At 35.6% G+C, this 72,089-nt stretch overlaps 2 protein-coding genes and 1 long non-coding RNA gene across 6 annotated transcripts; 1 reads left to right on the top strand and 2 right to left on the bottom strand.

Annotated features, from left to right (window-relative positions):
• Positions 1–25,514: 25,514 nt before the first annotated feature.
• LOC120090404 lies at positions 25,515–30,713 on the top strand. Its single transcript, XR_005485535.1, has 2 exons — positions 25,515–26,360; positions 29,934–30,713. It is a non-coding gene; the product is annotated as an uncharacterized LOC120090404 (long non-coding RNA).
• LOC120090403 (transcription factor bHLH143-like) lies at positions 30,403–33,945 on the bottom strand. The gene is made up of 4 exons (XM_039048037.1): positions 33,836–33,945; positions 32,602–33,217; positions 32,307–32,458; positions 30,403–32,218 (listed from the first exon to the last, which is right to left on the bottom strand). The coding sequence occupies exon 4, from the start codon at positions 32,200–32,202 to the stop codon at positions 31,120–31,122; it is 1,083 nt and encodes a 360-aa protein (XP_038903965.1). The 5' UTR covers positions 32,203–32,218; positions 32,307–32,458; positions 32,602–33,217; positions 33,836–33,945; the 3' UTR covers positions 30,403–31,119.
• A 6,669-nt stretch (positions 33,946–40,614) lies between these two features.
• LOC120091247 (DNA replication complex GINS protein PSF2) lies at positions 40,615–56,113 on the bottom strand. Of its 4 annotated transcripts, none has more exons than XM_039049191.1 (10): positions 55,657–56,113; positions 49,389–49,438; positions 49,232–49,306; positions 48,983–49,097; positions 41,736–41,835; positions 41,622–41,652; positions 41,447–41,539; positions 41,117–41,269; positions 40,892–40,933; positions 40,615–40,777 (listed from the first exon to the last, which is right to left on the bottom strand). In XM_039049191.1, the coding sequence occupies exons 2-9, from the start codon at positions 49,434–49,436 to the stop codon at positions 40,913–40,915; spliced, it is 636 nt and encodes a 211-aa protein (XP_038905119.1). In that variant the 5' UTR covers positions 49,437–49,438; positions 55,657–56,113; the 3' UTR covers positions 40,615–40,777; positions 40,892–40,912. The 4 variants fall into 4 exon arrangements, with proteins under 4 accessions (XP_038905119.1, XP_038905117.1, XP_038905118.1 ...); XM_039049189.1 differs by adding an exon at positions 53,690–53,788 and having other exon boundaries at positions 40,615–40,933; positions 55,657–56,112; XM_039049190.1 differs by having other exon boundaries at positions 40,615–40,933; positions 49,389–49,455; positions 55,657–56,112.
• Between the last annotated feature and the right edge of the window lie 15,976 nt (positions 56,114–72,089).

Here is a 72,089-nt window from a genome sequence, read left to right as displayed (position 1 = left end):
CTTGGGCTCCTTTTTCCACAGCACCACTTTGTCACAATAGAGGGTGATGGGCCTAGACATTTCTGGAACAACTTCCAGCTCTGTCAGGACTTCCTAAGCCAAACAGCCTCCTTAGCAGCTTCACAAGCCGCTATGTACTCAGCCTCCATCGTGAAGTTGGCGATGCACCCCCTGCTTAGTGTTTCACCACACTACAGCTCCTCCGTTAAGAGTAAAAACTGAGTTTGTAGTGTGGCGAAGTCAAAATCCGAGAGTCCTTATCAGTCTGAAAGTCAGAATCTGTGTATCTAGTAAGGATCAAATCCCTAGACCCATACAAGAATATGTAGTCCCTCATTCTCCGAAGATACTTGAAGATGTTCTGAACTGCAGTCCAGTGACCCCGGCCTGGGTTAGACTGATACCTACTGACTATTCCTACAGCATAGCAGATGTCTGGCCTAGTATAGAGTATCGCATAGATCAAACTGGCAACGGCAGATGCATATGGGATACGTCTCATCTCCTCAACCATTGAGACGTCTTAGGACACATGTCATTAGAAAGAGTGACTCCATGCCTGAACGGCAGTAGGCCCCTTTTGGAGTCCTGCATCGAGTACTTGAGCAACATCTTGTCAATGTACGATGCTTGAGACAGCACTAACACTTTGTTCTTACGATCCTGAAAGATCGGTATACCCAGAAACAAACTGAGCCTCTCCCAAATATTTTATTTGGAATTGGGTCGCTAACCAGTTCTTAACCTACATCATTCCCAATGAGTAGGATATCGTCTATCTTCTTGTAGACACAAGTCTCATCAACGTTTTGGTCAAAGTCGTACGATTTGATCTCAATATCAAACCAAATATTCTAAGATCGAGATGCTTGTTTCGTCCCATAAATTGACTATTTAGTTTTGCAAATTTTTTGCTCTTGACCTTGGGTAATGAATCCCTCGAGTGCACCATATAAATGGTCTCCTCAAGATTTCCATTCAGAAAGGCCGTCTTGACGTCCATTTGCCAAATCTCATAATCATAATAAGCAAAAATGGACAGGAGGATGCGGATCTACTTCAACATGGCAACAGTCGAGAAAGTCTCCTCATAGTCGACTCCCTCTACCTGGGTATAACCCTTTACCACAAGTCGACAGCACCTCGTTTGCGCTTGTAGATCCATTTACAACATACAGGTCTTACCCCATCAAGCTGATCTACAAGATCCCATACTGAGTTGAAATACATCAACTCCATCTCGAGATCTATGGCTTTGACCCATTTGTCAACATCCTCCATTGCCTTCTGATAAGACAATGGATCCTCAACGTCGCCATTGGCTACCATAGCCAGATTTCTGTGAAACCCAGATAGCGAATGGGCGAGTTCACAACTCTCTCACTGCATCGAGGTTCCCTCAACTCATGAGGTAGAACCGACCTATCAGATGAACTATCATCAACAACTCTTGCTGATGAAGCAGACCCTTCAACAACTCTTGTTGAAGTTTCAGTAGTTTCGTTGGAAAGCTCACGTAACACGACTTTACTACGTAGACTATGCTCCCTAAAATGATCCTCCTCCAGAAAAGTAGCGTTTGTGGAAATAAGCACCCTATTTTCTGACGAATCACAAAAGTAACCCCCTCGTGTACCTTTTAGGTAGCCTACAAAGAAGCACAACCTCGACCGTGGTTCCAACTTCTTGAGATTAGCCTCAAGCATATGTGCTGGGCAACCCCATATGCGGAAGTGACGTAAACTATCTTTACGCCCATTCCACAACTCCAGTGGTGTTCTCACAACACTCTTGGAAGGAATACAGTTGAGTATGTATACTGCATTCTCCACTACAAAACCCCAAAATGAGTCCGGTAAGAAAACGTAACTCATCATCGAACGAACCATGTCCAACAAGGTTCTGTTTCTCCTCTCCGTTACACCATTCTGCTGAGGTGTACCCGGCACTGAGAATTAGGAAACAATTCCATGTTCTATCAAATAGTCCTAGAACCCCGAATTTTTCAAAGGATTCAAACTTCCGTTGCATCAGATAAATATACCCATACCTAGAGTAATCATCAGTAAAATTGATAAAATACTCATAGCCTCCCCTGGCTCGCACATTCATAAGACCACAAAAGTCAGAATGTACTAACTCTAGATGCTCTTTGGCTCAATTACCTTTTCCAATTAAAGGTCTTTTAGTCATCTTACCCTTAAGGCAAGATTCGCACACCGGTAAAGAATTTTCTTCTAACTGACTTAAAAGGCCATTCTTCACCAACCTCTTAATCTTATTAAGATTGATGTGCCCTAATCGAAGGTACCAAAGTTGTGCATTTTCTTTTGGAGAAATGCGTTGACGTTTAGATTGAGTTACGGCAATTTTAAACATCTCTATGCTATGGAGGGAACTTAAGGCTAATGGTCTTAGCACATACAAATTATTTTCCAATTTTGTTGTACAAATCTCAACTTCATATTTATGAATAAACACTTTATCCACATTGAAATTAAGAGTATATTTACATTGCAACAGGCACTTTACAGAAATTAAGTTCCTTTTTAATTCAGGAACTACAAATACATCTTTTAAAACAAGAAATCTATTTTGTAAAGATAACTGGATTCTTCCCACTGCCACAGCTAAGACCATGTGCCCGGTGCCTACTCGCATCGTCATCTCACTAGCCTCTAGCTACCGCCAGGATCTAATCCCCTAAAAAGAAGAATAAACATGATTAGTGGCACCCGAATCAATTATCCAGGTAGAATCATCATTCTCCACTAAACAAGTTTCTAGGATAAGTAAATCACATCTACCTTTGTTCACCTTGGCCTTAACCTTGGTGGCCTTCCTTTCCTTCAGATAGCGAGGAAAATTCCTCTTCTAGTGTCCATCCTGGTTGTAGTGGAAACATTTTCCCTTGTCAACTAGCACGGATGCCTCCTCTAGGCGACAGGTGGCGAGTTAGCAGGCACTTTCCCTTTTCCCTTACCACCCTTCTTCTTCTTCTCCTTTCCAGAGTTAGAAGAAGAAGGTGCAAACTTCATCCCTGAGGTCGAACCTCGATGGAACGTTTTTAAAGATGAAGCAACATTTGCCTCACTCCTTTTCTTCTCCTTACTTTTCAGTAAAGATTGGTATGTCTGCAAGAGAGTTGTAAGGGTATATTTCACTTTGTTAAGAATAGCATTGCTAACAAAGTGGAGGAAGCTCTCCGGCAATGAATGCAGGATAATGCTAACCTGGCTGCCCTCATCGATTCTAGACCCATTCATCTCCGCCACATTAAAATGGACCATTATGTTAAGCACATGTTCACGAACAGAGGTGTCTTCCTCCATTTTGGAGTTAAAAATGTATTTTAGAGCCTTGTGCTTGAACTGTCTAGAAGGTTATCCGAACATCCCCCGCAGGGACTCCATAATCTCACTTACTGAGACCATGGGCTCATGCTTCTTGGCCAACACATCACTAAGACTAGCCAAGATATAGGCTCGGGCCTTCTTGTTCGCTCGTGTCCATCGCTCATATTCTTCCCGAACATTTCGAGTGGCGTTTAGAGCTGGAATAGGAGGACAAACCTCTATAAGGGCAAACATAAGATCCTCGATGATGAGTATCATCATGATCATATGTTTCCAACTAGCATAGTTGTCGCTAGTTAGTTTTTCGACACTTGGTAATGCAATAGTGGTTGTAGCCATTTAAAACCGTTGCTGAAAAATGAACAAACTTTTATAAGGATTTGCTAAACCACACTTTAACCAATTAGTTTTAACAAAATAGTTACTGAGTACCCTAAATGATAAGACTTCTATTTTGCAATGATGCCCCAACGAGTCAGGACAAACATCACCAGTGGGGTGATCAGATGCCCCTTCACTAGGATGAGACACTCTCAACCATTAGGCAGAACCAACTCTTGGAACTGAACCTAACAGCCACCATTTATTTAGTCCAGAACTGTTAACCCTTAATAATTCCACGTAAGTGTAACCCCTCGTTTTCGCCCCTAGAGTCCCGCCCTAATGCGCCCACCGTAGGGAAAAAGAAAATTAGGACAAAAGACTAAGTAACCTTATCCTATACAGGAGATCAAATAAAGAAACACACAAAACTATCATCCTATAGGGGGACACTCCTAAGGTGCCTCAAGGCGATACGCAGAAACTTTATCCAACCTAACAAGAGAGACCGTGGGATATGCTATGGCACTTCCCGCTCCCACTTACTATGAACATTCTCTCCATCCACCTTTATATTGACCTATCCAAACACCATCCTTTAGGGGGACACTCCCAGGGTGCCACGATGCCGAGGATAGATCTCACAGTGTGAACAATTAAAGGGAGAAACGCGAGAAGTTTAAATGAAGCATCAAATGCCCCAAGTACCTCCCACTGAATGTTCTACCTAGGGGTTCATTAACCTAGACAATCCGGCTACTGATTTTAATCTAAGTCATTTTTATTCGCTCAAAACAACTTTTTTCTTTGAAATAAAACAAGTTCAAGTAGTCATATTAAACTCTTTAATGGACTATCCTTTACCTTGCATGCATGTATCAACTCTATCTAATTCACCTTTTCAGGTAGGTTCTCAGGTAAGGGTGTTCTGTGTCCGTCACTTTAAATACCCCAGCCTAGATAGAACCCGCCTTAGACAAAATGTCCCTTATAGATAGATTTGCTACACTTTAATCTTTTATTAGCCAATTTAATCCTATTCAACTGATTAAAAGATTAAAGCCTAAGATTGCTAATCATATTAGAACCATGATCTTAAGTCTATCTCAACCAAGTTTTAAACAATTTTAAAACCATGATTTAAACCTAAGTTGGCATGCATATCTTTCTTATTGATTTTAGTTCTAATTTCGTTAACTTTTATAAAAGAAACAACTAAAACCATACATTGCCACATAACGAGGTATTTATAACGCTTATAAATTTAACCTATGTGTCATGCTTTATGCAATGTCTGATCATTACTATTCATAACTTTTACATACAAGTAACAACCAAGCACACATGTTTTCCATACACCCTTATACTATAACACTTATAATATAAAAATGATGCATGTCAATCCTTCATGCATGCATAAATATAACTCTTATATTATATGAGGCATGAGCATGCTCTTACGTAATTAAATCATGCTTCTCTAAATCATAACACTTATAATAAAGAGATGATGCATGACCAATGCATAATCTAAGGTGGGATTTTTCTATATGGCATACCATATGACATATAAATAAAACATACATCCCATGTATATTAACACAGATTAATGGACCAAGATGAACCACTTCTAACACCGGAATGAAAAAACTCTGCCTATTACATTTTTCCATCGAGCAAACCGCTGCTAAATGATTAGTAAACGCGGCCAGGTAAACGATCGTGTAACGCACAAGACTAAAACACACGGATGCTAAATGATCGTTTAGATAACAATGAAGTTATGAAGTCTGATCGTCTGGACGATCACTTAACACGCGATAGGTAAATGAATTACTCCGCGATTGTGTAGTCAGTAACTAACCAATGAAGCTTGCTGAGCTATACAATCGTCTAGTACGCGCGCGTAAAACAGCTTCCGAGTATCTGATACTCAGCGATCGTCCACCCCATCTTTTACACGACCTGACCAACGTTTGGTCGTCTTCATCCTCGAAGAACAGCAACTCTTGCTACGAAGATTCTTCATGAACGACTCATAGACTCAAACTCTTTGAAATTACAGACTCAATAGCAGTTAATATTCCCAAAAACGCAGGGGCCTTTACAATTAACTTCAAATGTTAACAAATTTAAACAATCTGAGGCTTCATCTCAGAAACTCCATTAATCCCACACATCCACAAACGATTTAACAATTAAACAGAGAATAGACATGCTTCACCCACCGAGAATGTAAATGCAATTCTTTGCATCAATGAATTTGGAATATCAGAAATCCGGCTGTAATAACAATTGAAGGAACTCTTATACAAGAGTACCTCTGAATGGAAGCGGGTCTTTCCAAAGACATTGTGACAGAATTATCAAATTTACATTCAAACAAACAGATATGCATCCTACTACAAAATTACCAGCATGCTTTAAGAATAACAAACAAGAGAACAAGTAAACATACTAGTTGAAGACACTTTCTTCACAGTAAAGCTCGTTCTCTCCAAGCAAACAGGCTCCTCTCACTCTCGCTGGAACGTCAAGCCAATCGTTCACCAACACCCGATCGGTCGTATACCACAAACGGCCTCCACACAAACAGAAGGATGAGAATGACCCCACCACTTGGAACCCTCGATATTCTCGGTGTGAGAATCCAAAGAGTGGGCCCTGTTGGGATTTGGTAGGGGGGATGAGGAATGAAGATCGTATACAACAATCAAGCAAATGGGAGAATGCTTAGTCTATCGTATAGACAAAATGCTTGATCGTTTAGGTGAAGTACACGATCGTGAAGTAAAAAGAAAGCAATCGTCTATACGATCGTTTAGTAAAGCTCAGGTGCTAAACGATCGTTTAGTAAGTAGCGCGCATGGGTGTAAGCGATCGTTTAGCACCTGTCTCTTATACACATCTAGATGTGTATAAGAGACAGGTTTAATATCACATACCAACCATAGTGTTTTCTCCTGCACTAGATATAAATCATATTTAAGTCCATTTTCCTCCAAATAATGTATCTCATATATAAAGTCAATCATATCATATATAATTAATCAATTCAATTATATCATATATAATCAAACTCCCTATTGTCAATTTAAACATTTTAAACTAACCGAAAAACTTATTCTCAATTTAAATCCATTGAGCTACCAAGGGGACCTTATGGACCTATGGCTCAAAGCTTCAACGGTACGTGAATAGTTGACTAAACTCTTTAGCCACGAGATCCACATTCGTTAACTGCCAGGCATTCCACGAAAGACTAATAGCTGAACTCTCCTTACCACAGATATATCTCTATGTCCATGGCATATAACCAATCAATAGTACGATAACCTTTCACAGATGCTAAGTCAATTTACTGTTTTGCCCCTGTAATTACATATAACTCCTTAAGTACCACTGATCCCTCTAATGAACAATACAACATAGTCCTACTATGTGTGGACACCTCTCGGGCCTGAAAAGGTGTGTGACGCCATATCGTTCAAGCCCCGGGATCAACCCTTAAGGGAGCAATCTATCTACTTACCCCTGCTTCGGGGAAGGAGTGAATTTCATCTTAGCATATGTAGCTTAAACATGTATGTAGAGACATACAAATGGATTGTGTTTAAGTAATAACCTAAATGGTCTGCAGTAGATGGATAAAGCTGCATACTTTATCCTGGTGGCACTGTGAATATGGCCCGCTTTATAGATGTTACAATTGTTGTATAGTGCTACAAATGAACTGATCCTAGTCATTCATGTGGAGACATGTGAGCCAGTGTATTCTATACAAAGAAGTTTGTATAAGACCGGACCATGAAATGACTAGTCTCATTATATAATGTCGTTCATAATTGAGACTTACATTTCACCAGGATGACCATAAGTGACATGACCTGAATCCTGAGTAAGTTGTGAACTCCTACCTATGAAGGCAGTCCTTTGATTTGTATGGGTGAGGGTGTCTAGATCGCCGACTCAATCAGCCTACCATTTTGGGTTGAAGAGCTGGGAATACAGGTACACAAGACGAAATTCACTCCTTCCCCAACGTCAGGGTAAGTAGATAAATTTCTCCCTTAAAGGCTGATTCTAGGACTTGAACAATGTAGCGGCACACCCTCTCCTGGCCCAAGAGGGGTTTGGTCATAGTTGGACTATGACTTATTGTTCATTAAAGAGATTAGTGGTACTTAAGGAGTTAGATGTAACTATAGGGGCAAAATGGTATTTTTGGCCTAACTATACTTACGAGCAATTTGTGAAGGGTCATTGCACTGTTGATTGGTTATATCCAATGGACATAGAAATATATATATAGTGCAAAGAGTGCAACTGTTTGCCTTTAGTGAAGTGCTTGACAGTTAATAGATGTTGAATAATTTAATGAAAGAGTTTAAGTATCATTAGAGCCTCAATCTACAGGTCTATGAGGTCTCCTCTTTCGATAAGACTAAATGAGAATCAATTTTCGATTAATTTGAATTATTCAAATTAATTGAGGGAATCAATTATACGTGATATAATTAATTTAATTTAATTATATATGACATAATTACTATAATGTATTTGATATATTATAATATAAAGTTTATTTGAAAGGAAATAAATATTTGAATATGATTCAAATATTAATTATATGAATTGGATTCATATAATTAAATTTAATATAAATGGGATTTATATTAAATTCCATTGATAGAGATTTAAGACTATAGATTATATTGTATATGATACAATATTAAACCATAGATTATATGTTATATATGATATAACCTATAGTAATTAATTTTGTTTTTATATATGTATATATGTTTTATATTAAAATTAATTATTTATTTATTTTAATATTTTGAAATTAAGAGAAGGAAATAACTTCCCTCCCCTAATCTCTCTCAACTCATGATGGGTGAGTGCGGGGGTGGTTGTGATTGGGATTGTTTTTCTTCTCTTTATTCGTTTGACAACGAAGAGGATACACAGAATACAGTAAAAATTTGTCCTAAGAAAAACTCTCAATCTTTCTTCTCCTCTCTCAATTCTCCTTTCCTTCACAAAATTCCAAGAGCCCACAACTCCTTGGATTCTCATCCTAAAGAATCCAAGAGGTTCTGATTAGTGGTGTTCAAATTAGGGTTTTGAGTTCGTGGCCATTTTGGAGAAGGAATTATACATGAAGATCATATCTTCAAGGGTTAGTAATTCTTCTTCGATCTCTTTTCTCTTTTTCATAAATAGCATGCTGTAAAATTTTAATTTAAATGCATAATATTTCTGTTTTGTTTCTGTAAAATTGGGATTTGGGACCGATCCCTGCTTCCGCTCAAGGACCTTCACCAGTTCTTTCAGTTCCTTCAACAACAATCCCTACCGTTATCCGACTACAAAAATGTGTTCAAATGATAGTCTCGCATGCATGATCAAATTTAAAATAAACTTTATCATGAAAGATTTAAATAATAAATTCATGCAAATGTTGATCAAACATTAAAAAAAAATTAAGAACGATCATGCTAGAAAGTGTAAATATAAATTAGCATTCAAGAAGTAAATTGCTCGGCAATTTAATCCTAAGAATTCATCTACCCCTAAAACTATGAGAAATTTAGCCTAACATGACTTCCATAGACAGAACCAAATCAAGAATGCAAGAATACAGAAAAGAACTAAACAAGAGGGAAATAAGAAGTTATCCAACTTCCAAGTATGTTTTCATGATGAATTTGGCCTTCAAATAATCTTCAATCTCTCCAACATCAAGAAAACTCCATATTCTACTATAAACCCTCTCTCTACGCCTCAAACACTCCAAAATTCGATGTGGTGGCCAAACAAAAATCTTAGGTTAAATAGGAAAATTTTTAAAAAATGCAAAAATTTTATTTAAGGAAATGCAACGTCACAACGCGCGGCTACATCGTAGCGACACTGGCTTTTGTTGTTGTAGCGTAGGGCTACGCTACTTTTAATGTAACGATGCTACATCCTTAATGCAATTCTATGTTCTACATTACACTACCTTTTTAATGATGCACAATAGATGACAGACAACATAAATCTGCACATCTTCGTGTTTTCTTTCTTCTTCTCTTCTATCCCTTTGTCCATTGCTAGGTTTTGACTTCTTTAGGCATAATTTGGTCCTTTTTAGCTCACTTTGAACATAATTTCATTTTCAAACATAAAACCTAAAAAGCACTAGAAACACATCAAATCTTATAAAATCATATAAAAAATCATCCTAAATCTAGGATAAATAATGCACATTTTGTGTGCATTTCACAATCTCAAACTTAACCCTTTGCTAGTCCCGAGTAAAGATAAGACAAAATTGTAGAGAAGTTCTTTAAGTGTGCTAATGACTCATGCCTCAAAGAATAGCCAAATAGAGACCTACATGGAAATAGTCAAGAAAGTCCATTGTTATCATCATTCATGGCCAAATCAATTTATCTCCCATGTGTGTGTGCAAGCCACATTCAATTCAAAACACAGGAACTAATAGTTAGGTTCAAGAAAGGTTCTCCAATTTTCCCCCTACTCTGGCTTATGGACTGATTATCAAGCATCCACACATTTCAAGAAAGTTATATGTCAATTAAGGTGCCTTAATAATAACAACAAAGGGCCCTAAACTTTCATTATTTTATCTAGGAGTATTAGCTTTCACACATTCACCGTAGGGAACCATACCTAGTCAGTTCTCAGGTATCCTAACTAATCATAGTAAAGGTAGCTCTTTTTTCCCCTATCCTTGCATACACATTACAAGTTTAAACAATAAAAAGATTTTTCTTTTAAGCACATGAGAATGCACTATTTTTTCAAAGGCAAACATAATATTCTTTGCTTCCCTCTCAGTCTAACATTACAAACCATCATGCACATTAACTCTCTAATCAGTGGAGCCTTCCAAGGTGATAACCAAATACACTTAACACAATCTTTCTTTTAGTTAAAGTTTCTAAATCAAAGTGACTACATGCTCATGATATGGGAGACTCAAAGAGAGACATAAATAGATCATAACTCAAGATATTACTCTTCTATTTCCACAATAAGTCATCTAATCATGCATATTCAAATCTCCTCATGGACAATCAACATCGACAACACATAACAAAGAACTCTTAAAAGCTTTTCAAAACCCAAACTTTATCTCAAACTTTGGCATTTTAGGGAGGATTTTCTAGGGATAAAGAATTTGGCATTTTAGCCTCAAACTTTATCTCTTGAACATCCTTCTCAAAATTAGGGGTAAATTCTTGCTCATTCTCACAAACTAACTCCTTGGTTGACTCTACTTGACAAGGATTATAAGGAAGAGGGGGTTCAATGATGATACGACTCTATAGGGATAGCATATTAGGCATTTTAACCTCAACCTTAATCTTTTGGACTTCCTCACATGAATTAAGCACAAATTCTCTCTCAGCCTCACACACCTCATCTTGAAATGACTCACCTCCCTCCAATTCATCCTCGCCATCAAAGTGAGTAACCCTAGGTCCCTCTACCTTGGTGGCATCGGAAGTATTCTCTTCACTCAAGGCTCTAAGTGTATCAACTATCAGATTAAGTTGATTTTGCAATACAGTTTAGGGCAGCCTCATTCTTTACCAAGGGCTCCTATCTGCTTCGTATGATCTTCTAATTTATCCAACCTCGCATTTTCCTCTCTAATGAAACTGTTCACTTTACATTCTAAGAGATATTCTTTTATCATGTCTTTTATGGAAGGTTTCTCTTCTATTGGGGTTAGATCGTAACTCTTGTACTCATAGGAAGGATAACTCAATGGGTAAGGGTTAGGATTCAAGAGTAATGGTGGTGTTGGACTTAAGTTAGGTTGACACCCTCCATAATGCAACATATAATTATTGAAATCCATAACATGAAAAATACCACAATCAATCAACCAAGAAAAAACTCGAAAAAAAAAAACAAAAACAAGGAAATAAAAATAAAAGAAAAAATAAACTAATGTACACCCTAAATTAAGATTAGTCAAATCTCTTAAATATTAAAAGAAAATCAAAAGTCAATTCCCCAACAACGGTGTTAAAAACTTGGTGGTGCACGCAAGTACACGCGGTCAAGTTAGAGTAATTAAAATGACATGAAAGGCCGAGTATCGTCCTCTGGGAATCAGATTAATATTCTTTTAACTATTCAGAGATCATTCCGATTTTATTTAGGGACCGACTCGTGATATAAGATAATGAAACTAACTAAGAAACTAATAAAAGTGATCGAATATGAAGAATTATCAACTAAGAAACGTTTTAAGGAATAGATTTCATCAAAGGTATTATTAAACACACATGTTTGGCTCTTGAAGTAATTAACACAACATCTAGATCTAGAAGTCTTTTATCCGAATTGAATCTTTTGCAAACAATCTTTTCTCATGTCAATTAAATGATAACTAACATCGTGAAACCAAATTAAGAAGCATGGCATTACATTCCTTCATCAACAATCTCTACCGTTATCTAACTACAATAGTGTGTTCAAACAATAGTCTTGCATGCATGATCTAATTTAAAACAAACTCTCTCAAGAAATATTTAAATCATAAATTCATTCAAATGCTGATCAAACATTCAAAAGCATTCAGAACGGTCATGCTAGAAAGCATAAATATTTATTAGCATTCAAGAAGCAAAGTGTCCAACAATTTAAACCTAAGAATTCATCTACCTCAAGAACTATGAGAAATTTAGCCTAACACAATTTTCATAGACATAACCAAATCAAGAATGCAAAAATACAAAAAAGAATCCAATAAACAAGAGGGAAAGAAGAAGTTATCCGGCTTCTCAGCATGTCTCCGTGATGAATTTGGCCTTCGAACAATCTTCGATCTCTCTGGCATCAAGAAAACTCCATATTCTGCTCTAAACCCTCTCTTTAGGTCTCAAACACTCCAAAATTCAATGTGGTGGTCGGCCAAAAACCAAGGTTAAATAGGAGAAATTTTCCAAAACTGCAGAAATTTTACTTAAGGAAAAGCAGCTTCATAGCGCTCAGTTGTAGCATAGGAACTCTGGCTTTTTGTTGTCATAGTATAAGGCTACCCTTTTTGTAGCGTAGCGACACTGCATCAACAAATCTTCTACCTTTAAGCGTAAAGGGGTAACATAGTTACGCTCTACATTATGCCTTTTTAGTGACGCACAACAGATGACAGATGGTAGAAATATGCACATCTTATGTTTTCTTCCTTCTTCTCTTCTCTCCCTTTGATCCATTGCTTGGTTTTGACTTCATTAGGCATAATTTGGTCCTTTTTAGCTCACTTTGAGTATAATTCCATTCTCGACCATAAGACCTAAAAATTACTAGCAAACACATCAAATCATATAAAATCTTATCAACGACATCTTAAATTTAAGGCAAATAACGCACATTTTATGTGCGTTTCACCCATCCACAGAGTTGTAAAATAGTTGTGAACCCTTTGGTTCAAAGAGTTGTAATATAATGGTGTTAAGAGGGAAAATCGATACTTTCTTAACATGACATTTATCATAGCATCAATTATATTCTCAACATGCATTATTGTTTATGTCTCAAAGTTCCACACATAAACATATCAGTCACATGCAAATAGCATCAAGTAATAAATTTTTCGTATCACATAACAATCATGCTTATCAATATTATTCAAACAAAATTAGATATTGTCATGTTTGTTCATGTTGTTTGGCTCAAGGACGATTCTAGTAGTAAGATTACTTATCTCAAATTTAGGTCCAACAAGTTGACTACTAAGTTGACTACTCATTTCTTGCACAAAACCCAACTTGAATCGCACCAAAAATCACCGTCCAACTCCAACAAATTATCCATCTCTAAGCATAAACAAAATCTTAAAAGTTAGGACTCTAACTCCCATAATCAATACGTTTTTTAAAATAATCCATGACTTCAAACTCACCGTCGAATTCCACAACTGTTGGATAGTGCCTTAAGTCCTCCAAACTCCACCCTAACACAAACATTAAAGTAACAGACCTAAACCATCATAAAACTTAATGGGTAATTTACAATTAAAGAAGAACCCATCAAAACTCATAAATTGTTCTCCAATCCTGCTAGACAACGTGTTAACCCAACTTATGCACAAACAACCAATAAGAATAAATGACTAAATTTCCATCAAATAAACTGAAGGGAATCAATTTCCCGCAACAGAAGCGAGCTATCGTTCATGTCTTTAACATCATTTTAGGAAACTTAATAAAACAAAGCAATAACGAAAACTATACAGGATAAAAAAAACACCCTTAGTATGCTTCTACAAGTATAGAGAGGAAAAAGGAAGAAATTAGACTAACGCTTGAAGATCTAGTCTTCACATTTCCTCTCCGGTGGTCTCGATCCCGAACACCACAATACATAATTTCTTGGACACCACCAAAGAATTCTGTAGGTCCATTAGGTCCCCTACTAGCTCACAAACAGAATTAGCCTCAAAATTAGCCTTAGAATAGCATGATAAGTTGATTTGAAACATTCAAATTTGAATTAAAGGAATTAGTAATTATATTTGATATAATTACACATTTAATGTTGGAATTAAACGTAATTAGAGAATCAATTAATATATAAATATGATTTAAATATGAATTTCATGAATAGGGATTCATAATAATGGAATTGGTGACAAATTAATTTAATTTTTTATATTAAATTAACAGAACTAATTAAATTGTTTAATTAATTATTAATTATTAATTTTATTAGAAAAATGATTATTGAATTAATTTTTGTAAAATTAATAAAATTTCAATTTTAATTCAAGAATTAAAATTGGAAAAAGTTTTCATTTTGAAAATCAATTTTTAAAATCAAAAGGGAAATTGAAAATTGAGAAAAAAATTCCAATGTGGAATTTTTCCACTTTCAAGCAAGAAGGTTAGTCACCTTCTTAACATAACTCCACCATCAAATTCAAGGAGTAGCTGAAATCACTTCAAGTAATCAGTTTGCAAGAGTGTCATGTAATAAAACCACTCTTGATTGAGTGGAAAAGGAGATGAAATTGCTAAATTGTTGAGTTTTGAAGGTTGAAGAAGTTGTTCTTCAACAAGCTGAAAAACAAGAAAACCTCTCCTCCAATTTCCTTAAGTTCAAGCTTGTTTGAGTTCTATAACTTAATCTAAAGCTTCTAAATAATAGTAAGGAAGCTCTAGTGGTGGTCCACAGTAAGAATTGAAGAAGATTGTAGTTGTATTTTGTTGAAGAAAAGGATCTTCAAAGGTATGTAATGAAACCCTCTTGATACCCCATGAACATGCTTATTTTGATGTCAAAATTGAGGAATTAGAATGCTTAATGATCCTATTTTTTTCCGCTATATGTTTCTGTAAAGCAACAATTGGTATCAACGCATCATTTAAACATTCAATTCGAGTTAATTTTAGCTTTGTGGGTGTTTTTCATAAATTGTATGAAAATAGTGAACCGATATGTTTTTTCTGAGTTTTGGCATTGAGTTCTCTTCAATTATGTTGTAATTCTTGTAATTGGCTCTTGATTGATGGGCCTTAATGTGTGATTAAGTGTCTGTAATTCAATTGGAGTCATTAGAGTTGAAATTAAGTTGTAATTGAAGAAATAAGTGAAGAAGGTCGAGTAGCAGAAACTGGTTTTTTCAGCCACTGCCCTATACTCGATGCACGATGCATACTCGATGCTCGATGGCATAATTGATGCTCATGCTCGATGGCATACTTAATGCTCGATGGCATGCTCAATGCTCAATGGCATACTCAATGCTCGATGGCATACTTGATGCTCGTGCTCGATGGCTTACTCAATTACTCAATGCTCGATGGTACTCGATGGCACTTACTCAATGATACTTGATGGCATTAAGCCCGATTCAGCCCAATTTTGAGCATTGGAGGTTCGGTTCAAGAGGTTTGGGTCCAACTCGGTCTAGAAGTGTTTTAGAGCCAATTTTGGTTATTATTGTAATAATTAGACCATTGTTTGCTTGAGAATGCCAAAAAAAAATCATATCAATTTGTGTTTAATTATTTATACATGTGATGTATGTTATAATTAAATAAATCTTGTATGTGCATATTGTATGCCATGTAGATTTAAAATCTCACCATAGGAAGCATGTTACATGCATTAAAAGTGTGTTATAAGGTGTTATAATATATAGTATGCATGTTTAGGATTTTCATATATTTTAATATAAGTGTTATATTAAATCATGAGATATTTTATAAATTGTTATAAAATTGGATTAGACATTAAAATCCATAACAAAGATAAGTTGCATGCTCACGTAGGCTAACTACTTGTTTTAATAGTTAAAATAGGTCGTTATCTTACAAGACTCTAGTTACAAACTCAACTGGTATATAATCCTGTCTAAGGCTGGAGGTATTTAAGTTGACGGTCTAAGGAACACCTCCTACCTGAGGATTATGGTCGAATAATTGAGCGTTGTTAACCAGTTTATGAGCAATATGTGAGCGGTGTGAGGTTTTAAAACTAGTTTATCACTTAGATATCGTAGGTTAAATCAAATATAAATGTTATACTTGGATAAACACCTAGACTTAGGTTGTTTAATTAGCCGGAACATTCCTAAGTAAAGATACACCCAAATAAATGTTAGGACACTTCAGTGGGAGTTTAATAGTATATATGATATGCTATTAGAACACTTCAATGGAAATTTTATAACGCTTCAGTGGGAGATTAATAACATATGTGATATGTTATTTTTAGCTCTCGCATCCCTAAGAGTTCACATCGAGATTCATGCTTCGCTTCGTGTCGATTATACCTCGACTGATCCATTTAGAAAGTGTTTGCATGAATCAAGATCTAGGTGAATAAGGGAAGTTGTTCACAATAAAATCAAAAGTGATGTTTTGATTTTAAATCACACGTCCTAAGATGTTCACACCGTGAGATCCGTGCAACACTTCGTGTCAATTATACCTTGACTGCTCCATTCGGAAAGTGTTTGCATTGGATCAAGATCAAGTTGAATGAAGGGAAGTTGTTCAATGTAAAATCAAATATACGATATATTGATTTCAACTCTCACGTCCCTAGAAAGTGAAGGATATGTGTCAACGTATCCTGCGGTCTCTTCCGTTGGTTTGGATCGTGAGATTCCTATGTTGTGCCTATTGGTTAGCTTTAGGCAGCCCTCACTAGTCATTTAACAACGTCTATCCCCTCAGAAAGTTGTAACATAGGATTCAAAACAACTCAAATTTCATAAATGGATAGGATTTCTTAAGTCGTTTTCCAACCTTAACTTTCCAATTCGATAACATCATTGGAGTCGACCTCTGAGGTCTAAAAATGGAGGGTTACACTTATAGAATTACTAAATGTTAGTAAGTTCCTGACCGAAAATAGTAGCTAAATGACTATTGGAATATGAGTTATTCTAGAGATAGTATTTAATCGAGTATGTCTTGCTTTAGTGAAGAAGAATTTGACTGCCCCTCGGTAGCACTTATTCTGATTCACTATAATATGTTGCAAAAGTAATGAAATTTGGGTACATGATTACTTTGTTAAAACATGATTGGGTTTAAAAGAAATTCACTAACAAATAAATTGTTTATATTTTCAGAATGACTAGTTCATTAGTATAATTGTTGGCTTCGGATAAATTAACTAGGGACAATGATGCTATATGGAAAACAAATTTGAACGCAATACTGGTGATAGACGATTTGAGGTTCGTTTTTATAGAGGAGTGTCCTGAAGGAAATCAGAAATGGGATTTTCATCAGCAGCAGAACAAGACTATTCCAAATTACAATCATGAATGAACATATATTTATAGTCGACTTCAATACAAACGGTTATACAATTCATATAGAGAAATTACAGTATTAATAAACTCAAATGAATAGAGATCAAACTCTACGCACATATGAGGATGCGTCTCCATGCTCTGTTGCGCGACTCTGATCGAACAACAGCAACCATGAGCGCTCGACCGCAACACCGCACGAACACTTCGCACTCGTCCTCAACGATCTCCTTGGCACGAACTCTTCGCAATCGTCCTCAACGATCACCTCGGCCACGAACTCCTCAGCAACAGAAAACGGCCTCCACAACACCACGAACGACCTCTAGAAAACCTCGACAGTATTGAGTCGAGTCTGACACCACCAACAAGGCGACCTTGGTATTCTCGGTGTGAGAATCCAGAGGGTGGGCTCTGTTCGGACTTGGTATGAGTCAGACGAATGGAGGAAACAACGATCGCGTACATGACTAGGCAAATGGGAGATAGCTGAGACCTATCATATAGGTTTATGCCCAATCGTTTAGATAAAGCTATGTGATCGTCTAGCAAAAGCTATGCAATCGTTTAGCTCTATCGTTTAGCTCCATCTGTCGCCTATAGACTCTACACGATCGTTTACCTTGGGCCAGAGATCATCTAGCAAAGCTATGCGATCATTTAGTAAATATTGCACGATCGTTTAGCTCTACTCTGCACGATCGTTAAGCTCGTCCAGCCATTGTTTAGTAAATCTGTATTTACTTGACGACCATCGTGAGTTTCTATACGCCGAGAGAAAACTCAAAAATCCTTTTCAATCTTTTGTAAAAACTTCTTCTTTAAAATAGGAAAACCAATTTTCCTTTAAAACTCACGGTTACCATGATCCAATAACCACCCACTACTTTGGTTATTTAAAAACAAAAAAAGAATTAATTATCCAATAGTTAATATTATTATAAACATAAATGATAACCAATTTATCATACTATATTTATAACCTATAGTTTTAATATTTCATCTCATAAAACATATAAACTATAGTTCTTTTTCCATGGTACTTAACGTAAATCTCATTTACATCAATCCTCCACTAGATGTATCTTATACATCATACCGATTATATCATATATAATCAAAATACCTATTGTCAATTTGAACATTTCAAATCAACACTAAGAACTGATCCTCAACATAATACAAGCTACCAATGGGACCTCGTGGACCTGTAGCTCTGAAGCTCCAACAGTACGTGAATAACTGACTAAACTCTTTAGTCATGGGATCCACCATCCGTTAACTTCCAGGCACTCCACTAAAGACCGACAACTGAACTCTCCTTACCACAAATATATTATGTGTCTATCTTAACCAATCAGCAGTGCGACAACCCTTCACAGATCGCTCATAAATACAGCTAGGCCAATAACTGTTATGCCCCTGTAGTTACATCTGTCTCCTTAAGTACCACTAATCCCTCTAATAAACATAAGTCATAGTCCTACTATGACTGAGTCTTCTCTTCCAAAGAGAAGTTGTGGCCACTATGTTCAAGTCCCAGAATCAGCCCTTAAGGAAGCAATCTCTCTACTTATCCCTGATTCGGGAAAGGAGTGAATTCCATTTTGTGGATTGAGTTCCCAGCTCCCAGATCAGACAAGTCCCCAAAAAGGTAGGCATGTTGAGTTCGCAATCTGGCCACTCTCACCCATACTAATCAAAGGACCGCCCTCAAATGCAGGAGTTCTCAAAACACTCAAGATTGAGATTGTGTCACCTATGGTCGTTTAGGTGAGATGTAAGTCTCTAGTATCAACGGCGTTATATACAGAGTCTAGTCATCTCGTGGTCCAGGTCTTATACAAACTCTTTGTATAGAACACCCCCGCTCCATGTCTCCACATGAATAGTCAGGATCAACCATCTGTAGTAGTTTACAACACTTGCAAACCTCTACAAAGCGGACTGTATCCGTAGCATCACCAAGATCAGGTATCCCACCTTAATCCTTATACTACAGACCAATTTAGGTTATCACTTAAGGCATGATCCACTTGTATATCACATACACATGCTTAAGTTCACATAAGATAACCAAGGAGCTTTGTTTATTGGATATGAGTAAATAGCAGAATTAAATAACATTTATTTTATTCATTGAACAATGCGTATCTTTACAAAACAACGAGACTCCGGGAGAATTAGGACACCAATCCCAACACTCCCATCTCTAGCTCAAATGCAAACTGAACGGTTTGGGAAGCATATGACAGATGGATGAAGGCAAATGAGAAAGCCCGTGCCTACATTCTTGCCAGTATATCTAATGTTCTAGCTAAGAAACACGAAAGCATGTATACTGCCAAAGAGATTTTGGAATCTCTATGTGGGATGGTTGGACAATCATCCTTCTCCCTGAGACATGATGCTATCAAATATGTTTACAATTGTCGAATGAAAGAAGGGATCTCTGTTAGAGAACATGCCTTGGACATGATGGTCCATTTCAATGTGGCAGAGGTAAAGGAAGTTGTCGTAGATGAGAGAAGCCAAGTCGGTTTTATTCTAGAGTCTCTTCCGAAGATCTTTTTGCAATTTCGCACGCATTAATGAACAAGATAGAATACAACCTGACTACACTTCTTAATGAGCTACAGGCTTTTCAATCCATTTTGAGAACAAAAGGACAAGAAGCGGAGTTAAATGTTGCCGCTATTGAGAAAAGAGGATCGTCCTCTAAAAAGCTTGATGTTGCTTCTTCTTCTAAGAATAAGAGTATTCCCATGAAGAAGAACAATGGGAAAAAGAAAAAGAAAAATTCTACTGGCTGCAAAGGCAAGGCCAAAGTTGTAGACAAAGGAAAATGTTTCTACTGCAGCAAAGATGAGCCCTAGAAGAGAAACTGCCCACAATATTGTAGAGAAAAAAGCGGAGAAAGTAAAACAAGGAAACTAGTTCCTAAGGATTGCTTGCGATGAGATCATGCTCCAGGTTGTGAACATGGGAGAATATCTCAGAAAGATCAGCGGGAGATTTTGGAGTTGCTGACAAAAGATGAATCCGGTTACTTTTATTAATGTAATAAAAGTTGTTTTATCTTTTGTAAAGGACATGTTGTATATAATCTACTGTTATAAATGAAATGTCCATTAGTAAAAGTTACATTTTATATTTGTTCTACTATAAAGTAACTTCTGTTAAAACCAACCAAAGTTCAAGGCCATTTCAAATATCTAGATATTTAATTGCTGAAAAACAATAAGGTAAATGGTTATGTTTACCTAAGTAATAAGTTTAGAACACTTGAAAGGTTTAAGGTGTATAAAACTTGTTAGGTAAAGAATACAGAGAGTCTGAGATTTCTAGGCTATTTTGATCGAACATGAAATCAAGTGGCAACTCTCTATACCTAGCTGTATTAATTGTTTTGAACAACATTCCAATTTTAAGGTGCTGCTGAAATTTCATATGAGATATGGAGAACTCATAAAAGTTGTTTATGATATGTAAAAGATGTTTACATAGTTCAGAAATCTGAAATAGATCAACACATGTGTTCAGATGACATGCCTATCTGTAGGCAACCCAAAAGTAGTATATTTTTTAAGTAAGAGAAAATCAAGTGTTTGCATTAACAAATGCTAAATTTTTCTAGAAAAGTATACGGGATCACCATGTATTATTTAGTTTCTATAAAAAGTAAAGTGTATATCAATAAAGAGTTATTGATTAAAGCTAACACTGTAACAAAAGTTGTTTCGACAGGTCAGATGCATCTCACTTAAAGAGTTTAGGGTACCTCGATGTAGTGGGAGGAATATATAACAGCCTAGCCATAATTTGGGCCTAGTGGAAACTCAGGTCATCAGGTTTTGATTATGGTATCGAAAAACAAAAATTTATGAAAATAAGATGCATTCCCTATATTATTTTGAATAGAAGTCCGTTGTATACTAATATGTTTACAGCGATCCTGTGTTTGAGGATCACCTAGTGAGACTAGGACTACGGGTTGTCAAACCTAGGGCAAGTCGGAGAAAAACCCATGGATATGTGATACCTAAAGGCAAACCATGGGTATGTGATACCCTAGTTTATTGTATTTCTCTGTAAAACTCAAAAACTCAATGTATTCATATGTATGCTACCACTGGAGTTTTAGTCCAAGTGAGAGTTTGTCGGATTTTATATCCTAAAACTCATGGTTTGTAAACAATAAACTCATTCTGTAAATCGATAAAGTTGTTATTAAATATATGAATTGCTTATTTTATTTTAGAAATAAATCCAATAAACTAAAAGATCCATGAGTATTATATGAGTACTTGAACTTTATTTGGAGACATAAAAGTAGATCAGATTCGAGTAAAAAGTCAAAATGATCTATAGTATATGAATAAGGTTGGGTGCCTTATTCTAGTAACACTTTCAGATGCGGCCCACTCTACGGTTGTTACAAAGAGTTGTAGAGTGCTACAAACGAAGTGATCCTGATTTGTTCATGTGGTGACATAAGGAATGGGGGCGTCCTATGCAATGAGTTTGCATAAGATTGGACCAAGAAATAAATCACTCTTACTTTATAACACTGTTTACTGTTTAAGACTGACTATTTCATAGCGATGACCTAGTAACTTAACCTTAATCCTGAGCTAACTATGAACTCCTGTTTATTCGGAATTATTCTTAGATTTGCATTGGTGAGGGTTGGCTCAACAGCTCCCACTCAATAAACCTCCCATTTCAGAGGTAAGACCGGTAGATAGCTAGGGACATAGAGTGCAAGACGAAATTCATTCCTACCTGCTTTTAGGGATAGTAGAGAGGTTGTTCACTTAAATGTTGATTTTGGGTTCTGGGTTTTGAACAAGGGGTCCCACTCTCTCATTGGCTTGAGAGGGATTCTTTTTGTTGATTGGATCACAAAAAAATTGTTCATCAGAGAATCAGTGGAACTTAAGGAACAAGAGGTAATCTCGGGGGTAAAACAATCTTTTAACCCAGCCGTTATTACAAACAACTTATAAAGGGTTAACTTACTAATTATGATTACATCGAGTGGACATAATATATCTATAGGGAGTGCAACTACTGGGCTTTAGTGGAGTGACCCGGTAGTTAATGAATGGGGGTTAAATCAGTGTAAAGAGTTTAGCCAATTAATCTCGGATCGTTGGAGCTCATGATTTATAGGTCCATTTGGTCCCCTGCTAGCTCACAAACAGAATTAGCCTTTAGAATAGCTTGATAAGTTGATTTGAAACGTTCAAATTCGAAATAAGGGAATTAGTAATTATATGTGATATAATTACACGTTTAATGTTGGAATTAAACGTAATTGGAGAATTGATTAATATATAAATATGATTTAAATATTAATTTCATGAATAGAGATTCATGGTAATGGAATTGATGACAAATTAATTTAATATTTGATATTAAATTAATAGAACTAATTAAATTGTTTAATTAATTATTAATTATTAATTTTATTAGAAAAATTAATTATTGAATTAATTTTTGTAAAATTAATAAAATTTCAATTTTAATTAAAGAATTAAAATTGGAAAAAGTTTTCATTTTGAAAATCAATTTCCTAAAACAAAAGGGAAATTGAAATTTGAGAAAAATCCCAATGTCGGATTTTTCTACTTTCAAGCAAGAAGGTTAATCATCCTCTTACACATAATTTCATCACCAAATTCAAGGAGTAGCTAGAATCATTTCAAGTGATCGGTTTGCATGAGAGTCATGTAATAAAACCACTCTTGATTGAGTGGAAAAGGAGATGCAATTGCTGAATTGCTGAGTTTTGAAGGTTGAAGAAGTTGTTCTTCAACAAGCTGAAAAAACCAGAAAACCTCTCCTCCAATTTCCCTAAGCTCAAGCTTGTTTTGAGTCCCACAACTCAATCCAAAACTCCTAGAGAATAGTAAAGAAGCTCTAATGGTGGTCTACAACAAGAATTAGAGAAGATTACAGTTGTATTTCGTTGAAGAAGAAGATCTTCAAAGGTATGCAATGAAACCCTCTTGATACCCCATGAACATGCTTATTCTGATGTCAAAATTGAGGAATTAGAATTCTTAATGATTCTATTTTCTTCTGCTATATGTTTCTGTAAACCAACATTTTGGACATATAGTTGATCAAGGATTAAAATTTGGCTAAATGTTGGACAACACATGAGTAGGTTCAACTCATCAAACTTGGGAAATACTTTGAAGGTTGTGATTGGGAACATGAAGGTAATGTAAACGCATAGAAGGCTACTTTTGGACACTAGCTTGGGCACACGAGAAGGATAAACGAGTATGAAGCATCTACCTTGAGGTGAGTTGTACCAAGGTAATCCTAGGAAGAACACTTAGATGCATGGAGGGTCACCTTGGGCGTATGCTTGAAGAATAAGGAGGATGGGTGTGCTTGGACACTTAGGAAAAATAAACAAGGGAGAAACCACACATTGTGAACGAGGCAAAACCCAAGAAAAGGAGAAAAAATAAATGGAGAGGTTGGATGCATGGATGAGGTTAAACGTCCCATTGAAACAAGTTGGGAGTTGAAGCCACGTTGGAGTTGAAAGTAGGAGGTGACAAAATGAGAAGAAAAGTTGGCTAAGTATAAGAGGAGGTGACGAACTTTGAGATGAAGAAACATTAGAGATTGGCACATAGAAGCATGAGTTGGTGCATGCAACTGAGATGACAAATTCTGAGATGAGAATACATTAGGAGTTGACAATTAGACAAAATTGAAGTAGGAGGTGTCACACAAAGAGGTGAGGATGGCAATGATGGTTTGGAAAGTCTATAAATACTAAGAAGGAAGCCCATTAAATGTATTCATTTTGTGAATCTCTCAAAGGAAATTTGAGACGGGAGTGTGAGAAGATGAACTTAGGTTGTTGAGGTGAAAACGAGACAATCGACAAAACTATGAGTTCAACTACTTCGGGAGGCGTCCAACAAGCTAAGTAGATGTTAAGGTGGTCATCTATGCATCCAACTAGAGGAGGATGTGTCCAACCTAGCTGGGGAAGGTTGACTATGCGTCCAATAGATCTGAGAAAGTTCATCTCTGCGCCTACTACTGCCTTAGTTGACCAAAGTCTAGTTTTACATCCATTGGACTTAGTATGTTAAATTTAGGGCCAAGAAGGTATTTTGAGATCATTTTAGCCCTAATTATAGGATTATAAGCTAAATTCGAATAATTTGGGACAAGTTAGAATTTGGGGAAAACCAGGGATCCAAAAAGGAAACTAAAAAGCTAGGAAGGCTTGGAGAAAAGGGAATCCTTGCCAATAAACTGTGAATGATTTATTTTCAAATGTGTGTGTGGTATTTTGAGAACATTTTAGCCCTAATTATAGGATTATAAGCTAAATTCGGATAATTTGGGACAAGTTGGAATTTGGGGGAAACCAGGGATCCAAAAAGGAAACTAAGAAGCTAGGAAGGCTTAGAGAAAGAGGAATCCTTGCCAATAAACTGTGAAATGAAAACCTGATTTCAATCCACTGGATTATGTATCCTGGTAATATCAGCGTACCTTGTGTATGACTGGCGGGTAGTATCGACATGTGCACATAAGACAGGACATCTTGACGTTGTGTATCTCAGTACCAGCAAGATAATGGGTATAGAGTTTGGTGTGGTTTCTAGAGTTAGATTTGAATTATATGGATTTTATCTCTGGTCTGCTTAGGAAGAATTATGATCATGTCAGTCTATCGGTTTATTATGATTTATCGATTGATGCTCGTGTTTGGAATTTAATTGAATATTTCGATATTTTGGTTCTAATTTACATTTAAAATGATTTGTAAAATATTTTCAAAAGAAAAATGCAACATCTCGAATTTCAAATAATTTGAATTTAATTATCTTGAATTATTTGGGTTATATTTTGAATTTTTTAGGCTAAATTTGAATTATTGTGTTAAAGACGATTCAATTTGAATTTTAAATGATAAAAGATTTGAGATGTTGGATAAATTATTTTAAAGTTGGAGCCAAAATTTATTTAGTTTAGAAAAGGTAATTGGGTTATTTGGAAAAAAAAAATGGAAACGGAGGAGGAAAAGGAAATATATGTGTATATATTAAGTTAAGTTAGGGTTTTGAAAGTTATTATTTATATAAGTTGTTTTTTTAAAAAAAGCAAAAGAAAAAGGAAAATTAATTCCTTCTTTCTTGTGTGCAGAACCCCCACCCCCCAGATCTCTCTCTCCCACCGAAAGTCTGAGCCTCGCCACCGCCCGAGTTCCAGCGCTGCCGTCTCAGCCTCGCTAGTGACCGGTCACGCAACGCCATTACCGTCTAGATTTGCTTGTCGCACCAGCCGCCGTCGCACGCTCAATTGTCGTGGGTCGCTGCCGCTTATACTCCAGATCTGCTCGTGCACCCCAGGACAGTCGAGCTCTACCGTCCAACCGCCACACGTCCAGCTAGGTGTTTATCATCTACCGGCAGCGGCGTAGCAGACGACGTTTCTAAAGGGTGAAGGTTGAGAATAACATTACGGCGGCGTAACATAAGTCTGCGTGATTCTCACATTTGAGAATAGCACCAAGCTGCTTCTAAAAAGTGAAGGTTGTTTAAATAACACTTACTCTGTGTGATTGTTTAAATTTTCTGTAAGACTTAAAGGGTGAAGGAACCCAACCGGTTTGATTTTTTATAACTATCAGACCGACCGAACCGATCAGGTCAGTATCAGTTATCGGTTTAAGTAGACCGACCAAATGGAGTTTCCAATTTACGAATGAGCTTCGAGTCTCAGCATCATTCTCTCTCTTCTAGGTTCTCACTGTCTCGCATTTGGCGTCCCACTCAGCCGTCGTCGACTACTCAGCCACCGTCGCCATCGACTCCTTGAACTACAGTTTTTGTTGGGTAACTTTTCAGATTTGTATTGTTTACTTTTCCTCTTTTTGGAAATCCACAAGGCCTCCTAATTGTAACAATTATGAATTTATACGCTTATCGCTGAACTCTTCTTCCTCTCCACCTTTTTCCTTTTGTATACTTGTGATTTTCTCATGTATCCATCCATTTCTCTGTAAGAAATTTGCCATTCGCTCTAGCTTCTTCAAGTAGACAATTTAGTATTAGAATGTAGTTATTTGATTTCTAATAATATCACTTCCTAGCTAAGAAATGATAAATCGGATAATTTTTCTTCTAGCTGGGAAATGATAAATTAGATAATTTAATGGCTAGGTAGGGTATCAAATGAACGGGATGATTTTTCATTGCATGGTTGGTAATCTCTGAAGGAGGGAAGATTTAGGAATTTAATTCTGTAGGGGTACTAGAGTGCTGGTGCGATAATTATGTGCAAATATGTTAAGCATATAGGTTTAAGTGGAGAGTTCAAAAACATGAGTTCAAGAACCTGTGTTTGGGTGCAGAATTTGGAAGTTTGGGTTTAGAAAATGAAGAACGTTGTGAAGAGTGTTTTTTTTTTTTTTTTTACCAACTTTCGTTGAGAAAGAATGAAAGAATACAAAAACATACAAAAAAACAAGCCCACAAAAGAGAAATCCCTCTACAAGAATATTTCTAGCCAAAAGAGATGTTACCTATAGAATAATTACAAAAAAGCTTCGAAACCGAACCCAAAGCGAGACATGAAACTTCACTAAGGACGAAACTCCAGTATGGTCCTTTTGCAAACCTCTAAACAGTCTCAAGTTCCTCTCACCCCAAATATCCACAATAAAGCACACACTCTATCAAACTACAAAAAATAATATTTCTCTTTAAAAGGTGGATTGAGGAGAAACTAGATCATCGCTCACATGCTCTTTTGATCGGTGATCTGCATATCAAACTCCTACAAAAAACAATTCCACACATATCTCATGAACTAACAATCCCAAACAGGTGATCCAAGTCTTCCGCCACCTTTCGACAGAGAATACATGGGTAACTTCCTAGCAAACCATTAACATGGGTAACTTCCTAGCAAGCCTATCTAGAGTATTCACATGACCTAACAAAACTTGCCAGGTAAAGAACTTAATTTTCTTTGGAATCTTTATCCTCCAAACTACATCGAAGACAACCTTAGCCAAAATCTTATAGGTACTCGTTATGCGACTAATGGGTATGAACTCCTTAACCCTTCTGGCATTCTCCTTACTGGGGATAAGGCACACAAAAATTTCCACCATCGAACGGTTCAAAATGCCTCTCTCGAAGAACTCTCTAAAGACACTACTAACTCACCTTTGAGTAGATCCCAATTATCTTGGAAGAAAGCCATTGAGAAGCCATCTGGACCAGGAGATTTATTTCTGTTGCAACCAAAAATCGCCCTCCCAATTTCCTCTAAACTGAACGAAGTCACAAGATCCTCGTCTTCCCTAGACAAAATGGGACGCCAATCAATGCCACTCACAAACGGTTTAGCCTTGATAACTGGTTTGTAAAGAGTGGAAAAGGCCGAAATGACCTCTTCTTCAACCTCTTTATCATCCTTGTTCTCCAAAATCAAAAGGTCTATAGTATTCTTTTTCCTTCTCCCACTTGTCACTCTATGTAGATAAGCAGTGTTACAATTCCCTTCCTTAGCCCAGTTCACTTTAGCCAACTGATGGTCTCTTTTTAGAGCAAGTCTACAAGCACCCCTTTTAAGGCATCCCTCTCCCCTCTCAAGGAACTAACCAACCGACCCTCCAATTTGTCCAACAAACCCACAAACCCTAGGCTTGAAAAACTCTCATATCTCTAGCGTCTTCCATCAAACACACCCAAAACCAAACCCTCAAAATTTTGCTATTGTATAGGAATCAAGTTCAAAATTTTGGCTCTCTATTCTCTTGTGTGGTGGGGGCGCTTTTAAGTTTTCGGGGATTGGAAATGAGAATCAAATTGCAAAATTTTTACTTCCAATTCATTTTCCATGAATTTGGTCCAATATAACAATCCAAAAGGGTGTTCAGGATGGTGGCATTGGAGTGGGCAATTTAAAAGCCAGAAATACAACGCTTCTTTTCAAATGTAATTGGAGATTCATCAAAGAGCAAGAATCGCTTTGGTGTAGGGTGGTTAAAAGCATTCATGGTTCAGATTCTCACAATTGGCATATGTTCAATAAGCATAGTTGAGTTTGAGAAATCCTTGGATTGGCATCTCATAGCTTTGGGACAAGTTTGGCTTCTTAGCACATTTTAAACTTGGAGAAGGCAGGAAGATTTATTTTTGGACTGACGTTTGGTGGTCAAATACCTCTTTTCAAGAGAGTTTTCCAAGAATTTTTTGTGGCCAAGCTTCCTAAAGGTAGTATATATGATCACTAAGATTTCAATACAAATTCTTGGAGTTTATTACTCAGAAGGTAACTCAAAGATGAAGAGTTCAATGAATTCCAACAACTTCTGTCTCAAATTGAGAGCAGAAGGGTCAACCAAAATAATAGATTCTCGGTTTGGACTTTAGAGTCATCTGGTAGGTATTCGATTAAATTGACAACAAAAGGTCATCCAAAATAATAGACCAATGTTGATGGGATGTGAGACTTGAGATGTGACAAGTGACAAAAGAGGAAGTTAAAGGATTATGATTACCTCATGACCGAAGCCAACTAGAAGAGAAAGGACGGTGGTATTTTAGGGTTGCATGACAGACATTGGGTTGACGTAACAACATTGAATAAACGCTAAGACAATGTACCAAAGTCCGCCGAGAAAGGTGGATAGATTAACTCCACTTAAGTGTAGGAAGAAAATTAGGGAACTAACTAAACACAATTGACAATTTAGTCAATACTTCTAGTGAGAGTCGTCTCCAAACTTTTGGTCCCAGATTGACATCAAAAGCCAGTATCGCAAGCCTCTGCTCTTCAAAAGAAAAAAACAAACAAATAGACGTGTTGTAAATATGTCGTTTAACGCTGCTTAATTGTAGTGGATGCGTGTCAGGAGCCCAATTGTACTATTTTAAAAAATAAAGGTTTCAATTGGACATTCCAAATAGGGTCAAAGGTTTCAAGGAAATCTTGGAAGGCTAAGTTCGATATATTTAACCAAGCCAAAATAAAATAGTTGTGTCATGAATTCAAGTTAAAGATCACTGGAAAAGTTTACATCTTAAAAGTCTTATCTAGAAGCTTGGAAGTAAAGGCTAATGTTATAACTTATAAGTAAATATAGACCAAAGGGCAAAATGGGCATTTAGATACGAAATACCAAATTTAAGGTCAAAAGGAAAGATGACAAGAGTGTGAAGGGGAGGCCCAAGAAGGAAAAGTGTCCGCTTGGCCTCGGCCGAGCCTAAAAGTCTTGGAACCTTAGAGATTTAGATTCCAAATAGGATCAAAAAAAGGTAAAGGCAAATGAAAAAAATCTATAAATAGGTCATAAGAGCATGAAAGGAGGTAACTGAAAACTTCAGACTTTGCTTCCTTTCTACAATTCTCCATCTCTAACTTTGGCATTGAAACCCTTTTTCTTTGTTTTACAGGTTTGCTCGTTCTTAAATTACAATGGTTATGTTTGCTGTCTAAAATTTGGAATCAACACCCTCCAGGAAGATTGGCAATGAGATCTCAATCCATGCGAAAAGGATACCTGGACAATAACTATCTAATTATTTTGCTAAAGGAAGACGGCTGCACAAGGATTCATCCTATTCTAATAGGATTCTCTATAAGTAGGCTTTGAAGGGAAGATAAGATCTTGGAATGACAACAAATGTCTATTATCCAGTAGGTCAATAGTAGTCTAATTCAAAATACCTGTCAAAAGTAAATATCTCATTAGTAATTGACATCAGTAATTGACATGTATTCCGACAGTATCGAAAAAGGGGGAAAACAAAAGTTTAGAATACCCCATTTCAACTTTGTTGGTTCTTCAACAACCCAATACCATCGACCAAAAGCATGGAGATAATTTGATACAAAATAGAACAATATGCAAACAGAACACAATTTGTCAACAACTTGGATTATAATTCATCAACAACATAATTGGACAGCCAGTATTCTCAAAGGCTTAGGTCAAGTACAAACATAGACTCAAAAAAAAAAACACACACCTCAATATTATTACATCAACACAAAACCTATTAGCAAAAAGTGAAATCCATCTCCAAAGCTGAGCTCAGTCAAAAGTTCTCATAATCACAAGACTCCCCACAAAAGTTTCGCCGTGTAACATCTACCTAATGCCAAAAGGGACAAGCTCCACTTTTACAGCATAACCTCTACAAATGGGCAAGCACATAATGCAGAAAGAGAAATAAAGAAGTTGAAAGTGGGACCTGAGTTACCTAACGCGCATGCACTAAATCCTTGGAGATTCTCCAAATTGCTGGAAAAAGTGGGGTCTTTAATTTTACAGCATAACCCACCACTATCACATCCCATGCGTTCAAATCTTTGTGGCTTTCCCCTGATCTTTAGTCCCTTAAAAGCATCAAACATAATCATGTCTAGTCAACGAATAAAAATAGCAATTATTCACTTATTTTCTGGCTAGGTTCAGTGCCTCCATTTGCTAACTCATCGCATTTTCTTTGTAAGAGAAAGGAAGCGGTTCACACTTAGCAGACAAACTGATCTCGCATCCATCAAAATTCAAAATATGAATTCTGAAGTTATCACACCATGATGCACCTAATTTTAACCAATTAACCAGCATGCGATCTAATAGCAGCTCACACCTAGAGCGTTAGCTTCATGTTTTAAGGACTTCAAGTAATCGATAGCTTCATCAATAACCAACAATGGGTCCTTGCCCTTTGCACCAGGAACTAAATTCTCAAGTACTCTCAACGTCTCCTTGATCCTGTCTTTTTTGCAAGAAGAATTGCAAAAATCAACATATGTTCCAGACTCTTCCTTAAGGACCATGGCACAGCTTGATTCCGCATCATCGGCAAAGTTCTGTGATTCAACTCTTGCACAAGAAACCATAGCAACTGGCAGTGATTTTATGTAGCCCCCATCAAGAACTCTCTGTCTTTTTCTTGGGCCATCAGAACTAGCAACTTCTGTAGTAGTTTCTTGACATTGTTCTTCCTTCTCACAATGCTCATCGATCATCTCTGGAGAATGTCCTGTGCTAGTCACTTCATCATCACTACTACAACCAGTGCCATCGTAGTCTGAGTAAAGTAATGCATCTATTTCTTCTGTGTTTTCATGCATTTCACTACTCTCTCCATCAGCTACATAATTCTCACTGGCCAGAGTATTTGGAAAATACTTGATCGAATGAATGTCTCCAGCTGCCTCTTTTTCTTCAAGCCAACCACAACGCTTGGTTTCAGCAACAGTTGAGGGAATATAGACAGGAGGACACATAGGAGCATACATCAATCTCTTCTGGTTTCCAGATTGATCAAAGATAAGAAAACCTTTCGGATAGGACCCATTATTTGATTTTGACACAGGCATCCCACTAGGTCCAGCATGAGCAAAATGCACAGATTCCTTTTTTTTCTGACAAGGCATGAAAGTACCAAGTGAGTTCAGGAAATCAGGGGATAAGCATTGATGTGATCCCTGAACAACATTTAGCTGTTCCACTTCAAGACTGGGTAATGGTGGAATTGCAAACCCTTGCATTCCACCCACACATGTGGAAAATATGCAATTTCCATGGTTGATATTCGTTTGGAAGTTTTCCTGCTGCTTGATCTCTACTGATGCATTCATGGAATTATGATTGTGCAGTTGCCAAGCAAAATGCTCAAAATCAAGTCGTGAGTTATCAGTCCCAACCATCCAGAAAAACAACCACCTAAGCAATATTTTGAAATATCGCTACTTTGTTACAATCAAAATAATGAAAGGAAGAATAAACTTAGCAAGTATGTAGCAAGAACTACCTCAAAATTATGTGCTCTGGTCTGCTATGGGAGTTATCTGCTGAATGCTTTCGGGAACAAAGACAAAAAGAAGTTTGCAGAGTCCAGCTTAAGAGAAATAAATGCTATTCAATCTACGTGACAGGCTTAAGCAAATGTCGAAAATACTCAGCCTGGAACAGAAAAAATACCAAAAGTTTCATCATGGCAAGTTCAAGGGAAAAAAATACATAGGCATTCCAATAAAATAAATGTAAAATTAATTTAATTGTTAATCAACAAGCAAAACCACAGGGCAAGAACTGAGTTGACAAACCTGACAATTCTGCAAAGGTTGAAAGCATGCGATCACTCTAACTATAATTGTTGGTTTTCCTGCAATTCCATTCTCATGTTTCAATGCCCGAAATCTTGTCTGGGTTGCAGCTTGGCACACCATAACTACTTCTGAACCTTAAACGGATGACTATTCTTCTATACAGAAGCACGAGAGAGGTACCAACAACAAAGAAAGAGGGAAATAAAAGGAGAATATTCACTGCAGAAGAACTTTAAAACTGGAGCACAATGGTGATAAAAATAAACGAAAAATTTAATGAGCTATCTAGATTCCTTGACAAAGGGGCAGAAAAAGTAGAAATAAAACAGAAGACCAAAAGCAAAATGGTGCTAGGGGACAGGAAGCTTTTCAGCTAATGTAGATATCACAGGAAATGATAAAAAAGTGATTGGAACCCATGGCTGGTTGAAAGAAGGAGCTCAGGGAGGAATAACTCAGTGTTATCTATACAAAAAGTGATTTACAAAATAACCCTGCAATAGAGGTTCAAATGCACAACTTTACGAAATACATCAATTGATATGCTCAACCAAAGCATATTATTCTCCCAATACGTAAAGGTAACACATCCACAACTTAATCAGTGGTACACCTGCAAAAACATGAAAAATAATAATAAATACATAAATATTTAATAAATTATATAAAGGTAAAAAAAAATGTAAATTTCCAAACGGATGATAAATGGGTAAGGATTATAAATAAGGGGAAAGGAAAATCTATACATAAAGCAAAGAACTACAACAATTTACATTCATTCAAATATTTGACATAAGCCAGTACACTGAAGAAAGGCAGCATTCCAACTATTTGGGAGGAAATATGAAGCTTTTTCTAAGCTACAAAATGATAGATCAACGTCTCCAGAATATAAATTCAAACCCCTAAAATATCTCAGGAAAAATAAGTCATCCACCGTTTGAACGAAGAAAATAAAACATAAATTGAGTTCCCAAGACAATCAAACCAAAATTTCCCTCTAATAAGCAACAAAACCGACAAAATCATTCGGGGTTTTCTATTTTCCAAGGCTATGATCTGAACAACTATTTCCATGTCCATTCATTTTCTTCAGATTCTCAGAAACCTTTGCCAGGCAACAGAAATCAAACAGACGGGAACGCAATAAAATATATGAGAGAAAGAAGCAGGAATTAAAGAAGCAGGAATTAAAGAACTGAAATTGCGAGAAAATGAGAAAGAATCTTACAGAAAAATCGGAAGAGAATTTCCAGAGAGAGCCAGATTTGCGAAGAAGGGTCAGATCTAAATGACTCGAAGAACAGAGTAAAGTTAAAAGTATCCGAATGAACATCAAAGACAGGACTTTATAGACACCAGATGACATTTTTACCCTTCACAAACATTTTCATTTACATTTTTACCCTTCTACGATCTTTTCAAATTTTAGAAAATTGTAGTTGAGTCCCTCAATTTTTTCGATTTTGTATTTAATAAAATCATTTTTCGCTAACCCCATTATTTGTGTCATTTTGCAACTTGCACCAAAAATTTTATAATATTTTTTTTCTTAAAATACAAAATTAGTTCTTGCACTTTTAAAAACTATCCATTCTGTGTTTTATAGATCCTTAGCATATCAAATATATTTTAAAATAAATAAATAATTGGGATCTTTTTAAATATTTTAAAATATTTATACTTCATAACAAAAAAAAAATTAGTGTAAATAATTTTATGATTTTTCTATTTATAAGAATTTTCCTAATAATTTAATTGGGTATATTGAACACATTCAAATTCCAATTTTGTGTCTAATCAAGAACCTATTATAAACCAAACTAAAAATTAATAAATTATTAGATACAAAACTAAAAGTTAAAAACTCATAATAGACACTATTTGCTAAAATTGAAAGACTTATTGACACAAAATTAAAAAGACCTAAAAATTTAGAGTCTATTCGATAGAAAATCTAAAAATAAAAATTTGAAAACAATGGATTCAATAAAAGCAAATTTATATTTAATGTTTTTATATATGTGTTTGGTAGCATATTTAGAAATTAGATTTTAATTTAAATAATTGTATGAAATGTGTTGGTAATATTTATTGAATCATAAAACTAATTGTAGATACCATTTAATATTAGTTGACAATATGTTAAAATTTTTGTATAATTATTATTAATCTATAATACATTACATATTACATATTTTTACAATTTTAATTTTAAAAAACGAATTTAGTTTACAACATAACAAACATATATTTGTTGAACTTGAATATGAAAACATAAAACATAATTCGAATTGTAACCTAACAAATCAAGATTTAAACTTATAATTTAACCTAATCCTTTTAAAGTAAATAAAATTTCGAGAAAAATACATTTTTGTCCCTAGATTTTGAGTCTAATTTTTATTTGGTCATTAAGTTTCAAAATGTAACACTAGTCATTAAATTTTAAGTTTAATTTCAATTTAGATTCAAAGTGTTATAATTTGTCCTTGAATTTTAAATTTTCTTTCAATCATTAAATACTCACGTTTGGTGTTTAATGTTAATTTCTATTAATTAATTTTAAAAATAAAAGAGTTAAAATTAATTAAGTTGTACTATTTTTTCATCACTACTATAAAATTAAATTTAAGTTTTCATTTCATAATTACTTAAACATAATTAATAGACATTAAAAAATGATTGTAAGTGATTATTTAATGAAAACTCGAGGTTAAAAGTGTAAATTTTGTACGAAAAATTGTTAGAAATAACACTTTATAAGTTTCACATTTCAAAACTAGCATGTTTTTTAAAACTCGTTAAACTAGTTTTTCTCAGTCCATCTCGTCCAAGATCAACCACCGAGATATAATTGAAAAATAACATTTTCATCTTATCAATTATTTTAGGATTTCTCGATAGTATTAAACAGATATTCTAGTAATTTTTCCAAAGAATATTTAAATATTTCTAAATCTTATACCAAATCATGTTTTTTTTTTTTTTTCAAATTCTCTTATCTCTATCAAATCTTACTAATCTTTCTTTTTCACCCAACTTTGATTTTCACAATTATTTGAATTTTTAAATTTTCAATTGAATTTTCCAATTATCAAACTGATTTTCCAAATAGATTTTAGATGGTTGCACTGTCTATTTAAATTTTGTGAAAGATCAAATTTTGCAAAAAAAAAAAAAAAAAAAAAAAAAAAAAAAAAAGGGTAAGATTGGGAAATATATATAATGTTAGTGATGATCATTCACAAAATTTCATCAAGAAAATCTAAATATATAGAATCTGAGTGCTATTTTTCCCGTTTTCAAATATTAAACTATCTTTCTAAATCTTATATCAATTCTTACATCAACTCTTACTCTTCTCAAATTGTCTTTTGTTGTCTTTCCCAAATCTTATATTATGTTACAAATATTTAGGCCCAATTTATGTTTTCACGAATTTCCAAATTGATTTACCAATTATTTAAATGAATTTATCGATTATCTTTTCAAATTTATTAAATTTATGTAATCTTTCACCATGTAATTTTTAAATTTTGGAAAGATAAAAAGATTAGGTAAGATTGGGAAAATTATGTGGATCTCAGTCCTCTTCCTGGGCGAGATTTCTCATCTTGTAACTTATGGAGAAAATTGAAACAAAATTTAAATTTTAAGGGTAAAATAGTAACCTTTTGAAACTAGGGACTAAATTGAAATCAGACTCAAAACTAAAATTAAATATCCAAAATTGTAATATTTTAAAAGCTAGGGACCAAATGGAAACCATATCCAAAATTTATGGATCAAAAATGTATTTTTTTCCGAAAAGTTTTTTTTAGTTGATTCCTCTTCAATTTTAGGCTGATTTAACATCCAATCCTCTCCATGCTTCTAGTTTGCTTAGATAGAAAGTATATTGAGATCATGTCTTCATGATTTTTGTTTCATCTTTCTTTAGTGTCAATTAAGATTCTTACTTACTAAGAAAAGTGCCAAAATAAAAACAAGGAAAAAAGAAAAAAAGGAAACATCATGATGAATGAAGTTTACATGTCATTACACTTATAAAGTTAATTGTAAAATAATACTCATAATTAGAACAAAAAACAAAACATTCCCTTTGTAAATATTGGTTTATAGAACATTGTTTTCATCTAAAGAGTTTTTTGGAATCATACCAATTCTCCATATGGTAAATTTTCATTTTTTTTTCTTTTGAAGTCGTAAACTATGCAAGTAACTTTGTCTTATAGTACCATTAATATCTATCGATTGGAACTGGAAGTGTTCATGGGTTGGAGCTAGGTTGGGTTAGATTGAAGCACTTTTAAATCCAACCCAATTATTCGAATTATAAGTTTTTTCAACCCAAATATGAATCAAACCCAACTCAACCATCCAACATTTGGGTTGGATTGGTTCAAGTTATTTGAGTCATTCATTTAAATTGTTGTTCTAATTATAAGTAAAATATTAATTTGTAAAAATTTTATTTAATTATTTTCATACATTTAATTAAAAATGACAATTCAATTTCCATTTATATTATAAAAATTTTCTTCCTAATGCATTAAGAAATTATTTTTAGAAGTTATTAAAGAATAAATTATAAAAAAAATAATGAAATAAAATAAAATACATGATATATATAATTGTATTATAAGTAAAAAAAAAACATACTTTTCAAAATTAATAATAATGTCAGTTGGTTTGGGTTTTTGAAGTAAACCAACGAACCCATCTCAATCCAAACCATACGGATTCGGTTGGGTAGATCAAGTTTTTCGAGTCATCGGATTCTTTGAACACCCCGCTGACTCTGTTTTTAAGGTTTGATCGAATTTTTCTTACATACAATTAAACTCCATAAATTAATAACACAAGTTAAATTTCTCTAGCAACACTAGCTAACGTAAAATAACCGTATCTAGTCGTCAATTTTTGTTTTCAAGTCATTTGAATAAGCTCAAACCAAAATTGGATGAAAATTGAAATGAAGTGAAGAAAGGTGTTAGCAAATTTGAAAGAAGAAGACAAAAACATGTGAAATTCCACTCATTAAGAATCTATCTTACTCATTTGTAATCTACACTTTTGTTATTAGTTACTAAAAGGGAAAGCTTTGAAGGGTCCTCTTGTACTACACAAAAAGAAAAAAGAACATATAGTGGGATTAAACAAAATTTAATCTCCATGTGATTTTTAAAGTTAAATTAGACAAATTTCTTGCACATCTAAAACAATCATAATTTTTATAATATATAGTCCTCGTGGTAAAGATCATGATTATAATGTATGATTAAAAAAAGCTGTAAAAATTAAATAAATAAAAGCAACACAACTTTATTGTATATTTGAAAAAAATATAAGAGAAGGTCTAAAGGCATATTTTGATAATGCAAGTATTATTTGAACACTTCAATCATAATTAGACACGCGGCCTTATAACATTTTGCTTATGTCCCTCTCTAGACTCTACCGTTTTTATTTTATGGATGATTGAAAACGTGGTAGATTAATTGTAATTGTCAACTTGAGCATAGTTTAGTGGATAAGATACTAATTATTATTTCAAAAGTCGATGGTTCGATCTCGTTCTTAAAATTTGTTTGAACTATAAAAGATATTAATTATATTTATAAAATACAATGTTTGAAAAAATACGAAGTTCTATTATTGATAGTTAGATTTTTCTAATTTGAGTAATGTAAATTTAATATTTTCATTTGTTCAATCATTATAATTCTTCATCAAATAAATAAATAAAAAGTTTGGTGTTCTTTTTCTTATGCTCGTCTTTCTATAATATAAAATTTTGCAAGAGAATCATGTTGAGATATGAATGTAGTTTTGTATCAATTAAAAGTTGAGAACATTTTTAAGTACATAAATATAGACAATAATTTTGTGTATACGCATAGGTAAGGCTCAATATAAGTACGTATTATAAAGTATAAATCAATTTGAAAAAGCGAGTAGAAAGTTAATTTGTGAAGGAAAAAAAAATTAATGTTAAGTTGGGGGAGAGAGAAACCATAAGGCTAAGGAATTTTTATTTGAATATCATATAAAGGAGAAATTTTCACGAACAGAAAAAATGTTAAACCATTTATAGAAATAGCAAAAAAAAAAAACACCCATAGATATTGATAAACTTCTATCGCATCTATCATATAATATTAATGATAGACTTCTATTAGTTTCTATCAATGATAGACACTGATAAATTTATATTAACCTTTAATAAAGAATATTGAAATTTTTGCTATTTTGTGTAAATAATTTCTTATTTTTCAATTTTCGAAAAAAACCCTTAAAATTAAAGTAAAACTCTAAAATATAATAGAATTACTTGAAGACAAAAAGAGAGAGCCAATGATAAAAAGATATTAATGAGCACTCTTTTCACAATGTTTTCTTGAGGTTCAAGTGTCTAGTTGTAAGAATATTGCATTCAACAAAACCTTCAGCCATATGATTGCCAAGGGATCCATAAGTTTTAAATGTGTAAAAACACAATTTGAAGAAATTATTGTCATACAATTTAACTCAAAGTAATTTTTTGAAAAAAGTTATTAGAACTTAGTTTAAATTTTGCTTTGAATTTCATACCTCATCAAATCAAATATTGAACATGAATAAATAATATAATTGATACTCTCCCCACTAGTTAATTTACTATTTTTAAAAAAATAGATTTATAATGAATGTAAAATATATTATTTAAATTAGGCAAGGCTATTTGTATTTATTTTACCGTAGCTAAAATGTCATTAATACATGATTATAATTAATTTTTTCTAGTTCAACCATTACGAGATCAAATTATAGGTGAACACCAAAACCAACCAATCCCAAAATAAAACCAAACCAAACCAAAAAGTTAATTTTTATTGAAACGTCAATTCGATTGGGTATCAAATTTTTTTATCAATTTGATTTTAAATTTTAAAACCAAACCGTTTATATGTATGTATAATAAAAAATTGAAATCTTTCAGTTTGATCAATTTGGAATCAAACCGAGGATACAAACATAACAAACCATCGAACTTTGACAATATAGGATTTAATTTTGGTTTCACATATATATTCATAAATATATTTTTTTTAAAAACCTTTTACTATGAAGCAATGCTTTGAATCCTTAGAATCTATATCATATTTAAGAGGGGAGAAAAAAGAAACTAATTATTGCTAAAGATAATGTGTCTGAGTGATAATTGATGGAGGTTTAGAAACTAAAGAAAAATAGATGCTCAAAAATCTTGGAAGCAATAATGGAATTTCATAGAATCAAAAGGCAATTTTGAGACGGTGCTTTCATCAATAAGTCTTAATCAAAGGCTTAGACCCTACAAGTTTTATGGTAAAAGCTAAAGTGAAATGTGTGACCCATGTGTTTTTGCCTTTAACCTTATGCAATTATTAGATTATGGAATATTTTAAACTCACTTGTATTCATATAGTAATCTTCTTCACTCAAATCAAAACAATATAATCAAAATTGAGTTTATTCAAATGAATTTAAAGTGACATCTTCTAGATCTAAAATCCTCCAATTCGTTTCCTTTTGCACTCCTTTCTTCTTCCTTGCTTTCAAATGTTTCCTTCCTCCTTCACATCTTCTTCCTTATCATCTGCAATGTTTGCTTGTATCTTCGTTAACATCTTGCGTTCGTCTTGTATCTTGTACCTCATCTTTACCATCTCTTCTCCATTTTGACGCTTGAGCAACTATTGTGATTTCATTTTCACCTCTTACCTTTTTGTTTTTATACTACATTCTATACGAAAAGCAAAATGTGAATAGGTAGGGAGAGAAAAATGGAGATGGATGGATTTTCTAATGAGGCCGTCCCAATCTAACTGCTTCTCAATAACCAACTGACGTGGATTTTAAAATTTGTATGCCCTCTAATAACCGTTGGATCTAAATTTAACGTACTCTCATAATCCAACAATGAAAGTTTGTAAGTCACATCTGACAGCCTCTCCAAATAATTTCTCAAGAAAGAAGAGTTAATGATAGAGAAATAATTAGAGGATTAAACAAGAATCTTTGACCTTTCATCTATCGTAAATAAATATCATTGCATGGTTCCATGTACATCCACAGTTAGCCTATTATGCTAACAAATCTACCACGAGCATGATATGTCTGCACTTTCTAGTAATAAATGAACGACCTACAAGAGAGCTTAGCTGGAATAAGAAAATAAAAAAGCAAACCCTTTAAATGATTTTGAAGAAGAATCCATCCTGGCTTTCATTTAGCACTGCTGAGCAAAATCAGAACGTACCTACCGAGATCGACGCAAACTCTACCGTCTTCGAAGAGGTCGCTGGAGAAAAGGAAATAGATAGAACATTAGAAACATCATATTGAGCAAATACTTGGACGTTGATAAAAAGAAGTGTGTTACCAGTAAGTAGGAAAAAAGTAGTTAACCAGTTGATCATTATTTTCGTATCACTTTACTTAAAAAGGAATGGTTAATACAAAGAATTACAAAAGAGGCACACACTCTTTGTCCGTGATCGTGTCCTTGTGGCTGCACATTGGTCATCCTATCTTGATCTGGAACCAACTCTGGATTTCCATGCTTGTAAATTGCTTGCAGTGCTCTAACAACGAATGGTCGAACTATATTCACTTCCATGGCAGATAGATCTTTAATCTAGGATTAAAAAAACAGAAGAACCTGAACACATCAGCGTATAAGCAAAAAGACAAACCATTGGGGAGGAGGAAGTAATAAAAGTTAAAATCATAAACGAACTATATTTACTTCCATGGCAGATAGATCTTTAATCGAACATTAAAAAACCAGAGAGAGGGGGGAGAGGAGTTCTACCTTCACTGCAGATGTGCGTGTATCAATTGACTCCAAACTGGTTTCAACTTTGTGAAACCTAACATCCCTGATATCTTCAATAAGAGACCTCACCTGTGAAAAGTAACTCAATCATATTACTCAAGAAAAGAATGTAACTATGTGCCAAAACTCAACATCAAAGCTCCTAACTCACCAAATACATGTCAGGAACGTCATCTCGTGCACTATCATCCACAACATTAAGTTAACATCAACTCTTTTAATGACCAAACAGAGAATTTATAATGTTCAAGCTTTCAGCACTTACTGGTCAAAAAGAAGCTTTGATATTTCCACGTAATGGAAGGGTAGTATCTGGAAAGATCCTTGAGACTCTCGTTCTGCCTCCAAAATTTGTGTCAACTTTTCTAGTCCAGAAAGCCAAAAACAATGAGATTGCAAACTATCTACCTTGACTGTAATGGCTCATAATATCTTTCTTCTCTTTCAATCTTTTTATTACCCCAGGTTTCTTCTAGTCCTTATCATCATTATAAATATATATATATATATATATATATATAAACAAAAAAAAAAAAAAAAAAGAACCTAGAGAGGAAAAATGCCTAAAATGCACTCATCGGAAGGAAGGAATCTAAAATATTTGGATTACAAACAATAAATTGTGAAAAATATTATAAAATAAGAATAAATATCAAGTTATTCTAATGTACTATTGAACAATCTATCCTACTCAAATACGTAAGCAAGTTCTCAATAAATCTAGTAGCAATATCTTTAAATTTGGACTAGGTTTACCAAACCATAATGAAAATTAATGTAATCGTAATGGAATTTCATTGATGGATCAATTATAAATTTGTAATGAGCTTAAATCGCAAATGTAATTGGATTGCTTCTGATCGCATTTATGTAGACTTTGAATTTTGTCACATTTACTATTACCGTTACCACTACCTCTGAGAGTCAAATGGTAAACAATAATAGTAGAAGTGTCAAAATTTATAATTTTTCTCTGAAACAGTAACAATAATGGTAACCGTAATCTTAACGGTAACAATACGATGTAATTTCAGACGCAATTAGATTGGGCATACGTCGCTCGTCAATCAATTTGCGTTTTCTTATTACAAATTTGGAAATGGGCTCCATGCGCCAGTATGGATGCATAACACAGGTAAACAACACCAAAGGTAATCAAATGGGGCCCACTTTTCACATTACCATTGATTTATTACCCTTTTCATTGGGATAAACGTGACCTTGATGCAACTGAATACGCATGAATGATGCAAGAAAGTAGTTTTGTGCTCACTTTTCCATCCAAGTCACCATGACCATTCGGCTTTGTCATGTCCGACCAAACTTGAACACTTTTTCCCTTATGAGACACCATAATATTATGACCTTTTGTTTAAAAAAAAGCCTCAAACAGTCAATTGACCCAAGAACTTAAGCTAATGGGTGAAGGCCAAATTTATCATCTAACACTCCCCCTACTTATAGATTGTAGAATACTCAACAAGTGGAATCAATATGAATTGGGGAGGAAATAACATTACAGGAGTTTGAATATAAAACCCCTATACCACCTGCTCTGATACCATCTTAAATCACCAATTGACCTAAAAGTTTAAGCTAATGAGCGGAGACAAATTTAATATTATATCATCTAACAAAAAGATACTATACCTCTTGAGTACATCAAAGATAATGAAACTAGATAAGATTCTTACTCTAAACTTGTCGCCCATATCTCAAAATCATTCAAATATTTTTTAGATTATGAGCTGCAAAGAAAATCAATGAGCTGACATCAGCTGCACCTGTAAATTGTTTAGCCTTTTCCTTTGACCATGACCCTATAATACTCGTAGTTATGATTATCTTAGAATTATTAGTATGGTTATTAAAAGGGATATATTAGTACTTAGTTATAAGTTTGTTAGGTCTTTTGAGTTATAAATAGTAGGTGAGAATGAGGCTTGAGGTGTGGAGAATTTTGTGGGATTTTCTTTGAGAAATTTGGGAGAGACTAGCCCTCTCAAAAGACTAGGTTATCTTGTTACTTTTCTTATGAAATTACAGCATATTTCCATATTTGAGTGTTCTTGAGTTTTCTATGTGTTCTTGAGTGTTTCCTTGTTAGGTGATATCCTAACAAATTGGCATTAGAGTTCGTTCTTTCCCTGGGACGGTTGAAGAAAATGGTTCAAGACACAGGATTTTTGCTAACTGTAATGCATGACCTGGATCAATAAAATATTCACCTTCGATTGAATGGGATGACAGTTTCTCATTCTGAATCTGTAAAATCCCAATTGGATGTTATCAACATAATCAAGCTTGAGATCAAAGATATGACAGCTAAAACTAGTGAGTACTGACGGACTGGAAGAACTTCCCATGACGAGATCAAAAGCAAATCATCATTTGTGGAAGGATCTTCACAGACATTGAAAGACATTGACGAAGAAGGGGAAGGAAGTTTTTCAAAAGGCTCCGATGAAGATAAGTTGCCACAGAAAAAGGAAGATACGGGAGATGACAGTAAGGGAATCAAAGAAAACATGAACTTATTAGTAGAAAGAAATAGCAAGAGGGAACGAATTGGGCCAATTAGGAGAAGCAACTAGGTCTTGAAGATTTCAAAGCTCGAATTGGAGGACAAAATATGTAGACTGTTCCATAGTCAAAGGGAAGACAAGGATGACGTTAACAAAGAAAATGCCAATGGGAAATAGGGAAAATTAAGGGGCCATGAGAGCGTCACAAGAGATTCTCCAGCATCTGACAAGAAAAGCAAGATGCAAGAAGATGAAGAAGGATAATACCGGTTGGGTAGGGCTGTGGACTTGTTGGATAGGGTCTTGTTAAGTCAGAATGCTAATGGCCTGTTTGTAAACTAATTGGATGTGCCGAGACCATTGCTAAGTCAGAAAATGTGGTAATATTTGAAGATGGATTTCCAACTGGGTGTTAGTTGGTTTTAAACCTAGAACCTGACCCACCATGGCAACATCATGCCCACATGGAGGAACTAGCCCTAGCCGTAATACATTGTGCTCTACACACATGTTGCCGATCGTCATCAATGTTGAAGCACTCGCTGCCAACCATTGACACTAGGTGTCACAGTCATGCTTGTCCAGTGCATGTTACCCATGGCCGCATGACCGCCTCCACCTCTTTTTACTATGCTTTCATCCTATGTATTTCCTTTTGCTAGGTAGTTAGGCTTATATGTACTTTTCTTATTGAATGACCGCTCGTCCATTTCCATATGCAAGGGTAGCGTATGTTTTTTTGTTCAGAATGCACTATATGGGGATAAGACTAATCATCACTTCCCCATACCCGGAGTAGTATGTTATAAAGTTGTTGTTGTTGCTTATTGCTTTCTAGCCTAATACAATCTTTCTCTTCTCTATTCTTACAATCAAACTATTTGTGAAAATCTTTTCTCCAAATCCGTTTTCTCTAAAGCGGGGGTGGAGGTTGCAAGAGGCACCTGGTGTGTCATCGACGTTCCATATTCGAATTGGCTGACTTGTTCGTGAGCGGGAACAAGTGTTGCACAATCGCTAAGTGAAGCTTCGGAAAGTGTGATTGTGACAGTTGGTATCAGAGCCAAGTCGGCTTGTAGAGTTGAGAAGCTGCGATCATGTCTGCTACGAAGCAGTTGGGCAAGTCCCATGTTGATCGGTTGGTCGAGATTGAGGAGAAAATACTCTATTTAATATTAGTCCCTGATCAGGTTCGATTCCTAGAGACTCAGTTACAGGAATTCGTTGACAAGGTCGATGAAATTGATGTAGTGGCTGGCCGCTTAGACGGAATGCCTGTCAAGGAATTGTTGACAAATGTTGAGACCCTAGAGGCAAAAACTACGATGGGTGGGCCTCTTGAGCATGGGGATGGTTCGTCGGCCTTTGTTGCCCCGATAGAAGAGCGTGCTAAAGAACTAGACAGCTCACAGAGAGCGATCATTCAGATGGTGACTGAAATGTCTGAGGACTTTTAAGCCACCATCGATGTCATCCGGGCAGAGATTGCAAACATTAGTGCAAGAATTAACCTCACCATGAGAGCGGTGGGATATCAAGCCCCAGTCAGGGGTGCAACCCAATTCAACAGGGTAAAAGTACCCGAGCCTAAGCCCTTTTATGGGGCTCGCAACACAAAGGCGCTAGAAAATTTTATCTTTGACATGGAACGGTACTTCAGAGCTACGAACACGGCGACTAAAGAGTCGAAGATCACCCTAGCGACGATGCACCTAGCAAAAGATGCCAAGTTATGGTGGAGGTCCCATTTCATGGATGTCCAAGAGGGATGGTGTACCATCGACACGTGGGAGAGACTGAAACAAGAGTTGCGTTCTCAGTTCTTCCCCGAAAATGTTGAGATTTTGGCAAGACGCAAGCTACGAGAATTGAAACATACTGATACTATTAGGGACTACGTGAAACAATTTGCCAGATTGACGTTGGACATAAGAGATATGTCCGAAAAAGACAAAGTTTTCTGTTTTATCGAAAGCCTGAAACCATGGTCAAAAACAAAATTGTATGAGTAGAGAATACAGGATCTCTTAGCCACATACGCAGCGGCCGAACGGTTATTTGACTTGATTGATGAATCGCAAGAGATGAGGCAACACTCGAGATCCCCTAAATAGGGGGAGAAAGAGCAACGGTTCGAGCCCATCGAGAAACAGTGGGGGAGATAAAGACAACAATGGGGATAGTAGACCCCCTCAGCAGATGACTGAAAATACGTGGTAGGGGAAGAATCAGAAGCATTTTTATCGGCCCTTATCCTGTTATACATTCAAGGGACCACAAGGCAAGTGAATGTCCGGAACGAGCAGCCTTTAATGTTTTCCAAGCCTCATTAGCTTCGGACTGGAAAGGCAAAGCTATTCAGGTAGAAGACGAGAATGTGCAAGCAGAGGAAGATAACCCTACGAGTTGGGGCCCTGAGATATTTAGTTGCCCTCCAAAAGGATGTAGAAGAAGAAAACGAATCCCACGGAGGCGGACTAATGTATGTTAATGCTTGGGTCAACCATAGATCGGCCAAAAGTACCATGGTCGATTCGGAGGCCCATAATTTTATGTCCAAAATAGAAGCCAGACGGCTGAATCTCCGTTGGGAAGGAGGCGCAAGTAAAATGAAAGCAGTGAACTCTGAGGCCTTGCCGATTATAGGAATGGTAAAAAGGACAGTCGTAAAATTGGAGGACTGGAGTGGCCTTGCCGATTTTGTGATTGTCAAGATGGATGGCTTTGATGTGGTGTTGGGAATGGAGTTCTCGCTTGAGCACAAGGTAATACCGATACCCCTCACCAAGTGTTTAGTGATCACCGAGTCTATGCCCACTGTTGTGCATGCTGAGATCAGACGACCGAAGAGGAGAAGGATGATCTCGGCCCTTCAGTTGGAGAAGGACTTTACCCACGAGTCATTCGAAACCACGAAAGAGAAGGCCCCCTAAGACATTCTGCATGACTTGGAACAGTGTCGTATTGTTGAGCCGGACAGTTTACACAAGTCCCTGACTCCAAAGAGGAGGGGAAGGAGAGGAAGGAGCTGTCTCTTATACACATCTAGATGTGTATAAGAGACAGCCCTAAGACATTCTGCATGACTTGGAACAGTGTCGTATTGTTGAGCCGGACAGTTTACACAAGTCCCTGACTCCAAAGAGGAGGGGAAGGAGAGGAAGGAAGCCTAGACACCGGGAGTTCCTATCAGGAGACTGGGTTCGAGTAAATTTGTGCCTGGGACGGTTTCGAAGTCGAGGGCAAAGAGAACATCACCTCGTGAGCAACTTTAGAGGACCAGTGGAAGTCATCAAAAGGGTTGGGAAAACCTCTTATCGGGTGCAGTTACCATCATGGATGGAAATTCATCTTGTCATCCACATAAGTAGACTGAAACCCTACCATCCCAACTATGTCGAGGAGAGATGTAGGGTGGTGACCCGTCCGCAGACCACAACGAAGAGAATGGTAGGAGAAGAAGCCAACGAGAGACTTACGGGAAGGAGCGACAGAGTGGAAAGACCAGAACCAAGCTGGGAAGAGTTCCTGGAGAAGTGGAGAAGCCTCTAAGATAGAGAAGTTCATTGGGAGCGCATGGAAGGCCTCAAGAGCGGCTGCTCAATAATATACCGAGTTCGAGCAGAGTCAGTTGACGAGGACGTCAACCAATTGAGTGGGGGAGAATGTCACGGTCGTGCTTGTCCAGAGCGTGTTGCCCATGACCACATGACCGCCCCCACCTCTTTTTACTATGCTTTCATCCTATGTATTTCCTTTTGCTAGGTAGTTAGGCTTATATGTACTTTTCTTAGTGAATGACCGCTCGCCCATTTCCATATGCAAGGGTAGCGTATGTGTCTTTGTTCAAAATGCACTATATGGGGATAAGACTAACCATCACTTTCCCATACCCGGAGTAGTATGTTATAAAGTTGTTGTTGTTGCTTATTGCTTTCTAGCCTACTACAATCTCTCTTCTCTATTCTTACAATCAAACTATTTTCTAAAACCGTTTTCTCTAAAGCAGGGGTGGAGGTTGTGAAAGGCACCCGGTGTGCCATCGACGTTTTGTATTCGAATTGGCTGACTTGTTCGTGAGTGGGAACAAGTCTCGCACAATTGCTAAGTGAAGCTTCGAAAATTGTCGAAGCACTTGCTGCCAACCATTGACGCTAGGCAAGCACACAGAGAAGGTTTGGAAGGTAAATTCACTAGAATCAAATTTCCAATGTGGACAATGATAAGTTTTTTGAGATAATCGAGCATAGCCAAAATTAATAGGTTAGAATTTTTCTTCTGAATCACTTGAGTTAGAATTCCAGCATTGTTTTTTGAAGTAAATTTGATTTTTTTGCCTATACTAACTACTGAGTTTTTTTTTGGACATCTTTGATTGGTAATAGTCCATTCTTGCAAAATCTTGAAAAATCTTAATCATAGGTAACCAAAATTCCTCTATACTTCCATATAATTCCTTATTTGAGTGTTCTTGAATTTTTTGAGAGTCCAAGAGTGTTTTTCTGTTAGGTGGTATCCTAACAGACTCCTTCCCATATATCCAAAAAACCTAAAATCAAAGGTAAAACCCCAACCCAACCCCTAAAACATTTCTGCTTTCGTTCACTGAATCAATATTACGGTTTGCAAGGTCGATAGAAAGATATCTATTGTGTAAAGCAAGGATTTTATTTCCATTCACATCGAAGAGGGAGCCTATGTTCAAATTTGAAACCATGGTCCTTGATAGGAGGATTGCTCAACACCACAAATTCCTACATGCTTGGAGTTAAAACATTAAGATCTCTCAGATATTAATCAGCAAAACCAACACAAATTCTACATCTAGAGATCTTACATCCTTCAAGTGGGTATGCAGACTAGTAATGGCATTAGATTAAGGTTTTTTTTATTTATTTACTTGTTATCATTATCATTATCATTATTATTATTCTTTTTTTCCGGGGAAAAAACAAATAACAAAAAAAACAATAATAATAAAACTCACCCACTGACATCCACTCTGGAGGCCTAATTGCACATTTCCCTCTTTTTTTCAGAGCAATCGCTAGCCACAATGGAACTTCAGTTGCTATTTGGGGATAGAATGGACCATAATCCCCCTATTGGAAATAACAAGGAAATTAAGAACACTCAGCATGTTAGCAGGAACAAAAGATAAAACACACAACAATGAAAAACTAAACCGGTTGCAATAGAGCAGATACCATATGTTCAACATGAACAGAAGACATACACAGATCAAATGCAGAGAATCCATTCTCATATTAGGAACAATCTCCACCATTTCATCTTCAGCTACAAACTCAACCTGGACAAGAATTTCCAAAACAATTTTGATCAATGTCATTTAGCGATGCTTTAATCATTTAGACAGAGTAAGAAGGAGATACCTCTTCGGCAGAAAATAGGTTCAGGTGAGGATCTGATTGACCAGCCATTTCTGTTAAAAGGAAATAACTATTCATATATAAGAGACCAGTTTCAGTCTTGATATATAACTATAGACATAAAGATCAAATTTTGCTTCTTACAAATTTTGGATTTTTGTCTTTTAAATGGAAACGACACTTTTGATTGATGTAATGAAAAGAGTTTAATGCTCAAAATACATAGAGACATTAAGTAATAAAGAACAATGATATGACGAATATTAAATCACAAAATCCTAGGATCAGTCGATGCACCCAATTATCTCAATTAGGTTGACACAATCATAGCACCCTCATCATATTCAATACGTTTCATCCAATCCAAAGGCTTATCATGAAAAACTCTCTAATTACGTTCAAACCAAATTTCTAAAATTAACGCTTTAACCGCATTCAAGCAAACAATCTGAGCTTTAGGTGAGAGGCTAGGGCAACCAAGACTTGCTACATGTTTTCTCTAGTTGATTTCCCAAAAACCCAAGATAAATTGAAGAAAGAAAAAAACTTCCACCAACATTTGCTCGAGTAAGAACACTCAAACAAAAGATGTTGAAGGTCTTCTCCATCTACTAGACACAAGGGAGATATGGAAGGAGATAAACATTGGTTCCGAAGCTTGTACTACAAAGTGTTTGAGCAGTTTAGTGTCCCAAAAAATAAAATCCATATCAACACTAATTCTTTTGGGGTTCTGCCTTTGTAAATTTCCTTGTCAAAAGGGGAAGATGCCCAAACCCAAGAGTCTATTATTTTGGTTGACCCTTCTGCTGTCAATTTAATCGAAAACCTACCAGATGACTCTAAAGCCCAGACCGAGAATCTATTATTTTGGTTGACCCTTCTGCTGTCAATTTGAGACAGAAGCTGCTGGAATTCATTGAACTCATCATCTTTGAGCTGCCTTCTGAGTAATAAACTCCAAGAATTTGTATTGAAATCCCAGTGATCATATATACTACCTTTAGGAAGCTTGGCCACACGAAAATTTCTTGGAAAACTCTCTTGAAAAGAGGTATCTGACCACCAAGCGTCAGTCCAGAAATAAATCTTCCTGCCTTCTCCAAGTTTAAAATGTGCTAAGAAGCCAAACTTGTCCCAAAGCTTCGAGACGCCAATCCAAGGACTTCTCAAACTCAACCATGCTTATCGATCATATGCCAATTGTGAGAATCTGAACCATGAATGCTTTTAACCACCCTACACCAAAGCAAATCTTGCTCTTTGATGAATCTCCAATTCCATTTGAAAAGAAGCATTGTATTTCTGTCTTTTAAATTGCCCACTCCAATGCTACCATCCCGAACGGCCTTTTGGATTGGTATATTGGACCAAATTCATGGAAAATGAATTGGAGGTAAAAACTTTGCAATCTGATTCTCATTTCCAATCACCGAAAACTTAAAAGCGCCCCCCACCACACAAGAGAATAGAGAGCCAAAATTTTGAGCTTGATTCCCATACAATGGCAAAATTTTGAGGGTTTGGTTTTGGGTGTGTTTAATGGAAGACGCTAGAGACATGAGAATTTTTCAAGCCTAGGGTTTGTGGGTTTGTTGGACAAATTGGAGGGTCAGTTGGTTAGTTCCTTGAAAGGGGAGAGGGATGCCTTAAAAGGGGAGCTCGTGGACTTGCTCCAAAAAGAGACCATCAATTGGGGCCAAAAGGCTAAACTCAAATGGGCTAAGGAAGAGAATTGTAACACTGCTTATCTCCATAGAGTGGCGAGTGGGAGAAGGAATAAGAATACTATAGGCCTTTTGATTTTGGAGAACAAGGATTGTACTAAGGATGATAAAGAGGTTGAGGAAGAGGTCATTTCAACTTTTTCCACTCTTTACAAACCAGTTATCAAGGCTAAACCGTTTGTGAGTGGCATTGATTGGTGTCCCATTTTGTCTAGGGAAGACGACGATCTTGTGGCCCCATTCACATTGGAGGAAATTGGGAGGGTGGTTTTTGGTTGCGACAGGAATAAATCCCCTGGTCCAGATGGCTTCTCAATGGCTTTCTTCCAAGATAATTGGGATCTACTCAAAGGTGAGTTAGTCAGTGTCTTTAGAGAGTTCTTCGAGAGAGGCATTTTGAACCTTTTGATGGTGGAACTTTTTGTGTGCCTTATCCCCAAAAAGGAGAATGCCATAGGGGTTAAGGAGTTCAGACCCATTAGTCGTATAACGAGTACCTATAAGATTTTGGCTAAGGTTCATGCTAATCACCTAAAGAAAGTGGTCCCTTTAGAATTAAATTCCTAAATCTTCCCAAGGGCTATGTCTTTTTGGGATCCCATTTTTGAGAAGATTCGTAAAAAGTGAGCCTCTTGGAAGAAAAGTTTTTTCTCCAAGGCTGGTAGGTTAACTCTGTTAAAATCCTTATGTTCTTAATTTGAATGATTCTCCGATCTAATTAGACATTGTGCTTAGTGGCATTCTTGTTTATTACTTCTTATTCAAAGCTCCCGATGCTATTTGCAAAAACTTCGAGAAGTTCATGAGAGATCTTCTTTGGGAAGGAATGGATGAAGGTAAGGGGTCTCATTTGGTCAGTTGAGAGGTTGTGGGGCACCTTGTGAATCAAGGAGGGTTGGAGATTGGTAGCTTAAGGTTGCGTAACAAAGCCCTATTGGTTAAGTGGCCTTGACGTTTTGCTCTTGAGCCCAAATCCTTGGGGCACGTGATTGTTGTGAGTAAACATGGCTCCTCCCCCTTTAAGTGGGTGGCTAAGGGTGTTAAAGGCACATTCCCAAATCTGTGGAAAAATATCTTGCTTGAGCTTCCCTTTTTTTCTCCTTGTTTCAGGTGCTTTGTGGGGGATGATAAAGATACGTTCTTCTAGGAAGATATATGGGTGGGGGATAGCCCCCTCTGATCCGCTTTTCCTCTTCTCTATCTTTTGTCTTCCCATAAAAATTGTCCGATATATGATTTCGTTGTTTGGTCAAGAAGCTCTATGTCCTTTTCTTTTGGCTTTCGTCGTCGCTTAACCAATAGGGAGACGATGAAGGTTACTTCCCTTCTTTCCTTGTTGGATGAGTGTGTTTTTAGGAAGGGAGGAGGGATGTTCATGTTTGGGGCCCCAATCCTCCTAAGGGCTTCTCTTGTAAGTCTTTTTACAAGTTGCTTCTGAACCCCTCTCCTGGTAGTGAGTCTGTCTTCGATGTGGTTCGGAGGATAAAGATTCCAAAGAAAATTAAGTTTTTTACCTGGCAGGTTTTGTTAGGTCGTGTGAATATTTTGGATAAGCTTGCTAGGAAGTTACCCATGTTAATGGGTCCTTTATGTTGTATTCTCTATCAAAAGGTGGAGGAAGACTTGAATCACCTGTTTGGGGTCACCAGTTCACGAGGTCTGTGTGGACTTTTTTTTTTTTAAAGGAGTTTGATATGCAGATGGGAGGTCAAAGGAGCATGCGAGCGATGATCCAGTTCCTCCTCAATCCACCTTTTAGAAAGAAATGTCGTTTTTTTGTGGTTTGTTAGAGTGTGTGCTTTATTGTGGGATATTTGGGGTGAGAGGAACTCGAGAGTGTTTTGGTCCTTAGTGAAGTTTTATGTCTCGCCTTGGGTTCGATTTTGAAACTTTTTTGTAACTATTCTATAAGTAACATCTCTCTTGGCTAGAAATCTTCCTGTAGAGGGTTTTCTCTTTTGTAGGCTTGTTTTTTGTATGCCCTTGTATTCTTTCATTTTTTCTCAATGAAAGTTGTTGGTAAAAAAAAATTAAAAAAAATAAAAAAAAAAAAACCTCTTCCCAACGTTCTTCATTTTTCTAAACCTAAGCTTCCAAATTCTGCACCCAAACACAGGTTCTTGAACTCATGTTTTCGAACTCTCCACTTAAACCTATATGCTTAACATATTTGCACATAAATATCGCACAACACTCTAGTACCCCTATATAATTAAATTCCTAAATCTTACCTCCTTCAAAAATTACCTACCTAGCCATTAAATTATCTAATAGAGCATTTCCCAGCTAGAAGAAAAATTATCCGATTTATCATTTCTTAGCTAGGAAGTGATATTATTAGAAATCAAATAACTACATTCTAATACTAAATTGTCTACTTGAAGAAGCTAGAGCGAATGGCAAATTTCTTATAGAGAAATGGATGGATACATGAGAAAATCACAAGTATACAAAAGGAAAAAGGTGGAGAGGAAGTAGAGTGCAGCGATAAGCGTATAAATTCATAATTGTTACAATTATGAGGCCTTGTGGATTTCCAAAAGGGAAAAAGTAAACAATACAAATATGAAAAATTACCCAACAAAAGCTTCAACTATAGTTTAAGGAATTGATGGCGACAATGGCTGAGTAGTCGACGATGGCTGAGTGGGACGCCAAATGCGAGACAGTGTGAACCTAGAAGAGAGAGAATGATGTTGAGACTCAAGGCTCATTCGTAAATTGGAAACTCCATTTGGTCGGTCTACTTAAACCGATAACTGATACCAACCTGATCGGCTCGGACAATCTAATAGTTATAAAAATCCAACCAGTTGAGTTCCTTCACCCTTTAAGTATTCTATAGAAAATAATTATCTTTATTAAAAATAAATAATTGAAATTCGTTTAACAAGCTACCCTTAAACCCCTAAAACAAAATTAAAAAATTCTGTTAAAAAGTTTAAAAGCACAAATATCAAAACTTCAAATTCAAACGTCAAGACTCAAAATTTTAAAACATAAATTCCTGAAAACATGAGCGGAAGCATATGACTGGTCCCAGTGTCTCAATCACGGATCTCACCTGTCATTCATCAATGTACTCTTACCTTTACCCGAAAAAAGAAACATGAGAAAGAATGAGTATAAAATACTTAGTATGTAACCCCACTACTGAAGTCAGGCTAAGCATTTATGTCCAATAAATGCAATTTGAATTGAAACTCTAAACTAGTGGGACCTGAAGATTTCTCTTACTTGACTCGGGTAAAACATTAAACACTCTGAGAATGCATCACTTTCAAACACCCCAGATCTTCTATATGAATGTGGGGATGTACACCTCTTTCGTACACATATTTATGTATACACCTCTTTCGTATACACATAACCTACTGAGTGCATACCTCTTTCGTACACCTTAGGCCTCTTTAGCTATGTCGGGATGTGCACCTCTTTCGTACCCATGGTTATGTACACACCTCTTTCGTATATACATAACCCACTAAGCATGCACCTCTTTCGTACACCTCAGGCCTCTTTAGTTATGTTGGGATATGTACCTCTTTTGCACACGTGGTTATGTATACACCTCTTTCGTACGCACATAATCCACTGAGCATGCACCTCTTTCGTACACCCCCCAGTTCCCTCTAGGTATGTATCATTTTCACACATACTAGCTCTAATACATCTCTTTCATGCACTAGTGTCCTTGAACAAGCACCACTTTCACACAGTCAAATAGAGTGGAAAGGAAAAGAGATCACATCCAAATTCATATTACATGTAACATTCACCTATTCATGAGTCCCATAAAATCTTATAAATAATGTCATGCAAATCAGTCTAGACAAGCACGCGTAATCTTGTAATAATGAATCGACCCTAGTGCATCTCTTTCAGACATTAGACTCCTTGAAAACATTTACATAATGGATCATTCATAATTTCACGGTAAATCACATGGCATACATTCATAGTTTTATTAATCACAAGAAGTCATGTACATCAACATATATCCAATTTTTGTCTGACGCTAAGGCATTCCAGTAGCCTCCGAATTTAGGCCCATGCTCAATCATCCTCTTAATGTATCTCATAAAATTCTAAGTTATGCTCATACATATAACATACTTCAAACATATTTATCACATGCTCATAAGTCATATATGTCCCAGAACCAATAAAATTATTCCTAATCCTATCGCCCGACACAAAGATGATTCTAGTAGTAAAATTACTTACCTCAAAATTAAATCTAAATATATCGTTCCCCAAGCAAGCAATTGATGATAAAGTAAAGAGTGTGAACTAGAACCTACAACACAAAAACCTAAATTTAATTTATCCTTTAGAACCGAATTCCATCCACCAATTTTATGCAATTAATCTTCAAATAAGTTACCCAAAGCAAACTTGATCATCGGTCACTTCCAAACTTTGACTCCAAAATCTCCGTAAAATACACCAAAACCAACCTCCAAAATTATCATAAAACAAATAATTTGAACTCATACCCAATGGGTAACCAAAGTAAATTCAAGAAATCACCGAAACCTTACCCAAAATCAAGGATTCCGGCGAAATCAAAACAAAATCTGACGAGAAGGAGCCGAAGACGTCCGAGGGCGGTGAGTGGTCTGGGCTGAAGAGATCCGGCGGCGTCCGCTTGTTGGAGAAGAGTGGCGCGGACGAAACTGACAGAAGGCGACTGGCTCGGCAACGACGCGGCGAACGGAGAAGGGAGATCGGCGCCCGGCTCGGCAGACCTGTGGCGTGCGACACGACCGGCCGGCGACGAAACCTTCAGGCGTGGCGGCGCGACGTCGTCTAGAGCTTACGTGAACGGCTGCGGCGGCTGATTCGATGGCGAGACGAAAGCTGGCGGCTTCAGATCTGGCAGACGTGGGCGGCGGTGTTAGGGCAGACGCGTGAAGAAAAAAACTCAAGCGTGCTTGCGCGTGAGGGAGAGATTTTTGTTTATTTTTATTTTTTTTTTTCTCCTTTTTACTCTAACACATATATAAGACCTTTAATATTAATATTGTTGTTTTCAAAATTTATTAGAGAAATATTGTTGTTTTAAAACTTATTAGAGAAATATTATTGTTTTGGGAGTTCGGGGCTAGAAGTCGAAGGTTGAGGATTCGACTAATGTAGAGGTCGAACGTTGAAAACTCGATAAACAAACAAAAACTTGGAAACAATACGTAAATTAGGGTTGTCGAGGGTTGAAGTTTCGACAAACAAAGAAACACTTTAGGGTTTTCGAGGGTTGAAGTTTTGACACATATGGAAATCTCGCTAATTTTGTGATGATGATCTTGCTCTAGAAGGGAATCTCGCTAATTTTGTATAGTTCTTGACATACATAAGTCGAAACTTCAACTCTCGACAAGGAAGATAAGTGAGTGAAGCAGATTGTAAGAGAGAGCGAGTTTGAGAAAGCGAGATTGAAAGCGAGATTGTAGGAGAGAGTGAGATTTATAGAGCGAGATTGAAGGAGAGAGCGAGATTGAAAGCGAGATTGTAGGAGATAGCGGTCATGACTAATGCTCTTTACACAATCAGGATAAGCTTAGTCTAATTAATCCTATGCAATCATCCCATATCCTCAACATTTCTCATACATACGTTGTTAAAAGGTTTTAATTAATTTAACCATAAGAACTATCATTAATGGATGCTATGTTATCATTAATTAGTACACTTTGAATTAACTCAAGATGTTACATATCTGTAAGGTAAAATGTTCAAACTTCCATCTTTTATATAATTAAACTAAAAACAAAGGTTTAGTTAAGCAAGTTACAACGCTCAAGAATGGACTTTCATTTAACATGATTTACATACAAACAAAATAACCAAAATTCTGAGAAAATAATGATAAATTCTCTCAGTAGGCAACGGCTGAGATAAATTCAATGATCGAATAAAATGGCGAAAGATTGATTCTCAGAGATGGGTTTGTATATTTCTTCCATTGGAGCTTTCATTCCCAGAGATTGTAGGAGAGAGCGAGATTGAGAGAGCAAGATTGTAGAAGAGAGCGAGATTGAGAAAACGAGATTGAAAAAGAGAGCGAGATTAAGAGTATCTCGCTGAACATCTCGCTCTCTCTGAACATCTCACTCTCTCCTACAATCTCGCTGAACATCTCGCTCTCTTATTGTATATTCAATTTTTTTATATTATAAAGTTGTACATTATTCTTTTAATTAAATTGTACATTATTATTTTAATTAAGTTGTACATTATTCTTTTAATTAACTTATACATTATTCTTTTTATTAACTTGTACATTATTCTTTTAATTAACTTGTACATTATTCTTTTAATTAATTTGTACATAACTTTTAAATTAACTTGTCTTATACATTATTCTTCTAATTAAGTTGTACATTATTCTTCTAATTAAGGTTGTACATTAATCTTTTAATTAAGTTGTACATTATTTTTCTAATTAAGTTGTACATTATTATTTAATTAAGTTGTACATTATTCTTTTAATTAAGTTGTACATGTATTCTTCTAATTGAGAAACAAATATTTTTTTAATTGAGAAATAAATATAATTTTTTTCAGATCATGGCTTTAAACCCAGGACCTATTGATCCTGATGTTTTGTACGACCAGTCCATTCATCGGTAATTTGTTGTATGGCGAGATCGTACTGCTTAGAGAAAATATCTTGCAAGCATCGAAAGGCAGTTCTCCAGCACACTATCCCGCTCCACTCGAATACTACCGCTACTGCCATACATCTGGATTCTATGAGGCTGCTAGATTAGTATTTATTCAGTTGGACTGGTATCTGATCACAGCCTTGGTTGAAAGATGGAGGCCCGAGACGCATACATTCCATTATGTCTGTTGGAGAGTGCACTATCATCTAAGACATAAGAAGTGTTGTTAGGGTTACCTATTGATAGTGAGCCGGTCACTGGAGTGATGTACGATGACTGGTTTAGAAGTTTGTCAACTGTTACCTCCGTGCGACCCCACCGCCGACAAGATAAAGGATCGAGGTTAAGTTTAATATGGTTAGGAACACAATTTCGTCAGCTCACAGATGATGTAGACGAGGAAACCGTCATAAGATATGTGTGAGCATATATACTACAAATGATAGGTGGAAGTCTGTTTTCAGATAAATCAAGTCATTTTGTTCACTTGATGTTCCTTGCCACTGTTAGCTAACCTCCATGATGCGGGGCGGTATTCGTGGGGTGGAGCATGCTTTGGCATGGTTGTTAATATTATACGAAAAAGTTGCCACATTTGGTAGTGCGATGGCACTATCGTGCAAGGTTTATTGTAGTGGGGGTTCTCTTTGAACAGTTTGACACAGATGTCACTCCAGAATATATTTCATTGGTATAATAATATCACAAGGCGCTCGTCTGGGAGCAGCTGCGGACGGGGTACATCTAGTAAAGTATGAATATTATCTAATATTATTTTAATTTAAATTTATTTTAAATATTGTCTAATTTTTTTATAAATCACAAGAGATCGAACAACCGTAGACTCCGTGAGGCTTGCGAATGATCCCGAACCAGGTTCTTGCTATATTGTAGTGACAACCAAAGCTAGGTATGAAGAAAATTCATTATATGTACGATATAACCTATTGTTCCTCCACTAGCTCCTAGATGTAGAGGGAAGTATTCGCGGCGCAAGAGATGAGTATTTCGATGAGCCCTTGCTACATAATGTGGTGAACGAGTTGCCCCCTGATGATGCAGACCAGAGTCAAATTGAGGTTATTGTCTACGTTCCGATGCATGATGATGCCAGACATTGGTTTCAGGACCATCATGACTTAGAGGCTGGTCCTTCGCTTCTTCATACGTGCATGCGGACCATGGTTCGGGTCGTAGAAGAGCATGATGAATATTTTATATTTAGAAGCGCTTGCAGAGAGCTACAGAGCACATCAAGAAAGAACCCGAGCAATCTCAAGTCTGAAGTCGGACGACGGACAAACCAGCTCGAAATCTGAACAACATCCGCCCTTGTGGGACTATTGATTTTTGTAATTATTTATATAAATGAGATATTTAATTTACATTTTTTTTTATTTTTATTGAGAATTATTTTTTTTAATTTATTCTTTTTATAATATTATTTGAATAGTAATTATTTTGGTTAATACGAGGCTTCTTAAATTGTCCTGATATAATAATAACATCAGATAGTCTAAATCTAAAATTGTAAAAAAAAAACTTCAATATTCAAATTACATATTTTAGAAATAATCTTGGGGACATTAATAAATCAAATCAACACTTCAAACCTTCACATGTCAAGTCCCTTAATAAAATAGACTAATTGATTTAAAAGAAACATAAATTTTAATCACGTAGTAAGGTCAATAGTTATAAAAGATTTTACAATAATGATATTTGGATTCCTTTTGTACATTTGGTACCAAGATTTTGATGGAGTTTATATATATATATATATATATAATTATAAATAATAATAAAATATTTTTAGAACTTGTTTTTATAAAAATGGAAAATTTAAAAAAAAAAGGAAGGAGAAGGTGAATGGCGGAATTAAATAAAAAAAAAAAAAGGAAATTTGTACGGATATCTCACTCTCACTAACATCTCGCTCTCGTTCTCAGGATCTCTCTCTCGCTCTCAAGATGTCACTCTTGTTCTCAGGATCTCGCTCTCTCAAACTTCTCGCTCTCTCTCAAATCTCGCTCTCTCTCAATATCTCGCTCTCTCCCTTATTCTTCCCTCTTTCGTTCTCTCCCAATACAAAATTATTTTTAATACATAAAATAATTATGAGTGTTATGAGGAATGTCTTTCGTTCTCTCCACATCAAATAATTATGAGAAAGGTCTCCGGAATGATAATTAAACAGACTCAATAATAATGTTAGGGCAAGGTCGAGGGTTCAAAGTTCGATGTACAAAAAATACGAAAGGGGAAGGTTAGAATTTTCAACCCTCAACTTATTTTTTTTTTTTTAAAAAAACAACAACAACAATCTTTTTACAAATAGTTTGAAAACAACAATATTTTCCTAAATAGTTTCTAAAAGGACAATATCTTTTTAATTTTCCCCACATATATATCCCAAAATCATTTCCTTTTCCTTCTCTAATTCAAAATCCCAAATCTTTTTTAAATTAAATTCCCAAACCTTATTAAAACAAATTTAAATCAATTATCCACAAAATTTATTTTAATTTATTTACTTCTCCAAAAACTAAATCTCCCCATTTTGATTTAATTTGAAAAATCAAAATTGAAATATATCTCAAATTCTCCCTAAATTTGTTTAAATTTCAAAATCTTTCACTGTAACATAATTTAAAATTGAATTATCATTTTCTAATAGTTTAATCTCAAAATAAATCTCAAATATTTTAGAATTACTGAATTTAAATTACATAAAAATTTGGAATATCAGAATTTATATTATACTGTCATGTGAATACAATTATTCATTTTAGTCTATTTAAATTGCATATATTGGTTAATATATATAATGTTCTAAAATATATCACATAATACTCAAAACAAACAATTAAATATATTATATAATATCACAAATTAACATGAAAAATGAAAAGAAAAATAAAATTATATTAAATGTCATTTTCTCCTTCCAAATGAAAATGGAAAAAAAATTAAATTAAATGAATTTTCTCTCTCCAAATGAAAATGAAAAAAAAAAATCATATTTAATATATTTTCTCTCTCCATAACAAATGTATTTCTCTCCTCATCATTAAGGGACATCGAAAGTTAGTAAAATGAATTTAAATAAGTGTAAAAAAGGGTATTTATCTCTCCATAATAACTCTATTTCTCTCTCCATCATAATGGAACTTCGAAAATAGAGAAAATATATAGAAAACGAATATAAATAAATATAAAAAAGATAATATCGTCCAAAAATAATACTAAAAGACCCTTTTAAAAAAATCAAATTTAAAGACATTTATGAAAATATATGACTTTTTTTATATAAAAATCCTTTTGTAAGAATAAATAAAGTAAAAGAAAAAAGAAAAGGAAAAAACAAGATGCAATGCATGTGAAATGTATCACAACTGAATTGTCACTACAAAAATTGGTTTTCCTGCTATAAAAACTATCTTAAACATATTTTTTTACTTTTTTTTATTTTTAAATCACCATTAAGAAAAGTGCATTGATGACATGAAAATCAGTCATAGGTTGTTCTTGACTTTTCAATGTAGTCAACAATAAACATTTACTGACGTTTATTATATGTCTGTTTGGTGATTATTATATGCGTTAAATATGGCTATGCACTAATCTGAACATGTGTTAATGTAATTGATCATGCCCTCTTGTCACAAGTTTTCTTGTTCTCTCTTGCCAAGTATAATGAGATCACAAGTTTCTCGAGATGATCCGAAGTCGAACACGAGGACTTGCAGCTAAAGACGATTGTAAAGTAATGTGTTTGAGGCGGAATCTAAATGACTAAAATAAAGAAAGTAAGAAGCACATGACTAACTACTATGTGATGAATTAACTAATGCAACTAAACTAATTAAATAGGTAATGAGCATTTGAAGAATAATTCTGAGAATATTTAGGGAAACAACAGCTTTAACGCGTAGGTTTAGGGAAAATCAATGCCGCATCTCTATGTTTAGCTTTAAGCAGAATCTCAGCTCACATCATTCGTTTGTCGCACACCTCTTGGTGGCTAGCCACATTTGTCATATCTCTATGACGCATGAATGATGATGCGTTGAGCATAAGGTTATTTTTATATCTAGAAACACTTCTTATGTTGCTTAGTGAATTCCACAACTACTTACCCTATTGGATAGTTAGCCATAGCTGCTTGACTCAATGAGTGATCAAAGGCAAACATTCAAATAATTATACACTAGGCAAACAGGATTGACCTCTAAAGGTTCAACTTAGTTCAAAGCATTAACCTTTTGCTAACTCCGTGAAGATTAGCACACATGGTAAATAAGAAAGCGATGGTCAAGATAAGGAAGATAATGAAGGTAGACATGATGATATATAGATAGATGTGTTGATTACAAGATGTATTAAATGTCTTAAGCCAAAATGTAATACAACAGTAGAGATAAGATAGAAAGATGGACAACTAGTTTTCAGCAATCTCTTGCTTCCAACATATGTTTGTCAAGGCTGCTGGTGATGGAATGATAGCGTGAAGTAGAAAAGGCCTCTCAGACTTTTGCTCTAGTGTAGTTTCGGTCGTCAATCGGAGGTGATCTATGAAAGTGAAGAACTTTCAGAGAAACTCTTAAATATGCTCTTGCCTGTGATCACAGGATTATACCTAAGGCAGAGTTTCCGAATACTTTGCCATTGATTTCAAGGCTCTATTTATAGGGCCACCCTCTAATGACCTCGGGGATTCCGCAATGGATAGTCACCATCTTGGCATGATAGGTGAGGATGTCAATGCTGCTATCATAGTCATCACTCTGAAGTTGCAGCAGGAGATCCGTTGGAAAAGGATCAAAGATCCCCAGGCATGTGATCGACGTTTCTTCATCATGATCAACACACGTGATCAACTCCTATGATAACTTCAAATTATACACTCTAACGCACGTTAACTCATGATATGCGGTCATCAGGGTTTTTGTGTGCACTTCAATGCAAGCATCATTTTTAGCATGAATTTCTAACATTATTGACACATGATCTGCCTATCTACCCTCATTATTCTAAGTAAAAGGTTACAATAACTTGTATTTCTACAAGTCATCAATATCATAACAATATTTTCTATGACAAATTTTCATTCTCAATAAAGGATTCAAAACTATTTCTTTTTCTAGTCAATTAAACGTTTATATTGACACTTATTTGTAGTTATTGAAGTTCAATTGGTGACAATATTCGAATGCATAAAACCATAATTGAATTTAATTCGAATCTACTTATCCATACAAAAATTTTAATGTTATTTCAGTTTCATTAGTCAGCGTCAATTAATTTTTAGAGTGAGTTAAAGTTGAGGTAAATTTATTATTCTTTCTAATAGATTTTTAATAAATTTAAAATTTTTAAAAATTAATTACTTAATTAAATATAAATTCAAATTTTAGGTCTAATGAAAGTCTAAATTTTTGTATTTTATGAATAGTTCATAAATTTTAAAAATTGGAAAGCTTAAAAACTAAATTGATAAATTTTAAAATTATGAACTAAAGTAATAAATTTCCAAGTGAGGGGATAAATTTATAATTCAACCTATAAAAATTGTAAAAAAAAAAAAAAAAAAAAAAAAAAAAAATCTGATTTGGAAAATAAGCTCAAAAATCAAGATTTTTATTACCTTTTTACTCAATTTTCAATTACTATATGCCATAAATCATTAAATATTAGAGCTCAAATCCCACCTATCATTGCTTTCACCATTTAGGATAAAAATACTATTTTGGCTCGTGTGTTTTGAAATGTATTAAATTTTAATTCATATATTTTTATATTAATTTAACAATAAACTAATCATAAGGATTAAGTTTAAGATTTATTGAAATATATAAACTAAATCGGTCATCTAAAATTACATGAAGAGCAAAGTAGTATTTAAACATAAAATTTAATAATTAAGATCTCGTTTAGTAATCATTTAGTTTTTAATTTTTTGTTTTTAAGAATTAAGCATATAAACTCTCTTCCATCTTTAAGGTTTTTTTCTTAAATCTACTTTCTACCATTGTTTTAAAAAATCAAATCAAGTTTTAAAAACTAAAAAAAGTAGTTTTAAAAAAAACAAGTTTTTTTTTAAAAAAATTTAACTAATATTACAACTCTGGTACTCAAACTAAGATGCTAACAATGGTAAGAATTTAAAATAAAATGGACTTAATTTTTAAAAATAATAAACAAAAGATGAAAATGGTCATGAAACGGGATCTAAGAGTATAACATATATTTTCATATTTCTTATGTAGTTGCTAGAGTAGCAAAATGCATTTTTAAATTTATAAATCTAGCCATTATTTGTTTAACCTTTTTAAATATAGCAAAAAAAAAAAAATTGATATTTTTATTCTAATTTAACTTTTTTTTTCTCGTATAAATAGGGTGGAGAGGGTTTTGAACCATGTATCCCTTGGTTCTCAGCAATGATAGTTGAGGTAAGCTCATTTTGGTATAATTGGTGTATCAACATGTATATTTAGGCTTTTTATTTGGGACTTGGTAGAATCCTTAGATGTCGAATAAGGATGTAGTGGAGCCTCAAAAGTAGGTCATGGTGTGATTCGTGGTTGAACTCTATAGATAGGCAATGTACTTCGATGAAGAGGAGTTAGTCTAGATAAGAGTTAGACGAATGGATGGCTATTTGAGAAGAGGCTGAGTTAGTTCTTTGTTCAAAGGGAGGATTATTAGAGATGCGACCTAAGTCCCACATTGGTTAGATAAGGGAAGGATCATGAGTACATAGGAGTACATATATATAATTTCAATTGATCGAATGTATAATACTTCAAATAGATGTAAAGACAACATCCCTCAATAGTTACTTAGAAGAGGAAATATGTATGCCACAACTGGAAAGCTTTTGTCAAATAAGCTTCTAAGCAATGATATGAAAACTTTATTTGTTAAATGTGTTTACTCAAAGTTCTTTGAGTTGATTGTGTGATCATATGTTCGTATGTTGATGATATGCTTATTTTTTGTACAAACATGGATGTAGTCAATAATACTAAGTTATTCATGTCCTCACAATTTGAAATGAAAGAATTGGGTGAAGCTGATGTGATACTTGGTATTAATAAGGAAAACTGAAAATGAATTTTCTGTGATGTCAATCACAAATTGAAAAACGCTAAAGAGATTTGATTTCTTTAATGATGTTTCTGTAAGAATACCTTATGATACTAGTGTCACACCCCATCCCAGACTACCCTCTGAGCCTGAGAAGGGTGTGACTGCAGCAGTTATCAACCATTTTGTTGACACTTACTGCCTAATAACTCTTGCGGAAATAACTCTGATACCAACGAACAAATTCAATAACCAACTAATTAAGTCAAGGAGGAAAACAACAACGGATTAAGTAGGCCCATTTTATTACAACAATGTAACGTTTATACAACTCCAAGACTTAACTACAAAGTTTACAACAACAACTGTAAAACCCTTCGGAAGTGTAACTGTGGCTTGTGGCAGACCTTGACCTTAGCAGCATCCTAGAACTCCTCACCTTTCCGCTACCTGGGGGAGACGGGAGGGGTGGGAGGGGTTAAAAACTATAAAACATGGAAAACATGAGCTATAAAGCCCAGTGAGTGGTGCCTTTAGATAAACAAATAACTTTGACTACAGAAATATACTTTTGGAAATCAATGCATAGTCAACAAGAACATTACTACAAGTTCACAATTATTTCTCCATCCAGACCGCTGGATTATCCCTAGCTCAACTGCTGGTTAAAAAAAACAACCCCAGCTTGACTGCTGGTCGTCACATAAAGTAAACATCCCCAGCTTTATCATTGGTTATTTCTGACATGATCCTATATTAAAGTAATATAACAACAATTCCTGTAGAAATTTTCCCTATATCCTATTATCCCGCCAATGTGCACATTGACTATTTTCCCGCTAGTTATGCTTAGGTAACTTGACTATATTTCCCGCCGGTCGTCACCGACTATCATTTCCCATTGATCTAAGTCAACTATATTTTCCCGCTAGCCGAAGCCGACTATATTTTCCCGCCAAGTACCTTTTCAAGTACACTAACTATATATCCCGGGTACAATTTCAGTTTCCAACACAAACATACAAGTAATACCTTAATAAGCATAATAACAAGACAAACATATATCCCTGATCATGCCATTTTAACATTATCCCCTATATATATTTACCTATATATAGAAATTACATCAACAATATAACAACATAATAACTACTCACCTTGGTTGGTTAGGAACTTTCCTTTCCGAAGTTCCTTAGGTTTCTTTGGTTCCCCTTTGAACCCTAAATTCCAGATTCAATTACCAGCTTAGATTACTCATAGTTCCAGAGTTATTTTAAGATACTTCCTTCTATAAACATGTTCTAAAATGTCTCAGGAAGCTTACCTTAAAATCTTAGCTCATAACTCTTCGTGGTTTGGTCGGAAACATCAAAACATCAAGACTGGCCCAGCTTACCTGACAGCTCGACCCCTCTGTCTTTTCCTCATTCTCCAGCCCGATTCCTTGGAGTTTCTTCTTCATAAGCCCTATTCTAAAAACTAGACTCGCATAGCTTTCAGATGGCTTTGGAATCACATCAAACGCACGAGTATTCTGGGAGAACTCCTCTTCTCAAATTGATATTACTTTCTGACCTTTTTGTCCGACAGCATCTCCCCTCTTGGAACCTCTTGGCCAACGCATGGTCTTACCATCAACGCATTGCCTCCTCCCAATATACTCTTCTTTAAGTCCTTTAAAGAGAAATTAAGTTCTCATTTGAAGTCCTTGGCCCTATTTATATGCGTCTAAGATTGCTCTAAGGCCGACCCCTCCTACTTGGCCACATGTCCAAGTGTCTCTTCCCTACACTATCGACGCAATCTTGTATCAGCGTAACCCAAGGTGTCTTGCTCCCCTTTTACCAACGCATAGCCCTCAACTTTGCATGTCTTCTTATGCATCCACTTCATTTGCTTAAGGCTTAAGATTTCTTCCCAACAAGCCACATGTCCGGATGACGTCCTTCATATGCGTTCATCCTTCCTATGCGTTCATCCTTCATATGCGTCCATCCCACTCAATATGCGTTCAACTAGGATGATGACCAACACCCCTTTCAACACATACTACTAGCCTCGGATATCCAACGCATAGCATATCACCAACGCATAGTATATCACCAATGCATAACATATCACCAGCGCATAGCACATCACCAACACATAGCACATCACTAACGCATAGCAACCTTTGGGCCGACTTGATTCTCAACTCAAAACCTCAAGGCATAACTCACCATCGCCAAGGTTCTTGCTAACACATCTCTTATAACCAACACAACCCTCCTCATTTACCTTGTTACCGTAAGCCTTAACAACATAAGGATAAATCACCATGCGTTCACCTTAGCTTATTCCATCGCCTAGCTCATACTTTAGCAAGGCCGCCGCATCCATCGCATCCATCATATCCATTTCGTGCATGCCATCACATCCATCGCCGCATGCCATCGCATACTTCCAATGCATTCCTTCGGTCACATGCCTCCAACGCATTCCTTCGGCCGCATACCTCCATCGCATACTATCAACGCATTCTTTCGGTTGTATACACGTATACCATCTGCCACATCCCTTTGGCCGCATACCATAGGCCGCATCACCGCATGCCTTTGCATCGCATGTCCTCGCATCACCGCATACCCTTGCACCGCATGCCCTCGGCCACACAACGCATAGCACCGCCGCATGTCATCAACGCATAGCGTTACCGCATAGCATCACCGTGTGACACCAACACATAGTGCTACTGTATACCATCGACGCATACCCCCATCACCGCATGCCATCCATTGCCACATGCTACCAACGCAACCCTTCGGCCGCAAACCATCGGCCGCATACTGTCGCGTCCAACACATCCATCGCGCCTGCCTCCGTCGTCGCATGCCTCTATCCATCGCTTCCATCGCATCCAACGTCCAGCACCCTTGGATGCGTAACTTGAGGCTGCCATATGCGTTGTTCTAACCTCTCAAAACACTTGACCGCTGCATACATTGTTCTTGGCCATACTTCAGCCTCTCTCTCCATGCCTAAGTAACCTCTCAATACTTCATGGCCAATGCATGGCACCATATCAACGCATAGTCTAACACTTAGTCATTTTTCTCCTTGGCTTCCAATGCATGACAACTCTTGGCAATGCCTCTTGCCAATATTTTGGTCAATCATGCGTCGAACCTTACAAACGCATGGTTTCCTTATCAATTTATGCGTTAATGTCTCCTAACTCTTAATGCATGGATTCTTTTGACTTTACACTTAGCCAAATTTCATCAATTAAAGCTTAACTCAAAACCACTCAAGGAAAATCTATTCAACACTTAGAAATTTCCTTCACTTCAACATAGGATTTAAATTTCACTTAGTTAATTCCCTTTAACACCTGCTTAAGTAGAAAAATGAAAATTCGGGTTTCACAACTAGTATTAGTCTTAACAAAAATAAGGAAGATACTGTTTCTCGATCTGAATATGAAAAGATTATAAGAAGTTTATGTTTTTCATGAACTACACTAAACCTGATATTGCATATGTTGCGAGAAATCGAATGTCATTCGTTGTTTATTAAGGTATCTTAAGGGTACAATAGATTATTTTTTGTATTTTAATAATTTTTTGCCATATTAAAAAAGTAGTATATGCAAACTGAGTAACATAGAATGACAAAGTAAGCTTTACTAGTGGACATGTGTTCATATTGGGTAGAAGAGCTATTTCATTAAAACTAGCAAAGTAAACTTATATAGCATAGTCCACTATGGAGTCTAATTTATTGCTCTAGAATTAGCAGGACACGAGGCTAAGTAGTTTAAAAGCCTACTAGGAGATGTACCATTGTAGGAGGTATTAATACCAGTCTCTTTGCACTGTGATTCACAGGCTGCCATAAGAATTGCCAAGAATAATGTATATAATGGCAAAATGAGACATATACACCTCTAACATTGAGTTGTGATACAGCTGTTGAAAGGAGGGATTATCTCCTTGGAGATTGTGAGGTTTGAAAGGAACTTGGCGAATCCTCTAACTAAAGGACTAACAAGGAAAGTAGTTCTAGAATTCAACAAGTATGGGACTCAAACTCTTATAGTGGTTTATGACCCTTTATCTAGGTGGTCTATTATGATAGACTTGATGGCTTATAGCTCTTTATTTGGGTGGTCCTAGAACAAACTTAGTAGAAAAAACTAAAACCTTTGAAAATTCCATAACCCTTTCTATAGGTGGTCCTAGTATGGACTTACTGGATAGTTGTAAAATCTTCATAGCTCAATTTTGAGGGGATTTTCTTTGACAAACTTGATGAAGTTGGTCCTAGTATGAACTAGATGTAAAGTTTTCATAGCTTATTTTTTTGTAGTGGTCTATTGCGATAGACTTGATGAAGCAATAAATGTGAATGTGAAGGTATGACCGCCTTCTATGAAATAGTTTAAATATCTTTTTCTAGAGCATTCACGATGACCTGAGGTTTATGTGCATGGCCTTAAATAGCACGTATTGTATCACAAAATAAAGGAAATTTAAGGAGTAAAACGTGTTGTGGGGGTCTCAACCGTAGTCATTGAAAGTTCAAGAGGTAACTCACTTTCTCTAATAAAGTTGTTGATTCTACTTCTCTATGCATCAATTCATATTGTAAGATATTGGTGTTTAAGTTTGTAGTTATTGCCCTATTTCATTATGCATCGATTCAAAACGTAAGATATTGATTCTTAAATTTGTTCTTCTATCTTTGCTCATAATCATTTTTAAAGTTTATAAGTTTCCAAGGTTTTTAAGTTTTTTCTCTTGTTTCTTTGTCATACCAGTCATTTATGGAGGATTGTTGGAAATGACTTTGGGCCAAGGCCCATAACAAATGCAAAAGTGGAAAATCTAACCGTTTATGATCATTGGAAACTAGTCGTTTATAGCCATCGAAGACTAGCTGCTTATAGCTGTTTTCCTGTCATTTTCTTCTTCCTTATCTTCTTTACAAAAAAGAAAATTTTGCAAGATCAAACAAACATTCTTTGTTTTCAAGATTTCCAACCTTTACTTCTTATCTCTATAATGTTTCTAAATGAAACTGGGAAAGGATGTTCCTAAATGTTGGTCTAATCTTCATATTTTACTTTATGCTTTTCATGGTGTTTCTGTTGATGATTTATTTCTTGAATTATTAGTTGTGGCATTTAGGAAATAGGAGAATATAGGGGGTGTTTGGGCTACCAACTTAGGTTATTCTTGTCCACTCCATGTCTAGGGCTCCAAATATAATAGTAATGTTGACAACTATTTATAACCTACAAATAAGTACGATAAATACTATTTCAAAATTCTATTTGCTACTATATGTACTATTTTTCACTCATCTCTATCTTCCTCTTTGTTATAGTGTTTACTATTTCTTATCCAGACTAAAATAGACTACACCCAAAAACACAAACTATTATAAACCACATATTATTATAAGTGAAATAATGAAAGATAGATATTCTACTGCAAGTTAACAATGTTACGAGCAATATTATAGCATTCCACAGGACAGAAAATAACTATGCAAAATAATAAATTAAAACTAAGGAACGGTAACCCAGATCGGTATAAATCACTACATCTAGGAGGCAGTGTGCTTAAGAAAGATAACTTCACTAATATCAAAAGAAAGTGATTATAATCCAGTACTTATCTCTAATAGATGCATGATTACAATTACACTCATACAACTTCTATCACTCAACTAATCACCTAGGTTCCCCCTAGGTGTGAGACTCTTTCTCTTGTTATTTTAAGCTCCCTCTAAGAACTATTGTCAGTGAAGTAAATCTTAGGCTCCTCATGAGATAGAGACTCCCTCTCTATGAGACTCGAGCTCTCCTTCAAGGCCAGATGCACATTTCCTTTCAAGAAACAAGTCTCATTTGCTCGAATGGCTTAGGCTCCCTCTAAGCTAGAGAATCTCTTCTCAATGAAATTCGTTGTTGTTTATGTGAGGAACAAGAACAACATCTCTACAAAAACTCAATTCTTTCAATACAATGTAACAATGACAAAAACACAAATCATTTTCACAATTTCGAGCTTCACAATAACAAAAGCGGTAGCAACCCGAAGGACTAAATGCCCCATTTAAATATGCATAGCGGAAAGACAAAGAGTGACCCTAACTTCCTTGCATGCTAAAAAGGAAAAGATATCAGTAGAAAATAATCAGCTAGGGCACCACTGGTAAGGAAAGAATTTTGTAGAGTCTGCATTGTCGAAGAGCATTTCTATTTTTGAAATCACCAATGCAGAGACAACTTCCAAAACATCTGAGAAGCTCTGATAAATATTGTCAATCACATGAAATCTAACACACTCCCTCTTTGACAAAATTTTTTAAGTTGAGATAAATAGAAATAGGAGTGCAATAAAGAACAACCACAATGTCATAGAAACTAAGCAAAACAATCAGATTAATAGAACCACACTGTAAAACAACAGAATATAATGACAAGATAATAGGTTCATGTATCTTCTCCCCTTTTTGGTAAGCTTAAAAAAAACAAAAAAACAACACCAACAGCAGGCATCGCTAAGGACATCATCCTGACCACCAGACCCATCACCCTTATCAGGTTCATGCAAGGATCCACCAAGCAAGCTCAACATATCATCCATGTCAGACTTTCTAGTAGACATTTTCTGAATCAATACCCCAACTCTTTTGATTCATTCGCAAGAACATGCATCATCTTTTTCCCATAAGGAGTCGAAAGAAACTCTTTAATAGGACCACTGCCAGATGTTAGAACATCAGTGGAAATAAGGTCAAGAACATGTTTTCCTTGGTACAACCTATAGCTAAAGGTCAAAGTAGTAGGGAGAGGACTAGTAACATCAGAGTTCTAGAGAAGATCAGGCTTTTGAGCAAGAAGAATCCCATAGATAAGATGAGGAAAGCATAAGGAACTTTGGTGGCATGAGAACCAATGTGCCGTTTGATTTGATTAAGGATGAACACACCATAATTGAATCTAGCCCCTCGTACCAATCTGAAAAAGAAGACTTGGTAAAGTAGTAGAAAGTCCTGACTTATGAGATGATGGACACCGGTTCTCAATCTCAATCTTATGGAGTAGCACATATTTCACACTTAGGTTAAAACAAGGCAATCGACCATTTTTTAGCCAAACATGCTTAACACCTCCTATAATTTAAAAACAAGGTCTGACATGAAGGGACTTTATTCAGTAACATCTT

Source organism: Benincasa hispida, chromosome 11 (assembly GCF_009727055.1).
Source record: "Benincasa hispida cultivar B227 chromosome 11, ASM972705v1, whole genome shotgun sequence".
Lineage (NCBI taxonomy): Eukaryota > Viridiplantae > Streptophyta > Magnoliopsida > Cucurbitales > Cucurbitaceae > Benincasa > Benincasa hispida.
Note: the sequence above shows the minus strand (reverse complement) of the source record. Positions and strands in the feature narration are given on the sequence as shown.

Excerpts from the sequence above, each read along its gene's own strand:
- LOC120090403 (XM_039048037.1), bottom strand. The coding sequence starts at position 32,202 with ATGGTTGGGACTGATAACTCACGACTTGATTTTGAGCATTTTGCTTGG.
- LOC120091247 (XM_039049191.1), bottom strand. The coding sequence starts at position 49,436 with ATGGCTGGTCAATCAGATCCTCACCTGAACCTATTTTCTGCCGAAGAG. Across the intron at positions 49,098-49,231 it reads ATTCTCTGCATTTGATCTGT|GGGGATTATGGTCCATTCTA; the intron begins GTATGTCTTCTG and ends TATTTCCAATAG. Across the intron at positions 40,934-41,116 it reads GACACGATCACGGACAAAGA|CGACCTCTTCGAAGACGGTA; the intron begins GTGTGTGCCTCT and ends CCTTTTCTCCAG.